At 35.8% G+C, this 72,089-nt stretch overlaps 1 protein-coding gene across 1 annotated transcript; it reads right to left on the bottom strand.

Annotated features, from left to right (window-relative positions):
* Window positions 1-38,605: 38,605 nt before the first annotated feature.
* mpped2 (metallophosphoesterase domain containing 2b) lies at window positions 38,606-62,056 on the bottom strand. The gene is made up of 7 exons (XM_067379465.1): window positions 61,798-62,056; window positions 59,366-59,578; window positions 58,046-58,227; window positions 56,106-56,331; window positions 41,217-41,332; window positions 40,960-41,073; window positions 38,606-39,754 (listed from the first exon to the last, which is right to left on the bottom strand). Exons 2-7 carry the CDS (start codon window positions 59,491-59,493, stop codon window positions 39,636-39,638), a joined length of 885 nt encoding a protein of 294 aa, XP_067235566.1. The 5' UTR covers window positions 59,494-59,578; window positions 61,798-62,056; the 3' UTR covers window positions 38,606-39,635.
* Between the last annotated feature and the right edge of the window lie 10,033 nt (window positions 62,057-72,089).

Raw genomic sequence — 72,089 nt, 5'->3', positions numbered from 1 at the left:
TGCTATTTTGACTGTTGTATATCAACAAAAAGGTTTTGATCCTCCTGGTTTTAAAGTTTAGATGTGATGAATGCATGTTGTTATTTTATTATGTTCCAGACATAACAATGTTTTGTTTAGTCTGTTTTGTTGTGTTCTAAAAACATCACATTGCTTTCATCTGATGACTTCAGACGTAGACACTGCTACTCTTTTAGTTGTTCATTTGAATGACGGCCGGAAGTAGGCAACAGAATGGCAGGAATTGGTCTCAGGGGACCCTCAGGCTTTGCTTATGGCCCCTGAGATGAGGGTTAGTGTTCCCAAGTGAGGGGCCACGGGGAGCAGCAAGCAGCTGTGTGGAGTCTGGCCTCCATCTTGCCTGGTACATCACCTTAGGTTGAGCTGAGCAGCCATCCAGAAACAATTTGGTTTTGTCCCCTAATGCTCAAGCCTGGACTCTCTTCACTTTCTTCTGACTGTAGATCTTTCTTTTGAATATGATTGGAAATGAGTGTAAAGTTTACCCGTTATGTGCAAAATAATAATTATATATCTCAAGGTGTTGTTTCAACTATGGGCTCTTTTGACCTTAACACTCTATAGTTTATTTAATTTGTCTACTAAGTGGATGTACATTTAACACATTTTTATAGCCACACTGTAAAACTGAATAAGTTGGCAAAAAAAATTAAATAAAATAAATGCCTAAAACTTTTTAAGTTAAGAAATTCAAACTGGCAGATTTTTATTTTGTTCTACTCATGCATTTTAATTGTTCTTAACTTGAAAAGTTTGGGTACACTCATACATTTAACTTAAAATGATAATTTAACCCCAACATAAACATTTTAAAATTAGCTAGCTATATCAAAGCTAATTCAGAAAATGCTAATTTGCTATTTTACTAACATGTTAACAATGGCATGGTGTAGCACTTGCACAATGAGTACATGATGGTAACTCTCCAAAAACCAGAGCAAAAAACAGAAACTCTTCTAAATTAGCATAAGAAAATAATCACTACTAAATCTCCCATTTAACATTAATCTTGGACAAAAAACATTATATAATACATAATTTTAGCGTTTACTCTCCCTTTCGAGTGCCATGAGCAAAGCATGCTGGGAAATAGAAATCCCAGCCCAGTTTCAGTTAAACTTTGTCTAAATTAAAAAAAATTAGTTCATAAAAAGTTCATAGAACTCAAAACAATGAAACAGTTCAGTTTACTTAAAATATATCAGTTCTGTGAACCTGAAAGAAAAAGAAAGTGCTAAATACTCATAAAAGTTAATTTGACTGAACTAATTTGTTTAATTTAAGTTTGTGTTACTCAAACCAATTAATTATTTTTGAGTGTTAGGGTTTGCAGTGCATAGTAAAAGAAACACCCATAAATAGTGTTTGCATAGTGATGTATTTATGCTATTTATATAGTGTTTATCTTACATAATATTAATTTGTTGTGATCTGCATTTATACTTTTTATTCTATCATTCACGCTTTTATTGTACATAATTTACATAAGCCAAACTTTTTATGGATGACACTTGAGTTAGTAGCCTACAGCAAATTGAATACATTACAAAATATTTACTTGCAGTGGGCCTACAACAATTATAACATAACAAACCTTATATGATGAGACAATAATGTAAAGGGTTATGTTGAGTTTAGAAGATATTGCTGTTTAAACATGAGTTGTTAGACTTTTACAGCTCTTCAGAACCTTATAGGAAGGGTTAGTCTTTACTCCAGACCTTCACTGACATTAGCCCTGATCCCTATAACCTCTATTGTGCTAGCACAAGCTTAACAGACCCCTCAGGTTGATCGGATTCATGAGGTCAGATTCATTTCTCAGTGAACAATGATCTGCATTAAGTCAGGATCGATAAGTCCCTGTTTGTGGATGATCCATGTAGCAACATTTAATATAACTGAATCAACCTGATTAAATTCAACATATGTAGTCACTAAGGCTTCAGCATTTGTTAATGCATTTAACAATTAGGCCAAATGATACTTCATAAAGTAGTTGCAACAATTGTGAAGTTGTCATGAAGTCAGCTAGGACTACGAATGAAATGAGAGTTTGTACAAAAGAATTAACTTTAAATTAACAGTAATCCGCTGCACTCCGAGATTACTTCACTCTTGCTCTAAGCTCTGAAAGACTCTTGATCAAATGTTGAAAATTTCAAGGTTGACTGCTTTGAAATCAAAGCTAATTTAGGACAGATGTTGAGTGTCTTTTCAAGCAGTTAATTGATCTGATGTTTTGTCTAAATCTGAGAAGAAAATGTGGCATTAATCAAATTAGTCTCGTAAGAGAGTGTGAATGTCTTAACATTTGCTAATTAGTCTATTTCTGCTTTGGGTTTGTTAATTTGATTAATTATATTTCTGGGAGAACACTTGTCCAATTGATAATTAGATGAAAAAATTATCTCATGTACATGGTACTATTTTGTCATTTAAAAATTATAGATGGTTTACATGAAAAATAATGCAATTGTTGTTTTGAATTAAAAAATTCAAAGTACTTAGTAGTATGTTTCACATTTAATATTTGCAAAATGCTGTATTGTTTGTACTAATATCTAAATATTAGTCATAATCTTGTAGTTGTGTACTACTGAACCAAAGGTTGAACTTCCTTCAAAAGCTGTTAGAAATCCTATATCCTCAACCTAATGCATGTTCTCATCTCGCTTACTCCATAGGCCTCTGTTTCAAGCTAAGCACACAACAGTGAACGAGAGAACTACCACAGCTGGAAAGAAAGGAATTACTAGACCCGAACGAGGGACGCCTCTCCGGCAGGACAGGGCTCAGTGTTTGCGGGACTTAATAAGCTGCCAGCCCTAATCTCAGTTTGAGATGACCCCTGCCACTGTCTCTTTCCCCTTCACATCAGCGTCAAAGGGGGAGAAGATGCTCTCATCACAAGAGGATTAGCTGGGAAACAAGGGACCCAGCGTGTAGTAATGTGCTGACCAGGGATCCTTCTTTGCACTGGCTTAAAGTAACATATCAAGTTATTTTGGCCACTGTGAGAGTATAAACAAACATATGGCACATGAGCGCACTTGTTTAAAAAGGTCCGACGGCAATTCATTCATATTTTACGAGGTTGCTAATACGTGCAAATTCGTACGACCTCACTCGTACTAATTTTGGCTAAATAGTACATATTTTACGAGTTGTCAAATTCATATAAATTTGTACGAATGACTTACTAACCCCACCCCTAAACCTCCCCCTCACTGGAGTGAGGTCGTACAAATTTGTACGAATTAAGCCGCCTTTCCACTGCACACGACATTCGCATCCGATTGTCGCATTTCGCCCCCTAGCGGCAGTCGCACGGAACTTTGAAATTGGTAGTGAAGCAACCGTTATTACCCTCGGCTTATTCCAACCCAGCAACCACCATGGTAAACTGAACGATTTTAATGAATGTAATGTTAATGCATTTATGAATATCTCCATACAAAGCAAATGACCCTCAATACATCTGAAATAAAAACAAACTAGTAGATTTTATAAGCTTCAACGTAAAAATTTATTTAATAATCATAAATATCTTTTTTTTTTTACATAATTACCATTAAATACCATTTTAAAGAAATAGTGTTTATAACGTTAAAGTGTTAAAATATTGGTAATTCTAACTTCGTGCTCATCGTTTTGACTAGAATACATCATATCCGGTCGGCCCGCAGAAGTTCAAATATTTCAACGCATCCGAAGCTCAAATCGGATCTGAAATTTCCGCATTCGCATATGATCGGAACTCCACGCAGCCCCAGTACTACTCACCATTGGAAATGAATGACTTCCGGTCCAACGGCTGTTTGTCGTGTGCAGTGGAAAGACGGCTTTAGCCAACTCCTAAAAAATAAGTACAAATTGGTCGTGAGATAGCGGTGAATATGTCGAAAACGTTTCTTGTCATCACAATCAGTTAGGAATTACATGAATCACGTAAATGTAAGTTATATTTTCAATTTAAAACAGTCATATGAGTAGTTTGCATGTCGGTCATTTAAGATTTCTATCGCAAAACAGTTGACATGTATTAAATGTTTCACTGTTTACATCTTACCTCACTCCTTCAATGTTAAACTGACACTTCACGCTGGAATTGACCCTTCGCCGGGAGTTTGATTGACAAGCAATCTAACGAATCAGAACGCCGCATCCGCCATTTTGTCCGACAAAGCAGCCAGTAGATTTGCCTCGGTGGAGTTAAACTTGAAAAATTGACGTATCTACGTGTTTGAAACAACATTCCTTCTCATGTTCATTCATGTTTATTTGACGATATAAATGGACTAGTAGGAAGATATGATCCGTTAACGAGCCTCTTGAGCTGAGGCGTTACAGCAATCTGTCACGACCATGGTCACGATATATTAAAGAGCCACAAAACGGTTTTTATTGTTTGAATTTCTTTAATAACTACACAGTTTGAAAGCTGGGACTTTGTTTAATATCATAAGTAACCTGTTTTGTCTTGTCTGTCGACGTTGTCAGCTTCCTCTTTGTTCTGCGATGTATTTTTCACTGTGTGGCGTAACAGCGCCACTGCTTGTCGGACAAAGCAACAGTAACTAAGGGGGGCGGGTCTTTGCAAAGGGTCAATTCACGCTCTTCTTCAATAAACACTAAACCCCACCTACTTTTATTTGATTGGCCATCTCAATCATTTTTGACATTGACGAGCGCTGTTAGACCACTGAGGCAGATCAGAATAAATATAATCTGAAAATATTAACTTTTTAACTTTTTTTTGTCATCCTAACAACGCTGTGTAATGGAGCAGTGCAGCTCAAGAATTTCAAATATTGAGGGGGACAGTTTGGCCATTTCTAATTATTGGGCGGTGGGGACTTCAATGTCCCCCTCAATGCCTATGGTTACGTACCTGATCCATGTTATTCCAAAAAGAATTTTCATATAGTCTTCAAAATCTTGAAAAATAACTTTAACTTTAATAACCTCTAAAGTGACTTTCTTTTCCGATGACATAATTCAGGCCACATAGGCTATTGGATAATGTTAACAGATATGCAATATGCAATTTTTTTCTCATAAATAATTTTTGTTTCATTTGTCGCAGTACGAAAGTAAATTTAACTGCAAATTGGGATTCATGCTGACTAAATAAATTTCACTGTGCACCCCAAAAGACTTATGGGAAACTTCTTTTGACATTTGAAAGTAGGCCTATATTTAAACTGTAAAATTCAAATCTTGAGTGATAAAATGAGAGCTCTCTCCTTGTTTAAGTTTAGCGAAGTGAATAAACTTGAAGGCTTTGAAAGCATGTGAAATATACACATGAACCGAAGCTAATAATTGCAGTGCATTTGGATGAAACTTTTTCTTTCTTTGAAAGAAGATGATATGTCTTCCCACACATTATGCATTAATTAGGTGCAATTCTGTGTGAGGTGGCAATGCACTCGCAGAGGGCAAGTCTTTTCGTTAACTCAACGGAAAGGTGCTGTTTAAAAGTTGCATCTACATAACATATAATTAGACATGCTTCAACTCAAAGAAACTTAAGTTATTGTAGGGGAAGCGTACAGAGGCTCATATTATACATGCAATGTCTTTTTTGTCAGGTTGGTTTGTGTTGTGTTGTGTTGTGTTTGTTCTTAGTATCTCAGAACAGAACGGCTGTTTTAGCATCCAGGTATTTGGAGAATGTAGTTTTGAATAGATTCCATTACATTCATTGTCAAAGCAAACTGAATTCAGAGAGTCATACCAGGTCTTAATTTTCGACAACAATACTTTTCCTAACCACATCTGCTTTATGTTACTAGGACATTTCATTTGTTATAGTTGGGTTTTCAGGTGATTTCTGGTTCAGCAAACCTGGTGAGGATCAGTGAGTCGAGCTACGGTCTGTTCTCTATCCGTGTTCAAATCGACATGTGACTGGAATTGATTTAGACTCATCTGGATTTCACACTTTCTCACCCTGATGTTCCAAAATTATGCAGTTTAAAATATATAAAACACATTTTAAAAAAGCCAAATTGCTTCGGTCTATCACTGCAGATCTTGTCTCATTATGCTACATGACTCACAAACAATCTTTCCCATGAACTTGCCTGAAGTAATGGGCTTTACTATATGATTTAAAATTACCCAGTAGGGTTCTTACAGCCCAAAGCCTCGCACAAGTAAAGGAAAGGGAGTTATTTGTGGTAAAAGGAGTGTGAAATCAATGAAGTGTGTGAGTTAGTCTAAGGATGATACATAACAGATAGCACAGGTCAGCTCTAAGCTCTGCTGATTTGCTTCGCTTTACTCTAATACGTGTCAAGCGCAACAATCTTCTCCCTCGCTGCCTCCCCTCCAGGGCCGGAGATCCGGAGAAGGGATTGTCCTCTGAAGCCTAATCGCAGAAGATGACACCATCTCAATGGCCGGATCACTGTTGAGTAATCTAATCTGTTCCAATGAACTCGGAAACTCAGAAAGGCATAATGCTCCATGGGTCTAGTCACTAAATTTATCTAATGAGGAAAATGATGTCAGTAACACGGAATTAGACATGAGGTGGCTTTCATGTTGGTCTACGATTTTGCACTTGGGCATTAGGTTAGCTGATAATGCACAGGCACTAAGCAACAGTGCCATAGTTGAGCGAATGCCAGTGTGCTCAAACAGTACGGTTGGAAATCTACTGTGTATATTATTATTGTAATGATTTGATTTACTGTAACAATTCCAGTTCCAATTCCTCTTAATGATTCTGGTTCTTTAATGGTTCTGTTAGAAATTCTTTTAGTACTTTTAATGAAGAAATATTTCGAAAAAGGCAATTGCATTAGCAAATAATGTGATTATTTTGATGACAAATTTCAATTTACAATTCTTGCACTTAATGTCTTTTTAGGGGCAGCATAAATGCAGCTCAATGTATTAAAAAGAATAATAGTAAACAAACAAATAATGGTAATCTATTTCATTTAGGCTACTCACTGATTTTTATAAAATGGTAGGCCTACTGACAAAAACTCATAATGTGTCTTTAACTAGCCTACAATTTGTCATTTGAACAACTAGTCATTAACTGATTTAAGTTTCAACTGCTGTGCTTGACTAAAAAAAAAAAAACAGTAATTTATTCGGGAATTGGAGAATAAGGTTACTGGTCGCAGTGTACGTATTTTATTGATTCACTGTAGGTAACCAAACCGATTTAGAATATTGGTTGCGGTCTACGTTTGTTTTTGATTCACTGTAGAGAACATATTCACAACAGTCATTCTTTCGGGAATCGGACTGAATGTACGTCTGGTATTTTTTATTTTTTAATTAAAGAAACGATTTACAAGAGTCATCCGTTTGAGGGAATTGGACTGCACAATTTGCGCTATAAAGAACCAATTCACAAGAGTAATCTGTTTGGGAATCGGACAACATCTGTTTTGCACTGTAGATTCAGTAGTGGTGTTGCGGACTGGACGGTGATGCTGAATGACCAACTCGTGTAGCATTTTAGTAGCGTTCCGTCCGGCCAAATAACGCGCGAGTTAACAAATGCGAACATAATATGGTTTCGAACATTTTTTTTCAAGGAAAAAGTTATAAATAAGAACCAGTTCTTGGTACCCAAACCTGTCAAACAAACAGATCAGAACGTTATTTCTACCAGAAAGACTCGGGAGGCAAAATAACATAACGATGAAATTTATTAACAACCAGAAAGCTATACAATAAGATAAAGTTCTTTGGCGTAGACCCTGTCCGTAGCACACATCCGAAGAGTTGTAGGCTCAGCATATCCTGCCCGAAATAAAGGCAGGGGCGTAGCTGACCCCCCATAGGGTTATGGACAGGGACCATCCTGGTGGTGGTGGGGAGGATGGAGGTGGAGATTGGCGTCAGCATCTGCGAACTCAGATAAGTGTAAGTACCGAGTGTTCGATAATGATTGGTTAGATCTGATCTAATGAATGACATAACATTAGAGTCTTCCCGGCAGAACTTACGCTAGAGCAAGAACGTTCAAAACGTCCTTTTTTTTCTAAATGTTTTAAAACCTTTTTTCTTGGTTGTGCAAACGTTAAAGGGTTAGTTCACCCAAAAATGACAATTCTGTCATTAATTACTCACCCTCATGTTGTTCCACACCCTTAAGATTTTCGTTCATCTTCAGAACACAAATTAAGATATTTTTGATAAAATCTGATGGCTCAGTGAGGCCTCCATTGACGGCAAGATAATCAACACATTCAGATGTCCAGAAAGGAACTAAAGGCACATTTAAAACAGCTCATGTGACTACAGTGGTTCAACTTTAATGTTATGAAGCCAAGACAATACTTTTTGTATGACGACTTTATTTAACAATATCTAGTGATAGGCGATTTCAAAACACTTGTTTCGAACCAGTAGTTCGAAGCATGTATCAAACTGCCAACGTCACATGATTTCAGTAAATGAGGCTTCATTGCGTCATAAGTGTTTCGAAATTTCAATGGTTCACCACTGGGGGGCGTGACTTTGGCAGTTTGATACGTGCTCCGAACCACTGATTCGAAACTTCATGAAGCAGTGTTTTGAAATCGCCCATCACTAAATATTGTTGAATAAAGTCATTATTTTGGGTTTTTTTGGCACACAAACATTATTCTCATCACTTCATAACATTAAGGTTGAACCACTGTAGTCACATGAACTGTTTTAAATATAACTTTAGTACCTTTTGGGGCATCTGAAAGTGTTAATTGTCTTGCTGTCAATGGAGGCCTCACTGAGCCATCAGATTTCATCAAAAATATCTTAATTTGTGCTCTGAAGATGAACGAAGGTCTTACAGTGTGGAACGACATGAGGGTGAGTAATTAATGACAGAATTTTCATTTTTGGATGAACTAACCCTTTAAAGGAATATTCCAATTTTGCAAACATAATGGGATTGTTACTTTTGAATGTTTTCTGGAACAAGAAGAACATTAAAAATAAACTAAAACATTTAAGAAAAAAACATGTTCTGTTACCATTACTGGAAGAACGTTTGTTCATAACTTGAGAGAACTTGAATTGGGAAGTTCTGAGAATGTTTCCTGTTAGCTAGGTTTCTAGGTCAAGTAAAATTAAATGCCATTTAAGTCTGAATAAAATGTATGAATATCCTATGACATGACTAAAAATTAGCTACATTTAAATGTCATTTATTAAAAAAATATAATTTTTACCAAAAAAACATGAACAATTTAACATTAGCAGAGTTGCTAATGCTATAGCAATTTAAAACCTATAAAACAATAAACATTAGTTAAATTCCCCACAGTTACTTTAAGGTTTAAAGGGCTTGAGTAATCACTGAACTGTAACTTTACATTTTTACTGCTTCATAAGCTAGTGTTATTGTTTCACTCTGATTTCGTATTCATAGAAATTATGTGAGGAACCTGATATGGTCTGCTACCCCTTACATCTTAACTGAAATCTGCATCCAAATGTGTGAGCATTCTACTAATAGCAGATTCACATAAAGGGACATTATTATAATAGTATTCAAATGTCAAGTCAAGTCATGCTTCATTGTCATTCAACCACGGAGAGGACTGTTCTTCAATACAGTAATACGATACAATCAAATATAGGACATAACATACGTAGGACAGTGTATCATGTGGTGCGTGTTGTTGATTCATTTCAGCCCCTGTAATGCAATTTAACAATGTTGCATTTGCCACCTCATATTTCATAAAGACATTATGTTCAATCACGGCAAGCCCCTTCAACAAGTAGCCTTCACTGCTGATGGGCCCAGATGTGTTAAAGGCACAGAACAATACTTCCACCATGTTTAATAGGTGTGTAACCTTCCAGACTCATCTTCCTGTCACCATAGTTTCAGCGTTAGAGCGAACAGTGTCCCCTTCTGCATTTGAAGCCCAGTGCATTGTATTTGATTTGCTTATTTGTGAGTTTATGCCCCACTTGGCACCGTTGATGCTAAACAGAGAAACAATACATCCATAATCGTATAAATATTTGCCATGTGACCTTGCTTGCTCACCTTGGGTTGAAGCATGATATTTTAACTTTCATTTAAAGGAATATTCTGCATAGTGATACAGGACAAACAGAAGTATGTAACAAAGGTGAAAGAAATGTTAAAGGATAAATTATTGTTTAATCCCACACTAAATTAAAAAGTAAAAAGGAGAATTAGATACATTATTGAATAGAGCTGTTAAGAAGAAATGGTTAACTGGGAAGGAATTCAAATTCATGATAAATGATCACCCAGTTGTACCAGTATTGTATGCCCTTCCAAAAATCAGGCCAGTTTTTTCTAGAATGCGCTGTATTACATGACGCTAAATTAAAAATTAAAAAATAAGAAAAAAAAAGTGCAGATTCATTTTCTTGAAAAAAACTTTGGTTTTTACACATCTACACAAAGTTGGTAGAGCACAGTAAAAAAAAACTAATAAAAATTACTAAAAAAAACTTAGACTAAAATGAAAAGATAATTCAGAAGATAATTCATAACAGTTGTAAAATTGGATATAAAACACATTGTTAATATCTTTATTTTATAATTATTTTAACATTTACATATTGGCCTCATTCACTTCCATTTTAAATACCTAACTGTAACCCAAACTGTAAAGCTGTGGAAATTATCATGTGAAAACATGTGGAAAATATCCGACGACTGCTGTCAACTGATCTTGTATAACTGAAAATATTCCTCTAATGACTTAATGTTACAGTGTGTTTTTTTATATATATAATAATGTTGAGCTTTCTCAATAGATTTGTTGAGATATAATTGTTTAGATATCAAATGATCAAACAATTACATTTTGTGAAATATTTTATTAAGAAAAAATGGAGAAGATCGCAGTCTGCCAGCACATATTAGATCAGATTAGATAGCAAATTGTTGCAAAAAAAGAAGTTTTGTCAGCTCTTTTGGATGGATAACTCAGATCATGCATAATTACATTATAGCTGAGCTAGATTGAACTAAGACTGACACGTGCCTAAAACACATTAGAGGTTCATTAATGTGTACCATGATCACCTCCCTAACACTACATGGCCTCGTTTGAAAAGGGCACATCTTCATTAGACTTCGTGTGATGGTAACACTTAATTAGAAACATGGATTTGGAACCTGGGGAGCGCTGCAAATGGAGTTGTTGCTACAAGCCAATCAGATGAGGTGGCGAACACCTTTTCCCAGTATGCCGATGGCCGTGTGTGACTGTGTGTGTGCGTGTTGGGGAGGGGGCTGTTCAGTCGAGCATGACGGCCCCTCCTGTCACCCACTGACCTGTGAGGGGGCCCCAACGAGCGGCGAGTGGTTGTCAGCCTAAGCGCTAGTGACAGGCCCCACTCCGGGCACAGCTGTGCAGGACCCCGCTGTTGTTTTCCCACTGCCTGCTGGGCAGCTGCACTGCTGAGGGGGCGACGCTCTCGTCCTCTCCCCCCTTTTCCCTCTCTCTATCCCTTTCCATGTCTCTTGCTCTTCTAAGCTCACTCGTTTTGACTCTTTTTCTGAATCTAAACACAAATTTTTATTTTTTTGTTAATGTTGCACTGATTTTTTTTTTTCTTTTTCATTTAGCCGAAACTGAGTTTCGTGTTCTCGGATGATTAATTAAACCATTGTTTGACACAATTTAAAATGTGCCATCAGGGATCTACTAATTAAACTTGTTAAATGGAATTTTTTTGCTGTCTCAGCTGAATATTTTTGTTTGCCAAAATTTCTATGTAATCACTACTTTTTGTTGATTCCAGGCAACAGAAACTCATCCTACACTCTTAGAAGAAAAGGTTCTACTGTATATAGAACCTTAAGGTGCTTCATATATAGAACCTTTTAGGGGTTAAATTTGAATTAATTTTTGTTGAATTAAACCGCTCATAAACATACATATCGCTAGAAAAAGATTTAAATAACCCAATGAACATGAAAATAGGTTCTATTATGAACCCCACAGAACCTTTTTTCCTAAGAGCGTAGCGTCATTTGCGTCTATCGTGAGCGGTCTCCCCCGTAACCAGGCTGGGAAAATGGCAGTTGGGGTTGCCGTGACAACTCCCTGCTCTTACCCCAGGGTGGGTGACAGGCTTATAGCCCTTGGGGAGCCACTAATCCCTTAGTCTGTCCTCGGAACTCAGTTACTAGTTCAGGGTCATGTAAGACCTCAATAGTTCATTAAACTCTGACATGGACAGGTCAAAGGACCTGTTTTGCTGTCCTCATTTCAACCAGTTGCTCCATTGAAAGCTTTTCGAAAGAATTTGACATAAAGATCTGTGTGTGCATGCATATTAGAGATACAAATAAATAAATAAAAAGTCGCCTATTGGATATGTTTAATAAACTATTATTTAAGATTCATTTAACCTAGCATGAAAAGTTGTATCTTGTCATTAAAAAATGTTGGATTTTGGGCTCTTTTAATCGTCTTGACTGTATCCAACAAATACATTTATGCAATAATCTCATAATTATGTTTATTAGAAATTCAGTTCATTGTACTGTAGTAAAATTTTAACTAAATTTAAATTTAGCTGTGTCCAAATGTGTGGCTATAAATATATTTAAAACAAAACAATGCATCTCTATGAATCTTTTACATCAAGCTTGATATATTGCACTGTGATGATTTGATTTAATTAATCGATTCATTCAGATTTTTTCATTCAGCGTGTCAGGGTTATGTTTGGTTTGTCTGTGTTTTAGTATTGGTTTCTTCCAGATTGCATGCTTATTTGATTTCCTTGTCTGTTTCCATGGTTTTTCATTGATTAGGTTTTACCTGTTTCTCATTTCTTTGATTAGTTTGAGTTTGCATATATAGTCCTGCACTGTAAAAAAAAACCCAGTAAAATTTACGGTAAAAAAACAGCAGCTGTGGTTGCCAGAACTTTACCGTAAAAAATACAGTACCAACATAAAAAAAAAAATATGTTAAATTTACGGTAAAATAACGTATTTCATTAACTGATATAATGTAAATTTACCAACCTAATGAAGTACTAATATTTGTTTTATACCTTTATAATACACAGTGGTGATAAGAGTCACATGATGAATCAAAATTCATCACAAGCAGATTTTCCACAAGCTGAGGAGAACAACACTAACATATCGAAGGTGCACACAGTGTCATTCACACACACACTAATCAACATCATGGTAACATGCATGAAATTTTAAAAATGCAATAAACATTAATTTAACAACATTAGATGTAACATAAAACCCTAATGTACATAACTGATTAGAAAAAAAATGAGAAAAACTAAGAAGAAACAGTTATTTCAACGAAAATATATCAAATGTGAAGTGTCACGCAGGGAATTGTGGGAATGTCAATTTACGGTTTTTCACTGTAAATTTTACAATGAATTGTTATTTTTCACTTTCAAAAACTGTGAATTTAACGGTATTTTACCGTAAAATTACATTAAATGTACCGTTAGATCTATTACAGTTATTCACTGTATATAGTACGGAAACTTTCTGTAAACCAATTGACAGTTTTTCACCGCAGCATTTTTACAGTCTTTTAACTGTTAAAATCACGGTCATTTTTTACATTGTGGTTTTCAGTGGTTCTTTTTCTGATCTTGTCTATGATGTGGTTGTTCTGTTCTTGGTGTTTTTGTTTCTAACACTTATTTCCTGAATAAGTGTTTATTGTGTGTTAATTTGAATTAAAACCAACTCATAGCCTTCTGCTCACCCAGGGGGATCATTCCCTTGAGGTGCGTAGGCAGAGGTTTGTAGAACTGGTCCATACCATTCATTATGACAATGACAGCCTATGCATATTTTTCTGGGCAGGTTTGAACCCTTGGCCCTTGAGGGAATTTCCTAGAATTTGTGGACTGGGTTTTATCACAGTGTGGATCCCCTACACCATTGGCATGAGTGAGGAGGATCCTTCTTTGCCAGAGCCCAGTCAGCCGCCTTACATATCGCAGAAAGAATGCCTGAGCCCACCGCAGACAGAGAGCTTGAGCCTGACACCAATGCCAGTGCCTGAGCCCAATATCGTCCCCGAGCACAATGGAATATCTGACCAGGTGCGTGAGCCAGCAATATCATCCGTCCCTAAGGGTGTCCTTGTGGAGTACGAGGGAATGGAGTTGAGCCATACTCCAGAGGCTGCAGTAAATGCCAGGGATACCCCTTTGTAATTGAGTAGAGTGGAAGAATTGGCACACTGCCTATTTCTTCACCCAACGCCATGACTGTTTCATCGCCCTTCACAACGTCTGTATTGTCGCCCCTGTATTCACTGGCTCCATTCAACCCACTGGCTCCTCCTAAGCCAACTACACCTAGTATCCTGGATCCACCTTAGGCTTCCAGATCACCAGCTCTGCCCTGGAGTGTCAACCCTCTAGCTCCACCTAGAACCTCCAACCTCACCTTGGCTCCTTGCTCCCTCGGCTCCACCTGGGATGGTCGTCCTTGTGGCTCCAACGGGTTTCCTCATTCCTCCAGCTCTGCCTTGGTCAGTCATTGTTCTGCCTTCACCATGGACTTCAAGGCCTTCGTCTGCGACTCGTCCCTCCACCCATTTGGCTCCATCGGGCTCTGCCTTCCCTTCGGCTTCCTTGGTCCTCAGTCGCACCTGCTCCGCCTCAGTCCTCCGGCACCCTGGCTTCACCCACGTGGCTCCTCATTGGTCTCCAGAATCTTCAAACCAACTGCTTGCATTTTGGTCCAGATCTTTTATTTCCGTGTATTTGCAATCAAACACTGACACAGTGGATCGATCAAATAGTTTTCAATCTAATAACTTTTTCAGAAAACAAGTGACAAATTCACCACTGGACTTCTGTGATTATATCTGGTACGAAAAAAAAGATATTTTATTTTGTTAGTCACTTCAGACTTACCTACATGCCTATTGTAGTATTCAATGACACCTTTGACATCTCTTCTGAAGACATTATGATTTTTCTTATTACTTACTGAATAGACATTTACGGAAGAGGATTAGGGCCAAGCAATAATAAAAAATAAAACCATCTCGAGATTAAAGTTGTTAAATTTTTAGAAAAAAATTGTTACATTTCAAGAAAAAAGTCAAAATAAAATGTTCCGAATAAACTCATTAAATTACGAGAAAAAAATAGTTAAATTTCGAGAAAGAAGTCGAGATAAAATGTTGAGAATAAACTCGTTAAATTACAAGAAAAAACTCATTAAATTTCAAGAAAAAAGTCGAGATAAAGTGTTGAGAATAAACTCATTAAATTGTGACATTATTCTCAACATTTTATCTCGACTTTTTTCTCTCAATTTAACGAGGTTTTTCTCATAATTTAACGAATTTGTTCTCGTTATTTAACAACTTTTTTCTCGTAATTTAACAAGTTTATTCTCAACATTTTATCTCAACTTTTTTCTCAAAATTTAACAACTTTAATCTCGAGATGGTTTTAATTTTTTATTATTGCTTGGCCCTAATCCTCTTCCGTAGACTTTACATTGTTTTTCATTTCTGACAGAAAACCTGCTACATTTTTTTTTTAATTGTATTGACTGGTGTTTCGATTGATCAATTTTTTTTTTTTTTTTTTTGAGAACGTTTTAGAGAACTTTAATGTCCTCTGCATTCACTTCTGGTTTACTTAGCAACTGTTACAGTATGCCAAGGTATGTAATGCAGTATTACTGTAGGCTAAAATGGGCATCCAAAAATTACAGTCAGATTATTATTATTTTTTTTCTTCAGAACTAAATGTAGTGGATTTATTTATTTATTTTACTGACTTCAAGATATGATAATGGAAAACATTTTCACATGGCATTTGTCTGCAAAACGGTTAAATATTCTAAATTATAGCTTTATTACGTTTAGTTTCTGAAATCAACTTGAGTCATGATTCAGTAAATAATTACGCACCATTACTGGTGCAACCCCTGCCAAGTTTGTTATTGTTAGATTAGTTAACATCCGCTCTGCCAATAGCTGGTTTTTGGCACGTGTGCAGTTGATGTCCTTCTCTCTTGCTCTAAATAGCTTTGCATTCTCTCAGCAGCTCTGAGATTATCCATCTGCTCTCCATTCACTGCGAGATTAAAAAATGAAAAAGAAACATTGTCTGATTGTCTTTGTACATGAGCTCTGGGCTCTTGGGAGACCGACTCATTCTGCTTCAGGCGGAAACATCGTCCTCAGTACAGATGTAGGCCTTAGTGACAGACAATTTAACACTGCCTCAAAATACGCACACACACTAGTTCATTCTTCCAATTGGTACGTTTATTGCCATGTAAATACAAATTGTCTGTAAACAAAGCAAAGCTCCGATAATGAAATTATAATCATCCCAATAATGCTTGCTGTGCCATGGATGTAATAATTATGATGTGTTTTTGTTTGTTACTGTCCTCAGTTATCATTAAGGAAACATTATAAATGTTACGTTTAAGTATTTTGCATACACTTATCCGGAGCGTTTTTGCATTGCATTTAAGCTACACATTTTATCACTTCTTGGATTCCCTGCAGGAATCAAACCTGACCTTGGTCTTGTTAGCACCGTGCACTACAGTTTGAGCAACAGTAACGCGTAGGCGTTTAAAATGTTGAAAAGTTTTGTGTGCATAACCACCTGAAAAAAAGAAAAATCATGTATGATATCAATTTAATATGATTCCCCCAGACAATACTGAGACTAAATTTGCTGAAGAGTCATGCTTCTCAGATTTGTCTCCTGAGAAAAAGACCCCACTCAGATTTGCTGAGATACCAAAGCTTACAGTCAAAACAAGTCAGAGATCTCAAACATTTCTCATCAAATTATACCAAGTCTTTAATTTAATGTCTATATACCGTACTATGCAAATATACAATGAATATTTAGTTTCTGTCTATTTTTATTTATCTTAAGCAATTTTAGAAGACATGTGAGACAGAGTTGAGTACCCACAGAATAAAAGCATACTTTAAAAAGAATACTTATTACAGAGATAATATACTTAAAAGTGTACTTCAGTAAAAGCTGAACGTAATATTTTTTGGACACGTAATTGAAATTGTTTTATAGTTTAAACGATTAGTTCACTTCAGAATTAAAATTTCCTGATAATTTAATCACCCTCATATCATCCAAGATGTTTATGTCTTTCTTTCTTCAGTTAAAAAGAAATTATGGTTTTTGAGGAAAACATTTCAGGATTTTTCTCCATATAGTGGACCTCAGTGGCTAATGACGGGTTGAAGGTCCAAATTGCAGTTTCAATGTAGCTTCAAATGGCTCTACATGATCCCAGCCGAGGAATATGGGTCTATGTCTAGCGAAACAAGTTTTTCTAAAATATATACTTTTTAACCACAAATACTCATCTTGCACTGCTCTGCGATGCGCCACGCAATACAAAATCACGTCGGAAAGGTTGCGCATTATATAGGCGGAAGTACTATGGTAGGGCGAAAAACTCTCATTTTCTCCTCCAACTTCAAAATCGTCTGATATCGTTGTTTTAACTTTTTTTGTAAAGGCCGTTTGACTTTTTGCATGTTTGCTTTATTAAAAACGCCTACGTCAGGGGTGACCATTCCAACGTGATTATGTAATGCATGCCGCATCGCAGAGCTAGTGCAAGACAAGCATTTGTGGTTAAAAAGTATAGAATTTTTTTTTTTTTTTTTTAGAAAATGACTGATTGTTTCGCTAGATAAGACCCTTATCCCTCGGCTGGGATCGTGTAGAGCCATTTGAAGCTGCATTGAAACTGCAGTTTGGACCTTCTACCTGTCTGTAGCTGTTGAAGTCCACTATATGGAGAAAAATCTTGTAATGTTTTCCTCAAAATCATAATTTCTTTTCGAATGAAGAAAGACAAACATCTTGGATAACTTGAAGGTAAGTAAATTATCAGGAAGCTTTAATTCTGAAGTGAACTAATCCTTTAAGTTTATATTAAATGCAATTATTTGCTTTCTAAAATTATTTTCTAGTGGAACTTGCATGTCATGTATTTAAGTAAATATGCATTTACGATTTGAAGTGCACTACAAATGCACACTGTAAAAAAAATCCCAGTAAAATTTACAGTAAAAAACCGGCAGCTGTGGTTGCCAGAACTTTACCGTAAAAAATACAGTAGCAACGTAAAAAAAAAAATCTGTTAAATTTACGGTAAAATAACATATTTCATTAACTGATATAATGTTAATTTACCAACCTAATGAAGTACTAATATCTGTTTTGTGCCTTTATAATACACTGACAGTCACCAAACACAGTGGTGATAAGAGTCACATGATGAATCAAAGTTCATCACAAGCAGATTTTCCACAAGTTGAGGAGAACAACACTAACATATAGAAGATGCACACAGTGTCATTCACACACACACTAAACAACATCATGGTAACATGCATGAAATTTTAAAAATGCAATAAACATTAATTTAACAACATTAGATGTAACATAAAACCCTAATGTACATAACTGATTAGAACAAAATGAGAAAAACTAAGAAGAAACAGAGTTATTTCAATGAAAATATATCAAATGTGAAGTGTCACGCAGGGAATTGTGGGAATGTCAATTTACGGTTATTCACTGTAAATTTTACAATGAATTGTTATTTTTCACTTCCAAAAACTAAATTTAATGGTATTTTACTATAAAATTACATTAAATGTACCGTTAGATCTATTACAGTTATTCACCGTATATAGTACGGAAACTTTCTGTAAACCAATTGACAGTTTTTCACCGCAGCATTTTTACAGTCTTTTACTGTTAAAATCACGGTAATTTTTTACAGTGCACTTTGAAAAAGCAACTTTTTAGCAATAACACTCTCCTAAGAGTTGCAAAGAGACTCAAGCTATTGTGAACCATAAAATGTACAGTGATTACTTGTTTACTGTTTCAAATGACAAGATTATTCTTCTGTGATTGTGTTCTTCATCAGAGTTGTGTAGATGCATGCAAGTGCCGTCAGGGTTGTGCCCTCTGCTGTGTGTCTGTGAGGCACTTCCAGAGGTTACATTGTGCTAAGCTAATTAAAATCCAGCCCAGCCGCTAGCCCGGAGCTAGCATATCGCCTGGATCAAGCGTGTGCTTGCCAGTGACTTCAAGTGATGAGTGTACAGGCCACGGCCGAAGTTATGTAGAGCTTTTCAGAGTTGGATTGAGATGTCAACCATCACACAATGAAAACAGCAGACACACAGTTGAACCACATTCACTCCATTGATCCATTTTCTACAAGAGTAAACAAATCATCAAAGCGAAGATCTGTGCCACAAGGTGGGTGGTGTAGCCATGGCAGATTTGCGCACGTCTGAGATTTAAAGTGTAACAGGCCACTGTGGATGTTTGTATCCATGCATTTGTGCGTTTCCCTGTGCGGACCTGTGTGTGTGACAGCAAGCACATTGTCGCCGTATAAGGGGGAGGGCGGCACTCTGCACCCTTTCTCACACTATCCCCAGTGGTGCGTGTGGCTCTGTGAGGCTGCGCTTAGTCAAGCAAGCCGCCCATGCTCACTGGCATTTCCTAAATGTGGCCCAGCTGGAGGCCGACTCTCTCGCCCGCCTGAGTGGCACACACTCTCTTAGCAGGAGAGGGAGGGACGGCGGAGAAGGAGGGAGACGTGTGGCGGCTGATGGAGTTCTGCCTCTCGTTCGCCATCACCGGTACCGCTACGGCTATTAGCCACTGCAGCGACGCATTTGATGCGCATTTCCTGTCACAGTGGTCTAGCTCCATTTCGAATGCACACGAGACGCTTAATTTTCATCAGCCGACTGTGTGATGCCCTTTCTTTTAAGTAATGTCAGTGTCTTTTTTTTAATGGTATTTCTGTCAAAAGTTTCTAAAGGTAATAAATGAAGCTTACGGGGGTAGATAGCTCGTGGGCGGGAGGGGCAGAGAGAGATAATTGACTTTCCAGAAAGCTTCTGAAATTATCTCCCGACTTCAATCTTTAACATGAACGAACATCTGTCAGGGAGGGGTTGCATACACACAAAATGTGGCCAAACATCAAAAGATTGTATTTTTTGGGCCACATAACCTGAATTCGTTACAATTACCACAACAGTTCAATTCAATAACGATGTGATGGTGGACAAAAATGAAGCTTTACTTCACTGCAAGTTAATTTCATTCTCTGCAGAACATATTTTAAGATACTATGGCTTTATTTGTAACTTTATTTTTCGCATTTGCAATTTCATATCTCATAGTCTCACAGTTATGACTTCATTTATCATAATTGCAACTTGATATCTTGCAGTTGTGACTTCATATATCACATTTCTCACTTTTGCAACTTTAATTCACGTAATAGTAATTCATTTCACACAATTGCGACTTTCTCACAATTATGACGTTGTATCTCATTTGTCTATTCATATCTCAAAATTATGACTTTATTTTCCTTAATTGCAACTTCATATCTCTCAGTTGAGACTTCATTGATTACAAAATTTGTATATTGTCTTATATAAGTATGTACATTTGCGGCTATTTCTCGTAATTGTGACTTTATGTCTCACAACTTTGAGTATATCTCGCATTCGTGACTTTATCTCAAATTAGCATTAGCATATTTCAAAGTTGTGACTATATACCTCAAATTAGCTATTTAATTTCTCATAATTGCAACTTTATTTCTTACTATTACGACTTCATATCTTCTTTTTTTACATTTGCGACTGTATTTTCATGTTATAGTTAGTTATAGTTATATATTTTACAGTTATACATTTTTATAGCCTATCTCAATTAAAACGTCATTTCTAAAATTTGTGATTTCATTTCATTTTAAGTGTCAATTGCGACTTTCTCACAATTATATCTCTTTTTCAGTTATGACTTTATTTTTCATAATTGCGACTACATATTTCACATTTGTGACTATATCTCAAATTAGCATTTTCATATTTTAAAGTTGTGACTACAGTATATCTCAAATTAGCTATTTCATTTCCCTTAATATTGTAATTTGATATCTCACATTTCTCACATTTGTGACTGTATTTCATGTAGTAGTGACTGTATCTCACAATTGCAACTTCATATCTCAAATTAGGACTTTCATATTTCACAGTTATAAGTTTTTATATCTCAATTACAACTTCATATCTCAAATTTGTGATTTTGAGTTTGATTGACAAGCGATCTAACCAATCCCGAATCTGCCATTTTGTCCGACAAAGCAGTCAGGAGTTAGAAGATTAACCTCGGAGGACTTGATCTTGAAAAATGGTGTGTATTGACGTCTTTCCGCTTTTGAAACAACATTCCTTCTGATGTTCATTCATGTTTATTTGATGCTATAAATTAACTAGTAAGAAGAGATGATCGGTTCACAAGCCTCTTGAGCTGAGGCGCTACAGCGATCTGTCACGACACATTCAAGAGCCACAAAATGGTTTATATTGTTTGATTTTCTTAAAAAATTACAGTTTGAAAGCTGGGACTTTGTTTAATATAAGTAACCTGCTCTGTCTTGTCTTTTGACGTGTTGTCAGTGTCCTCATAATTGCGACTTCATATTTCACATTTGTGACTATATCTCAAATTAGCATTTTCATATTTTAAAGTTGTGACTCTATATCTCAAATTGGCTATTTCATTTCTCATAATTGCAACTTTATTTCTTAATATTGTAATTTGATATCCCACATTTCTCACATTTGCGATTGTATTTCATGTAGTAGTGACTGTATCTCACAATTGCAACTTCATATCTCAAATTAGGACTTTCATGTTTCAAAGTTATACGTTTTTTTTATCCCAATTGCAACTTCATATCTCATATTAGGACTTTCATATTTCACAATTGCGACTTTCTCACAATTATGACTTTGTATCTCTTTTGTCCATTCATATCTCACAATTATGACTTTATATTTCATTATTGTGACTTACAGTCACAATATAATAATATAATATAATATATCTTTCATTTGAGACTTCATATTTGTATTTTTTATGTCTTATAAGTACGACTGTTTCTCACATGCGGCTATTTCTCGTAATTCTGACTTTATCTCACAACTTTGACTTCATATCTCACAATTAGCATTTTTATATTTCACAGTTAGGACTATATATCTCAAATTAAATATTTCATTTCTCGCAATTGCAACTTTATTTCTTACTATTGTGACTTGATATCTCACATTTCTCACATTTGCAACTTTATTTCATGTAATAGTGACTGCAACTGAACTTCATATCTCAAATTAGGATTTTCACATTTCACAGTTATGACTTTATATATCTTAATTACAACTTCATATCTCAAATTAGCAATTTCAATTTCATTCTGAATTTATTTCTCAAAATTGCTTAATTTCTCACAATGTGACTGTCAAAGTATTTCACATAATAAACTTTTTCTAAATATTAAATTTTACTATGTGTTTGAATCTGGCTTCCATAATTTAATAATCTTTACAACTTGCAAAAATCAGCCGCCAGATCCAGAATGATTAAAGCTATACTGTTCTTTTAGATAATGTGCTTCTTGATATCTTTTAACATAATGTTTTTTTTTTTATTATATGCACAACAATATACCGGTCTGAAATGATATAGACCCAGAAATTGCATTACAGAAACTGTTAATTGATCAAGCCTATGACCTCAAAATAGTCATTCTTATGACTTTTCCAAGTGATTTACTTATTCATGCGTCAATAGCAACAGCAACACTGCCTCATTTCTGCATAATATTCATATATGCTATTGGATATAATAGAGCTGTCTAGTTAATTATTAGTCATCATTAACCTGTCCCTCAAAGGTTTATTCTCAGCTCATATTCATTTCATTCTAGAAGGCATAATCACGGCTCAAAGAATAAAGGCTTGCGGTTTAATAATTCTGTGTAAATACTTAAAGACACAGGGTTTTTTACTGCGATAATACAGCCGTACTCTAGTTAAAAACATGAAAACCTCTATGAAACAGGCTAAATTGTGAAATTATGTTTTGTCATCTACTTTAATCACTCATTGTTCTCCTTCTAACAATGGAACCGCAAATAGAATCAAATAAATTGGTGGGCAATTACAGTCCGCCTGTAACAGTCGACTCAAAACATTCCATTTGTTTTAAATCCATTGTTGTACCAGCGGCACAAAAGAAAAGAAAATGTTGAACCCCCTCCAACATGCATTCTGCATTTTGCATAAACTCTTTTAGTAATTCTCCTCGCGGACTGCATTGTCTCCGCCGTGTGTTTGAATTATCTAGCTTTAATGTGTTTTTCATTAACACAGCTCTTAAAGACCCTGTGCACTGGTGGGTGTTGTGTTGACCATGTCAGATCCAAGTAGGGAAAGAGAGAGAAGAGCAACTAAAAAAAACTTTCTAGTGCAATTTTGTTTTGTGTGCACTGTAATTAACTTGCCAGCAGTAGCACATTAGCATTGCATTAAGCTCTCAAGAGCGGAGCTCAGCCGCTAGGTAAACAACAGGAGATTGTGTTGGCCGTGACTTGTGTTGCTTTGGAGATTCGGTGACCCCCATTAGAGCGGCGCCCTCTTCCTGGTGCCCACAAAAGCGGGCACGGCTTTAACTTTCACCCTAGCACCAGTGTGTAATGCCCACCATTCTGGCTTGGTTAATTATTACTCATGATGAGATTGCTTACCGATGTGGCTCATATTTAACTTTTGCGCAGGCAGAACTCTCTTTCACATAATGTATACAATTTTTTTTAAATGTATATTTTTTGAAATGTTCCCTTTTAAATCTTCACTTTCTTACTGAACATGATGTATGATTTATGATTGATTAGATTTTATATTGACCTCAGATTCCAGAGGATTGGATGTTGATTTCAGTCTGTTGAAAAGGAAACCTGGGCAAACTGTCTTATATATGTCAGTAACTAGTTTTTGCACAAATGTGTATTAGAAGTGTTTTTTTTTTTTAACACTTTCAAGCAGTTCAAGCATTTTTGTGGGGCCAAACAAAACAAACAAATTTTATATAATTTATAGGTTAGCCAAAACAATGTTTTACTATTTTAGTTAATAAATTATTTTGTGTTTGGTAATTTGTGTTTATTTTTGGTGGTTTTGTATGTTGATTTCAAACACTTTGTTCAAAGCATTTTTATCAGGGAAAGTTGTCACGTTTTTTGTTTGTTTGTTTGTTTTACCAATTTTATACATAATTTCTTCATATTTTTTATTTTTCTTATTTTAGAATCAACATTTTTGCTGGTTTGTAAATCATCCAGTGTTTCATGTTTGTTCTCAATGGTTTTGTATGTTGATTTTAAACACTTTAATCAAAGAAATTTAATTGGGGCAAGTTGTCACATGTTTTATACCAATTTTTTACATGATTTCTGTTAGCCAAAACGATGTTTTGACATTTTTTATTTTGACATTTCCATTTGAGATCGCTCATTAATTGTTTTGTGTTTCATAATTGTTTAACAGTCTGAAAAAAAGCCTGTGGCTTGTTCCATTGTGACTTTTTTTTTACTTTAAAGTTGAATTTTGATCAAATTGAGAGAATTTGCTTTAAAAAAAATAGTTTTTTTTTTAGAAAACACTGAACTGCGGACTTAGTTAAGTCTCAAAGAGCAATTAGTTTTAAAGTAGTTTTATAGCAAAGGTCGATGTTGCGTTTAACTTTTGGAGTGGAAAAATGCACCTGTATGGTGTTTTTGCCAATAATTGTGTTTTATACATGTCTTTTTGTAATTTTACACCATATCTGATAGTCATTTTCTATGTCACAAATTCCATTTTAGCTTGTTATTGTATTTCCTAATTGTTTCATTGTTTAAATTTAGTTGAAAAACCCTTCAGTGGGCTGTTAATAATGACAGGTTCCATATTTTCAATCCATATCAATCCACATTTTGCTCCATATAATGCATTAACCTTTTTTGTTCAAATTGAAAACTTTTGCCCTTAAAAAATATTTTTTAGAAAAACATTAAGAACTACAACCTCTAAGACAACCTTCTATGGCATTCTAGTGATTTTAGTGTGGTGTGTTGAACATTTCTGCAGCTGTGACATTTCAAAACTCTGAAAATAGCCTTGAAGCATTTGGACACCTTCCATTCATCCATTCTTCTCAATATGCACTCATCCATCCATTGTTTCTGTCCATTACTCTTCCTTCAGCGTGCGGTCGCTCCTTTAGCGTTCGCACCAGACTTGTCACCCCTGATGCGCAGTGGTGGCCAGCAGCACCGGCTCTGCGTGTCCTGTCAGGTTGCCGTATAACTTGTGTCAGGAACAATCTGTTGCCGATTTGTCCGTCTCTAGTGGTGTCCAGCCAAGCGGCAGGTCCGCGGCCTCTCTGACCTCAGGTGATAGGACCCACTGTCCTGTCACATGATATTTACAGATAGACCTGCGCACCGTGTATGTGTATGTTTGTGTGTGTGTCTTTGAACCCTGTAGGCTGTTTGTACAGTAATTAGCTACAGTAGGGAGGAGGTGGCAAAAGTAATTCGAACAGACAAGAGTTTTTACACTTGAAAGAGAGATCACACACACACTCAGATTTTGAAGTTTGTGTATGTCGGAGTGACTGAGAAACTGACTTGTACCTCAAAGAAATGCATATTTTTTGATGTTTTAGTATTAAAATTCCAGTTATGTCCATAAAATGCAAGGCTTATTATCCCAAGTCTTTGCTCAGAATTACTTTGTTGCATTTTCAAGTTTGGATAGAAATAAAATACACGATATAATGTGCAACTCACACAAAATCTCTTCCTGGTCATAAATTCACAAGGAAAAACATGCTGTAAACTTGCTATTTATGCATTTGACAGATGATTTTAAGCAACTTTCAGTGCATTCAAGGTAAACATTTTATACATTTGTGTAACAAAATTAATTTAAAGGGTTAGTTCACCCAAAATGAAAATTCTGTCATTAATTACTCACCCTCATGTCGTTCTACACCTGTAAGACCTTCTTTCATCTTCGGAACACAAATTAAGATAATTTTGATGAAATCTGATGGCTCAGTGAGGCCTGCATTGACAGCAAGACAATTAACACTTTCAGATGCTCAGAAATCTACTAAAGACATATTTAAAACAGTTCATGTGACTACAGTGGTTCAATCTTAATGTAATGAAGTGACGAGAATACTTTTTGTGCGCCAAAAAAACAAAATAACGACTTTATTCAACAATATCTAGCGATCGACGATTTCAAAACACTGCTTCATGAAGCTTCGAAGCTTTACAAATCTTTTGTTTCGAATCAGTGGTTCAGAGAGTGAATCAAACTGCCAAAGTCACGTGATTTTAGTAAACGAGGCTTCATTGCGTCATAAGTGTTTCAAAATTTCAATGGTTCACCACTGGGGGGCTTGACTTTGTCAGTTTGATACACGCTCCGAACCATTGATTCGAAACAAAAGATTTGTAAAGCTTCAAAGCTTCATGAAGCAGTGTTTTGAAATCGCTCATCACTAGATATTGTTGAAGAAAGTCGTTATTTTGTTTTTTTGGCGCGCAAAAAGTATTCTCGTCACTTCATAACATTAAGATTGAACCACTGTAGTCACATGAACTTTTTAATACGTCTTTGGTAGCTTTTTGGGCACTGAAAGTGTAAATTATTTGGGATTTTATCCATCAGATAAGCCATTTTAATCAAAAATATCTTAATTTGTGTTCTGAAGATGAACGGGTGTAGAATGATATGAGGATGAGTAATTAATGACAGAATTTTCATTTTTGGTTGAACTAACCCTTTAATCGTTTTTAATAAATTAAGTACTTTTTTAAGTGTTTTTCTCATTTAAATAAAATATTTATTTAATAAAATATATTAAGTAAAACAAAAATACATTTCAATGTAGCATGAGAACATAAAATAAAAAAATGGCCTCCTCTTAAAATGAAAAGGCTTATTTTTTTTTTTTTTTTTTTTTACTTTAAAGTTGAAATTGAGAGAAAAACATTGAGAGAACATGTCTTAAAATCTACAGAATTACAACTCTGTAGAAAACATGCTAGCTCACAAGTTTGTAACATTAAAATGTAGCAAAAGAGAACATAAAATAAAAACATGAAGCTATTACAACATTAAATCATGCAGATTCATTATGTAGTTGTGGATCATGTCATGTTAGGCCTTTGTTCTAGACTGAACACAGACACAAGACAGATCTCAAAGCATCGTAGGATACGTCACCATGTCCCAACAGGAAAGGCAGGCGTGCCCGCAGTGACACGACCTTGTGTTTCTGCGTGTGTGTGTGTGTGTGTGTAGACGTGAGGTTTTGTGTGAAGTGGTCACTGTGGGGCATTGACAGCAGCTGCGACCGTGCACTCAGGGGTGTGTGTCCTGGGGTGTGATGGCCAGTGACGATCTGCAGAAGGTGGTTTAGCCACAGCATGGCAAAGTCGTCTGTTTGCTGAGGAGGTGACCAGGAACCCTGGGGGAAACGGAGAGGACACATACACACATTTACACAAACGCACATGCATGCTACATTTGAAGAGTCAAACCGAGACACCATACTGGACATTAAAACACCACATGACAGCTGAATGCTATATAGACCTTATCCATTTTAAAATGTTTTATTGCTTAATTGTTGCTTTTTGAGTCCTCAGTTGTATTTTATTGAGGTACACTAATTCAGGGGACCTTTAGTCATTACTTAAATATATATATAGTTGTGAAATAAAAAATCAAGTTCTGAAATGCTGTTAGACTTTTTACTTGTAATTGTTATTTTATTGAGCTTGGATGACACACAAATTATGACTTTAACATTTTCAGTTAATCAAAAATGTATTTAATTTTAAGTTCTGTTAATGTAAAATACAATCTGATGACGTGTAAACGTTTTCATTGTTTTGAGTTGTATGAACACTTCTTTTAACTGGGCTGGGATTTATATTTCCCATCATGCTTTGCCCATGGCACTTGAAAAGGAGACTAAATGCTAAAATTAAGTGTTATATAATGTTTTTTGCACAAGATTAATGGTAAGGGAGATTCAGCAGTAATTAGTGTTTTGTTATGCTAATTTAGAAGAGTCTCTGTTAATGTGGGTTTTTGGAGAGTTACCATCATGGTAACAAGCGGTGCTTGGTAAGTTCATGTTACTTAGAAATGCGTTTTATTGTGTCCAAAAAGCGTCTTCATCTTACTTAAAACATTATGTTGGATCAACTTAAATAGTTGCATTCATGTTGACAATTATTAAGTTCATGTTACTTAGAAATGTGTTTTTATTGTGGCTAAAGAACATCTTCACCTTACTTAAAACATTATGTTGGATCAACTCAAAATATTGCTTTGAATTAATTGGCTTAAGTTAAAAATTCTAGTGGAAAATGTTAACATATTTTTTTGTTGTTGTTGTTGAACCAATGTTTTAGCATTTTTCTTTTTAAGTTATTTATATTTAAAAAAAGACACAAATTAGATATTTGTTTACATTAAGACAAAAGATGACAGTTTTTTTATATCAGTAGCTCAAATAATTTATTTTTGGAATAATTTGATGAGAAATGTGTTTTATATTTAAAAAATCTAGTAAAAATTCTTGATGAGGCCAGCAGTATGTAAAGTTTTGGACTGGATAATTTGAATAAAATAATATTTTGTCATATTTTGTCGTGCATTTTCTTCAAGGCATTTTTATGATTTTATTTTTTAATATTTTATCTCTTATTTTTGTAAAATGTAAAAAAAAAAACATGTTAAAATCTTTAATTAAAAATGTATTTTAATAATAAAAACAATAAAAATTATACAATAATTTAATAAAAATGTTAAATCTTTAAATTAATGTAAAATGTTTTTATTTTAAATACATTTAAGTAATAAAATAATATTAGTAATAACAAAGAAAATAAATATTCTTTTTTTAATTAAAAATGCATATACTTCAAGGGGTGTGTAAACTTATGAGCACAACTGTTCATACACGTGTAAGTGTGTGTGTGTGTGTTGCCTTTGATGCTGCAGGTGAGCCGGCCCCAGAATCAGTCGCCTCCTTTGCATAAGCACTAATGACAGCAGCCAGCGCATGTAAATGAAGACGCTTCGCTCTGATTGAGAGAAAGCAATGTGGCTGAGTAGCCGCACACTAATCATCCCAGCGGGGAGCTCCATCTGATTCAGTCCCATCATTCCGCATGTGTTCAACATCGGCCCATTTAAATGTCAGGCCTTGATGGGCCACCCCAACTGCAGACAGGGGAGGGGTGGGAGATGGGATGTTTGGCAAAGGGGGGGGTGCGGTTGTGATCTGATGAGACGAAATTACCTTTTAATTAGTCGATTCTTTAGACTTTCATAATTGTTTTGGTCTTACAACAAATGTGAGGCCTGTAATTTTAAAAGCTATTTTCAGGATGAAAGCCCAGAGAGAGAGTTTGAGAGTTTAATATTATAGCGACAATTCAGTGTTCGTACTGTCATTGAGTGTTTTAACTTCATGTTACTGCTCATGACTGGTTACTAGTTTGAATCGTACTTTTTAACATTAAAAGGTAGTGAGTCTGATCCCAGCCATAGTTTCTGTGACGGGGACCTTTGACCTCAGCTTTGCTTGTCATGTTATGTCAAGTCCACTTTTCTTTCAGCTCTCTGAATTATTGATTCTCTTTCGAATGAAATATTAAGATTCTCTATGTGTGTCTACCTTACTGTGATCTACTCCTGTGAATCTTTTATTTCAACATAAACAGAACAATATTGAAAGTATAAAGAGAAAGTATAAGAGACAATGAGTTAATGTGTTTGTTTCTATGGCACTAGAATGTAAAGGCACTCTCAGATCTGTGACCTTACCCTCGGGACACACACACACTCACACACTAACACTCAAATTTGCCGGAAGACACAAGTGACATTTAGATTTCAGTGTTCTGATTCTCTGTTCTGAATATATATATATATATATATATATATATATATATATATATATATATATATATATATATATATATATATATATATATATATATATATATGTAGTAAGTATATATAGAAAAGCAAGTATAGCAATACCAAAAATGTTTGATCTTGTGGGGAGAGTTTTTGGTCCCCATGAGGAAAACAGATGATAAATCATACAACATTGTTTTTGTGTTTTTTTTGTGTTTTGTTTTTTGTTTTTTTTGTTTTTTATGTAAAAAATGCAGTTTTCTGTGAGGGTTGTGGATAGAAAAGGTTTTGAGGATAGAATATACAGTTTATACAGTATAAAAATCATTATAACTATGGAAAGTCCCCATAAAACATGGAAACCCAACGTGTATATTGCATATTTATAAACTGAAAGAAAGAAAGAAAGAAAGAAAGAAAGAAAGAAAGAAAGAAAGAAAGAAAGAAAGAAAGAAAGAAAGAAAGAAAGAAAGAAAGAAAGAAAGAAAGAAAGAAAGAAAGAAAGAAAGAAAGAAGCGGTCTTGACAATGTAATGTTGTGTCGAGAATGGAGTTCTGTTTCCCCCTAGTGGTCAAAATAAATACAACTGCATCTTAAATTATTTCTTTCATCACATACTTTGTGCAGTAAACAGTGGAAACCCATTATATATGGATGTCCTAATTTTTCAGAATTTTAAAGAAAAACAAATGGATTTTTGATGAAAGAATGGGTTTCCCATATTTTATATTTTCATTATTATTATTATTATTATTATAAATTTCTTATCTTTTGTGTTCTACTTCCAGGTTTTTAAAGGGTTAGTTCACCCCAAAATGAAAATTCTGTCATTAATTACTCACCCTCATGTCTTTTCACACCCGTAAGACCAAATTAAGATATTTTTGATTAAATCCGATGGCTCAGTGAGGCCACTATTGAGAGCAAAGCAAAGATCCATAAAGGTACTAAAAACATATTTAAAACAGTTCATGTGACTACAGTGGTTCTACCTTAATGTTATGAAGCGACAAGAATACGTTTTGTGCGGCAAAAAAAATAAAAAAAATAATGACTTTTCAATAATATATAGTGATGGGCGATTTCATAACACTGCTTCATGAAGCTTCGAAGCTTTAGGAATCGAATCAGTGGTTCGGAGCGCCAAAGTCATGTGATTTCAGCAGTTTAGCCGTTTGATAGGAGATCCGAATCACTAATTCGAAACAAAAGATTCATAAAGCTCAGAAGCTGTGTTTTGAAATCAGCCATCACTAGATATTGTTGAAAAGTCGTTATTTTTTTTTGTTTGTTTTTTGGCGCACAAAAAGTATTCTCGTCACTTTATAATATTAAGGTAGAACCACTGTACTCACATGAACTGTTTTAAAGATGTTTTTAGTACCTTTATGGATCTTGAGAGGTTCAGTGGCTTTGCTCTCAATGGAGGCCTCACTGAACGAATGTCTTACGGGTGTAGACCGACATGAGGGTGAGTAATAAATTACATTATTTAAATTTTTTGCGTGAACTAACCCTTTAAAGGTGCCCTAGATTGTTTTTTTACAAGATCTAATATAAGTTTAAAGTGTCCCCTGAATGTGTCTGTGAAGTTTCAGCTCAAAATACCCCATAGTTTTTTTTTTATTAATTTTTTTAACTGCCTATTTTGGGGCATCATTAACTATGCACTGATTTTTTCAGCACAGCCCCTTTAAAGGAACACTCCACTTTTTTTTGAAAATAGGCTCATTTTCCAACTCCCCTAGAGTTAAACAGTTGAGTTTTACCGTTTTCGAATCCATTCAGCCGATCTCCGGTTCTGGCGGTACCACTTTTAGCATAGCTTAGCATAGTTCATTGAATCTGATTAGACCGTTAGCATCGCGCTTAAAAATGACCAAAGAGTTTTGATATTTTTCCTATTTAAAACTTGACTCTTCTGTAGTTAAATCGTGTACTAAGACCGACAGAAAATAAAAAGTTGTGATTTTCTAGGCTGATATGGCTAGGAACTATACTCTCATTCAGGCGTAATAATCAAGGAACTTTGCTGCCGTTCCATGGCTGCAGTAGTGCAATGATATTACGCAGCGCCCGTGAGCCCCTGCTTGCACAGGGAACGTGCCTTGCAACCATGGAGACGTTTGTGAGAGAAGCTGCGTAATATCATTGCACTGCTGCACCCATGATACGGCAGCAAAGTTCCTTGATTATTACGCCTGAATGAGAGTATAGTTCCTAGCCATATCAGCCTAGAAAATCACAACTTTTCATTTTCTGTCGGTCTTAGTACACGATTTAACTACAGAAGAGTCAAGTTTTAAATAGGAAAAATTTCGAAACTCTTTGGTCATTTTTAAGCGCGATGCTAACGGTCTAATCAGATTCAATGAACTATGCTAAGCTATGCTAAAAGTGGTACCGCCAGAACCGGAGATCGGCTGAATGGATTCGAAAACGGTAAAACTCAACTGTTTAACTCTAGGGGAGTTGGAAAATGAGCCTATTTTCAAAAAAAGTGGAGTGTTCCTTTAAGAGATGCGCTTCCTCTGCCACACGAGCTCTCAACTATATATACATTGCATAAACACAGTTCACACAGCTAATATAACCCTCAAATGGATCTTTACAAGATGTTCGTCATGCATGCTGCATTCATGCTTCGAATTATGTGAGTAAAGTATTTATTTAGATGGTTACGTTTGATTCTGTGTTAGTTTGAGGCTATGCTCTGTGGCTAACGGGCTAAAGCTAACATTACACACTGTTGGAGAGATTTATAAAGAATGAAGTTGTGTTTATGAATTATACAGACTGCAAGTGTTTAAAAATGAAAATAGCGACAGCTCTTGTCTCCGTGAATACAGTAAGAAACGATGGTAACTTTAACCACATTTAACAGTACATTAGCAACATGCTAACGAAACATTTAGAAAGACAATTTACAAATATGACTAAAAATATCATGTTATCATGGATCATGTCAGTTATTATTGCTCCATCTGACATTTTTTGCTGTTGTTCTTGCTGGCTTACCTTGTCTGCACAGATTCAGCCGTTAATACTGCCTTTCCTTGTCTAATGCGTCGAATGGGCTGGCATTATGCAAATATTGGGGTCATACATATTAATGATCCCGACTGTTACGTAACAGTCGGTGTTATGTTGAGATCCGAGTGTTTTCCGGAGGTCTTTTAAACAAATGAGATTTACATAAGAAGGAGGAAACAATGGGGTTTGAAACTCAATGTATGTCTTTTACATGTACTGAACTCTTGTTATTCAACTATGCCGAGGAAAATTCAAATTCTGATTCTAGAACACCTTTAAGGCTCTACCTTTGTCACTTGCAGGATTTGACTGCAATGACCTCCATGGACAACAGGGGGTGTCAGAATCCTTAAAATCACCAGTTGTGAATTCTTCATATCATACAGACATGTAAGCACAAAACTGGTCTGTTTTATCTCAGCATAGTAATACTAATAATGATTTCATTAATTAAGAAACTACATCTAGTAATGATGTAGTTCTGTAATATTCCTATTATATGGATGCATGCACTTATTTTTAAAATAGAATTTTGCATGTATAGGATTAGCATTTTTCCCAGAGGATGCATACATAAATTAAATGTTGTTTGTTTGATTGATCTTGGAAAATGCATGATGAAACTCATGGGTGTTCGAGATGGAATTCATTCTGGATCCACCACCAGTGCTCGACTAATGAGTTACGATTTCTGAACTACTTGAAATAGAGGCACAAAGGCTTTCCTGTTGACAAAAGCAAAGAGTGAATGTCTTGAAAGAAACATATTCATCCCAACATCAGGTAGATTGAATATGAACTGTGAATACAAGCAGATGGATAACATTACTCCACTCAAAATAGAAACCACACACACATAAATGTAAAAGACGTACAATTAGACAATCAATTAAATGATTACGTCAGAATTAAATGTAGCAGTGGAACCTCAAGAGAAGAATCAGAACATGTTTAAAGCAAACTTCAAACTAGGTGGCCAAGTCCATTTCTAACCAGTTTTATATGGCCACAAGATGGAGCCAAAACCCTCAAGACTGAGTTTTGTCAATAACTGACACATCATGTGGTGTGCTCTATTAAAAATCTGACTATATTACATTTCCCACAAATATCACAAAATTATATCAAAGATTCTTGCCAAAATGTGAACTTCAGAATGTTGAATATTTTATTCATCATTTAGCATCATTAGCAAAAAATAAAAAAATAGGAGTATATCAGCAATATATTAAACTATTATTAATAATTTCACATATTTTTAAATGGAGAAAAAGCATAATCCAGGTTGTGAGTTGTTTTGTGTTGACAAGGTTTAGTGGTTATATTGACCGATTTTAAAATGAATTATGGCGTGTTCAGATTCTATTTATAAATTGGTGGAATTTCAAATGTCCAAATGTTGCTTTCTAAAGTGTACCTACTTAAGGCCATATACATCTCTAAAGCATATTATAATGAACTGAGGATCAATAATCGGTTTCTAAGATTAGAGAAGGATAGGATTAGGATTTGTTTCAGGATCAAGATCGGGTTAAGCATAGGATTAGGATAGATATTAGGATTAAGAAAGGACAAAAGAATAGGGGACATCTTGAAACACAAGATGAGATGTGTTAAACATGGAGTTAACAATGTGAGGTGTGAAAGACACATTACTGATGTTGATGAGTAGGCTATATTAGAGATATTGTAAAGTCATCATCCATAACACGGACATTGACTGTATCGCGTTTATTGCATGCCTACTCACCAAATAAATAAATAAATAGGCCTATGTGTAGGCTAAATGAAATATAAATTTGAATTGAAATTATTTTATATTTGTATATTATCTTAAAACTTCCGCTATGAAAACAATAATCCATCCAAATGTATAAAATTATCGTCCTAGCAACAAGACGAAGACCGCGTAGCTAGCTACTTACTGAAGTACTCTGAGGTGATTTATAATCGCTAAATGAGACAAAGGCGGCGGCAGTTGCGTTTGTACAAAACGCCTTCTTTCAAGCTGATGAACGATAAAAACTCTGACAGCCAATCCGAATATACTCGACTTTAATGAACTTGAGCGTTTAAAACGGCAGACTACATAACATTGGTGTTGACGCTAATAATTTCGTTCTTTATAGTTACCGTTGTTGGTGTGAACGGGCCTGGTACCTTATTCAAAGAATAACAAGAAGCGACAGTCAATAGAGCGTTCCACTGCAACACTGGCGCCCAGCAGCAGCCCTGCTTTACCTCAGATGGATGAATGGTTGGATTCCACAATTAATATAAGACAATACAACATTCACTGTAGGAGCCATACAATTTACTGATGACTTAATTTAAAAAAACTGTTCGCTTTTGGGTGGTAAGATGTGAAAGATTCTATGGGCCAGTGCTCTCACACTTGGTTCGACTGCCTGGACCAAACCCGAGTTCGATTGCTCCCCCCTCCCCCTGCGCCCACTGGACTGTGTTCACATTATATTATTTGGGTCCGACCCGCGGTTCGTTTGCGTCATCAAACCAGCAGCTGTTTACTCCGTTGCTTAGTAATGACGGTGCAGGAGAAGGCGGCACAATGCATAACGTTGCTCTCCTCACTTTTATGTTTTTGTTTTTGTTTTTAAACCGTTGGTTTTGTTCATAACAGCGCTTGCCTCTATCTGCCGCGACTGTAGTACGCTGAAGGTGAGCAGAAATGAGAAAGGCTCCAGCTCTCTGCTTGCAGCACGTCAGTCACGCTCGTCGGGAAAGTGAGTTAAACACACGCACAAACGCACATTTTTATCAAATAATACGGCATTAATAGCGGTTCACTTCCGCATTTTGGTACGTTTGCATTCATACCAGAAGCGAACCGTACCGGAGTTCACTTGAACCACACCCCAGACCACCCTTTTTAAGCGGACTCGGGTACGGTTCGCTGCGCTCCCGAGTTCAGAAGACAGTGTTCACATCATCCAAACTTACCGAACTCTGACGTCAGTCGAACCCGGGTGCGCACCGAAAGGGCTAATGTGAAAGCACCCTTAGTATTTTCAGCTCATAATGGCAGCCACGCTACTGGAGCGCCATCTAGTGGCTGTTACCCAAAAAGTATCAAAGTGTCGCCTTTTGGGTTCTAAGCTCTTTGCCTTATGTGTGGACAAGACCTTATGTAGCTCCGCCCCTTTTCAGCGCTCCGCTCGTTGTCTTTTGACTTCCGGTTTGTATTTCCACAGCGATCTTACATATTTATGAATGAACTTCTCTTTTTAAAATCTTCCCGGTCTACTGGCATTTGTTAAGACATCTGCTTTAAACATTACAATGCTCATGATAACTTTCATTAACTCTACAACAAGTAAATCCACTTAACCAGCTAATTATTCTTTGACAGCGATGCCATAGAAATGTACAGAGCTACCGCAAAACTGAAGTTCCAAGACAATTTTATAAAGATGGCAGCGCGCTTGTTTATCTGGCGCGTAAGGTCTAAAGCGTTGCTATGGATAACATGGAATAGTAGTTGGACCTGAGCGCTGTGAGTTAAGGACCTATTAGCCTGCCCATTTAGAGTTTCATGACAGAACTTTGTATTTTTCTTTCATTGCATTGCTTTTATGTTGTTATTTTGGTGGTCGAAAGAATATCAATTTGATTTGCATTTTTGACCTGTTTTTCGACATCAATTTGATATTTTTTTTCAACATCAATTGGTCCAGTGTGTGGACGTCAATTTGATGGGGGTTTTTTGACATCAATTGGACATCAGTGTGTAGACATCAAATTGACGTCAAAAAAATTGTCAATTTGATGGGTTTTTTTCGACATCAATGTAAAAAAACTTGATGTAAAAAAAAACTGACGTCAATTTGATGTCAAAAAACACGTCATTTTGATGTCAAAAAGTGACGTCAATTTGATGTAAAAAAAAGTGATGTCATTTTGATTTCAAAAAGTGACGTCAATATGATGTAAAAAAACTGACGTCATTTTGATGTCAAAAAGTGACGTCAATTTGATGTAAAAAAAACTGACGTCATTTTGATATCAAAAAGTGACGTCAATTTGATGTAAAAAAACTGACGTCATTTTGATGTCAAAAAGTGACGTCAATATGATGTAAAAAAACTGACGTCATTTTGATGTCAAAAAGTGACGTCAATTTGATGTAAAAAAACTGACGTCATTTTGATGTCAAAAAGTGACGTCAATATGATGTAAAAAAACTGATGTCAATTTGATGTAAAAAAACTGACGTCAATTTGATGTAAAAAAATGTCAATTTGTTTTTTAAAAACATACGTCAATTTGATGTCAGTGACGTCAATTTGATGCAAAAAAAATTGTCAATTTGATGTAAAAAAACTTACGTCAATTTGATGTCAAAAACTGATGTTAATTTGATGTAAAAAAATTGATGTCAATTTGATGTAAATATATACATCAAATTGATATATATATATATATATACTGCTGCTGTACAATATAGTGTACATGAATTACCCGTATCCATAGCAGGTCTATACAGGTGGAGCTGGGGAAGGTGGAGGGTTTCTGAAAGAGTGCTGCACTGCTAAGGCAAATGCTACTCATGTATTTGAAGACTGAGCATGCAAGCTCATTGGCTACTAATACATAGGCTAAGTTACTAATAGGCTAATACAAGGCTAAACTTCCATAATGATGCAACACTGTCCCAAGCATTGTTCACGTTTGGTAATGCTCATGTTCTCACAATTTTTGCATTGTTAGAATTTGTAAAAATGTTTTTGACCAACTGGTATTTGACACAGTTTCATATATTCGCCAACACCGATTTTTACTTGCATTTGGTGAGTGTTAATTAGGCCCTGCTTTCAAGTTATAAACATTTTTGCTTGAGGGAAGGGTATGTGAAACCAAGCGTTGCGTCTGATCTCGTGAATTAAGCATGACCTTGAGAGTCTGACGTTACATTTTTGAAAAAGTGCACCATTTTCGCATCTTCTTTTTAGCATTCCATGTTGGTTGACACTGTAAAGCGTCGGCTGATTTAACATCTTTGCCGCTATCAGCGGGAGCACAAGGGGTCAGAGTTGGCATCAGCCTGACATCCATCAGATGAGCACGCCAAGGCTGCGCTGACAAATGTTCACGATCAATAGCCTCTGACAGGACAACACGAGGTTATGGCCATCTCTGTCAACGCCATCTATTCTTTTTCAAGTCTGACAGATGCGGGGTAATTAATGGACTTCATTAATCAATCAAAGCCGTTGCTAAACTCCCAATTGAATGTGTGAACACATCGTTATTTACTGTGTGGGAAAGAAATAAAGCTCTTAAAGTGACAGTTCACCTAAAAATGAAAATTATGTCCTTTTTTATCCACTCTCACCTGTATGACTATTTCTTTCGTGAAACAAAAAGGACATATTTTCCATATAATGAGAGTGAGTGGTGACCACATTAAGCAATATTTTCAGTGGAATTTTCAGCTTGTTACTGACACAAAGCTTTCATTTGGCTTCAGAAGAAATGTATGGGTCATTTTTATTTATTGGTCTTTTTGGTATTGGACAGCTCTTGGTCACAATCGACTTTCACTCTGTGGAAAAAAAGCAGCTCAGACATTCTTAAATTATTTTGTGCATAAATAATTTCTTTTGATAGACTTTATAAAGAATAGATAAATGACAGACATCAGAAAAAATCTTGTTTTATTTGTATATAAACTTGGCTAAATGTCACAATGAATAAAAAAGTCACAAAACATATAAAGAAAGCATTTACAACATCAGAAATGACATAAAACCATCTTTTTTGTGCTCACAAGATTGCAGATCCACAGTGAAATATACAACGCACATTATTACAACAACTAAAAATGGAGATGAGGAGAAATGAAATGTCTTAATATTGTAATGTCATTTCCAGTTTCTAAACAAATGGAATACAATGGTATTGCAAATCTTTACGATAAACAATTGTGCTTGAATTTATACAGAAATTTACCTTTGTATATCTCCTGAGGCAGTCAAATTGAAAATTCTCGTCCATTTTTAATGTACTTAATGCACAATCAGATCTTTATGATCTTGAAAATGTGCACATTAGGTCTGTTCTAAACTGTAATTATAGGACAAAGCACCACAGCGATAATGCAAAATTAAATTCACAACACCCCATTTAAAAACCTTTCATCTTTTGACACATATTGTGCCACTCTTTATGAGAGTACAAAATGCTCGGCTGATGGTGTTTAATGACCTGGTAGATAAAGATGTGTCTTCTTGATTAGAAAAGAGCAAAGTCTGATTGCAGCAATAAACATCAGACCCAATGGAACCTTTGACTTGAGTGAAATATGAATTTACTCATTTAATCCAAAACTGAATACACCATACAAGAAGTTCATGAATTTAAATAACTTTATAATAATTTTACAAAGCACAATTAATATTAAATCAGACATGGTCAAGTATTGCTGACACTTTTAGGAGTACCTTTATAATGCACTTTTTAAGATCCTGACCAATAAAAAAGGAAAAACAAGGCAACTGATGCAAACAAATTACAAATATGAAGTTCTTCTTCGCCTACAATAGTCATTCAAATGGTGTCGGCTTCAATCCGACTTTAAAAATATTTCATTTCCATGCATTTTTAAATACAAGCAGTACAAAAAGACCATTCATTTTAAGTAAGGAAGAGTTATGTAGAAAAAAGGGGGTGGGGCTTTAATGAGTCTCAGGAATTTCCTGGGTTGGGGAGATCAAATATGATTGGTGGATTGGTGGGCTGGAAGCTGACTGTACATGTGGAGGAGTTGATAAATGTTGTGTAGCCATCTGTCATTATGCCATACCCTGAGAATGACAAAGAGAAAATATTTTAATTAATTTATTTTATGTACATTTTATTTAAATTTTTTTATATATTTACATTTATAATATTTTCAAATTATTTCAATTTTTAAAAAATATATGTATTTAAATAGATAAATAAAATATAAACACATAAAATTATATTTAATGCTGTCAAATCAATTTATTCAATTAATCGCATATATATATATATATATCTTTATATATATATCTTTATATATGGCTACGCAGCTTTGTCAGTCAAGCAAGGCTAAACGCTGCTCCATCTGAATCACTATGGGCATCGCACTAGCTGAATAAACAGAAGACTGAAACGCATTGATTAAACATGACTAATAAACAAATGACTATGACAATATATGGTTTATCTGAGTTCTTCAAGCATTTTCCGGTATTTTCATGATAATAAAGTATATTTATAATGCAATGCTAATCAACATAGCCTTTATCACTGTATAGAATACTACACTCTAAAAAATGCTGGGTTAAAAACAACCCAAGTTGGGTTGTTTTAACCCAGCGGTTGGGTTAAATGTTTGCCCAACCTGCAAACATTTATATATATATATATACAAATTCATATATATATTATATATATACATATATATATATATTATATTATATACATATATATATATATATATATTATATTATATACATATATATATATATATATATTATATTATATACATATATATATATATATATTATATTATATACATATATATATATATATATATATTATATTATATACATATATATATATTATATTATATACATATATATATTATATTATATACATATATATATATTATATTATATACATATATATATATTATATTATATACATATATATATATTATATTATATACATATATATATATTATATTATATACATATATATATATTATATTATATACATATATATATATTATATTATATACATATATATATATATTATATTATATACATATATATATATATTATATTATATACATATATATATATATATTATATTATATACATATATATTATATTATATTCATATATATTATATATTATATTCATATATATTATATTCATATATATTATATTATATTATATTATATTATATTATATTATATTATATTATATTATATTATATTATATTATATTATATTATACATATAAAAGAGTTAAGCCCTGACCTTCATGGATTCCCCCATATGCGTGGAGTTTGGGTCGGACCCTCTTTTGTACAGTGTTGAGTAGTTCCACACAGCCGACTCTCTGAAGTTCTTTTGGGACCCAATCTCTGAACCCTGGACAAAGTCCAACATCACATCCTTAGTGGCGTATCATCACATTTATGATGACTTTAACATACAACAATCCATCTGCAGACACAAACTGATGTATACATGCTCTACATCTACAGTTACATTTACATTTCTTCAGTGCTTACCCAGAGGAGGCCCATGTGTCATAAGAATATCTACGTCTTCAGGGATCTGGTTCCACTTATCGAGGAGAGACTGGCCACGAGGTAAGTTAAAGCCCCATCCATTAAACCATGGGGTCCTGTGGGAGCAGACAAATGCATTTTACGCACTTCATAAATGTCAAAATCATCATACACATGCCTGTGTTCTGTTCTCACACACATACGGCAAAAGTAGACAGTGTTTCTTTGCAAAACTATTTTCAAAGTAGGTTAGTTGTTAGGTTGTATGAATCTGTAGCCATTTTTAATTTTTAAAAAAATTATAAATAATAATAATTTAATTTATATATATATATATATTTTTTTTTTGACCATCATGATCTAACCCAAACAGTATCCAGATTACTTTTTCTTTAAAAAAAAAAAGTCTCAGAGTATGCCTCAGAGTATTGCAGCATCAGATTTGAGGCCATGGAACAACTCAAGCTATTCATTTCAGCCTCCATCAGGGCGTCCAGCGGTTCGGAGCGGAGCAGAGGTCATCTGCAGAGGAGGCAGATTGATCAAGCTGTCAGCACCAATGAGCAGAAGCATGTTAATAAGAGTTTTATTTCCCCTCTGGGATGGGCCTGCTGACAGCCTGCGGTAACCCGGGCCAGACCTTTATTTACCACTCTCAGACCCAGTCTGATAAGGGCCAAGTGTCTGGCCCCAGCTAGACAAGGCTGTGCAAGGCCAGGGCTAAATGTAGGCCTTGGTAGAGAGGGCAGGAACTGACCCCATGCTGATAAGCAGAGCTGGGTGATAGATGGAGACAGAGCAGACAAATGAGAGCTGGAAGCACTGCGGAGAGCAACGTCTGCAACTGCTCAACGGCATTTCAGAAGCTGCACTACAGTGCAGGATTTCAACACAGCTTGAAACAAACACAAAGGACTAACTAAATTCAAGGTGCCTATATAGTGTTAATGTGTGCATGGTTGTGACATCATAAGCATTTCTGAGTGTCCTTTTTTTTCCAGCATAGTTTTGATAAATGGTCAGGGTGTGAGGAAAACTCTGGGGTAGGATTCATGAAACATTCTTAAATTAAATTCATCTTAACTGCTTATTTTCTAACTTAAGAATATTTTGTATTAGGGTTGTACAATTGATCCAAATTAAACCGCACACACGATTTGGCAACTGGCTACGCAGCTTTGTCAGTCAAGCAAGGCTAAACGCTGCTCCATCTGAATCACTATGGGCATCGCACTAGCTGAATAAACAGAAGACTGAAACGCATTGATTAAACATGACTAATAAACAAATGACAATATATGGTTTATCTGAGTTCTTCAAGCATTTTCCGGTATTTTCATGATAATAAAGTATATTTATAATGCAATGCTAATCAACATAGCCTTTATCACTGTATAGAATACTACACTCTAAAAAATGCTGGGTTAAAAACAACCCAAGTTGGGTTGTTTTAACCCAGCGGTTGGGTTAAATGTTTGCCCAACCTGCTGGGTAGTTTTATTTAAACCAACTATTATTTAAAAATTGCTATATGGCTATCTTAACATGAACCCAAAATAGTTGGGAAATTAAAAACCAGATGCAATTAGAGACAACAATAATAGACAAAAGGTGAATGTTTATTAATAAGATTTAATATTTTATTAATATAAATGTAATAGTTTAATAGTTTATTAATATAAATGTATTAATAAGCAATTTAATAAATGTTTATTGTTTAATAATTATTCATTGAACATTAATAAATGTTCATTTTCAACATATTTTGGGTTAATTTTAATTAAGCAATACAGTAATTTTTAAACAATAGTTGAGTTAAATAAAACTACCCAGCAGGTTGGGCAAACATTTAACCCTACCGCTGGGTTAAAACAACCCAATTGCTGGGTTTGTCCATTTTCAACCCAACTTGGGTTGTTTTTAACCCAGCATTTTTCTGTTTTTTTGGCCTAGCACGAAAATCCTGATCATGCGGATTCCTATTGGAACGACTGGATTTCACCTGTAAAATTTTGCTGAGCAGCAGTAAATGTGACCATACCTTAACAATAGATACATATAATGCATATTACTATTACTAGGGATGTGCACAAGTACTCTGAAGTGACACCAAGTCAAATCAGGGACTGATTACTAATCAATTTCTAATTATATAATTATACAAGGCTTATACATTACGCATAAAAAAAAGTCATGCTGATTGCTGAATTCCCATGAAACCTTCGTTCATCTTCAGAACACAAATTAAGATATTTTTTTGATGAAATCTGATGGTTCAGTGAGGCCTCTATTGCCAGCAAGACAATTAACACTTTCAAATGCCCAGAAAGCTACTAAAGACATATTTAAATCAGTTCATGTGACTACAGTGGTTCAACCTTAATATTATAAAGTGACGAGAATACTTTTTGTGCGCCAAAAAAACAAAATGACTTTTCAACAATATCTAGTGATGGGCGATTTCAAAACACTGCTTCATGAAGCTTTACAAAACTTTTGTTTCGAATCAGTGGTTCGGATCTCGTATCAAACTGCCAAAGTCACATGAACCATTGAAATTTCTAAACACTTATGACGTAACGAAGCCTTGTTTACTGAAATCACATGATTTTGGTGCTCCGAACCACTGATTCAAAACAAAAGATTTGTAAAGCTTCATGAAGCAGTGTTTTGAAATCATCCATCACTAGATATTGTTGAATAAAGTCGTTATTTCGTTTTTTTGGCACACAAAAAGTATTCTCGTCGCTTCATAACATTAAGATTAAACCACTGTAGTCACATGAACTGTTTTAAATACGTCTTTAGTACCTTTCTGGGCATTGAAAGTGTTAATTATCTTGCTGGCAACAGAGGCCTCACTGAGCCATCAGATTTCATCAAAAATATCTTAATTTGTGTTCAGAAGAGGTCTTACAGGTGTGGAAAGACATGAGGGTGAGCAATAAATGACAGAATTTTTTCCATTTTTGGGTGAACTATCCCTTTAAGGTAATCTGCAGGCAGTCTTTAGCAAGAATGACTTACAAACTTCTTAGAATTTATCTTAGAATTTCTTATCTTCTTCCGTTTTTAGTAAATCCGGCTATGATATGACCTGATTGATGATTCTGATTAATATGAAACAGCTTGAAATAAAAGAAACATTAGGAAGGATGAGATTACAAATACTAAGTAGCTAAGTTGTAGCAGCTAATAGCATTAATGAGTCTTAAAGAGCTTGATACTGCCCGTACTGACAGGCATACATATATGTATGAGCACACATGCCCAGTTGTCCAGAGGTCATTTTACAACGAGCACTTGACAAAGTCGGAGTCTCTGAGAGGCAGAAGGTTAAGACTAGAGGGGGAAAGGGTTTTCACAGCATGTTCCCTGAGACCTGGATCTTTTTTCATTCACTGAATTATGCTGAAATAGTCGAGGAACTAGGGCCCAGTCCTTTGTACCCCCTCAAATTAACAATAGCGAGAGAGAGCGCCCTGGAGCAGAGTATTGAAAACCAATTAGAGAGAACGAAAAAGGTTTTAGTGGGGAAAATAGAAACGCATGGAGTCTGGTGCTTTAAAATAACTGCCAATTAAACGTAGAGACCCAGTTAAACCTTGCAAAGGAACATGGTCTGTCAAATAAAGTTGTTTTCAAAATATGCTTCCTCACTAGATGCAGGTTCCAGCATCTACTCCAATTAAAACACACACACACACACACACACACACACACACACACACACACACACACACACACACACACACACACACACACACACACACACACACACACACACACACACACACACACACACACACACAATTATGAAACATAAGTGCTAAATTTACAATTATTTACAAGAAAATATTTGGTTATATAATATATATATATATATATATATATATTATATTATATTATATTATATATATATATATATATAATATATATATATATATATATATATATATATATATATACATATGAACATTAAAGAGCCATCAGAATTTATCAAAAATATCTTAATTTGTGTTCCGAAGATGAACGAAGGTCTTATGGGTTTACAGGTTATTTTCCCAATAATTAATGAATTAAATGAACACATTAAATCAGCAGCCATAACATATATAATACATTATGCTATAAAATAACTGCCAATTTGACCCTTTTAAATGTTCAATATATACAGTACAGTTATGTGGAGCAGACCATTTTGAATCAATGAGATTCACTGTGGGTGGAGTTACACAAAGCAATGTTACAGAAACAGAATCCAAACAATCAACAAAAATCATTAAGTCAATAATCAAGTCATTTATTGCTCTAGGTCAGAACAAATTACATGAAAAATATAGCTTTTGCTTATCGTTTTACTGTGTTATTTTGGTATTATTTATTACCTTTTTTTATATTTAAAATTGTCATTATAGTTTAATGTATATATTGTGTACTATTGTCATTTTTATTGGTGTTTTGTTTTTTTAGCTTTATTTTTATTTCAGTTTCAGTAATTTAAGTATTTCAGCTTCAGCTTATTTTATTTAATTTAGTTTAAAAGCAACATTTCTTAATTTAGTTTTAAGTTTAAAGATGATCACTTCACTGATATTATATTTTATTTCAGATTTATTTCAATTAACAAAAATGATTTTAAAATTTCAATTTTATGTTACAATAACAACATTGATTGCATCACACCTGGTTATGACAAAGTGTAGGACCAGTCTTGGATTTGCAGAGTTAACAGTGATTACCACCATTTTTTGTGTGTTTAAGGCAAGACACCCCAGGTGAATAGGGTAAAAAAAAAATTGATATCACCATTCTCCCCCAGATGATTGATTACATTAAGATTACAAGTTTTCTGAAATGTTATGTTTAAATATGCAAATTAGGCATTATCTAATTAAATATGTGCTAATTTGCATAAAATTATAGAACAAAAATCTGAATTAGATGAAGTCAGGTTCAAAATTCTTGACATATTAAAGACAATTTCAGATATCTATTTTGTATCACTCCATAAATCAGAAAATACTATCAACAGCCAGAAAAAAAAAAAAAAAAAAAAGGAATAAAATGTTGTAAAAAAAAAAAAAAAATCAGACAAATTTTGCATCAACAAATCCAGCAGTAAAAATCTTCAGAATATAGATAGGAATAAAACTGAGAAATTTAGTGTATGTAAGTTCTTGCATTTCTGACATTTTTGTTCAGCAGGACAAAAAAACTCATTTTGAGAAAAGATTTACTGTAATTGAAATCTACAGATGCAAATAGATAACGTGCTATAAAATATACAAATCTCAAAATTAATAGGTGCATAGAAAAACTGTGTTTTTGCCTGTAGTGTCAGGCAAAAACTAAGATATAAGTAAATATTCAAATACAAGCTGTCACTTTACCGCCATCCTCCTTAACCAAATTTAAGAGCGCAGTCATTTACGGATTCAACACTACACATCCATCATCACAGGCTGGGCTCATAGAACCTGCAGTATCCACTGTTTGTCTATCCATTAACGCTTCTTCATAGATTGGAGCGAATGGAGTTGATCGTGGATGAAATAGAGCCTGAACACAGGAAATGGCTGCTGAGGTCTCAGTGTAAGTGTGTGTATGTAGGCTTGTCCGTGGATGATTGATGGCAAGGCAAATAAAGGCGAGTGGTTGCTTTCGAACCAGGCCGGTACCCTTGGGTACAATTTCTCAAACCCTGTTAGTTTTCCTGCAAACATACTCAGGCTCGTCTGCTTTAACTCACACATAAACGTCAGCGTCCAAGTCAGGCTTTCTTCCGCACATTCAAGCCAGTCGTCAATGAGATGTCATTACATCCCGACATAAAAATTAACAAATAAAGGAAGGCAGGATAAAAGAAATGTTTCATTACAGAGCTCAAACAAATAAATTTAAAGATCATAAAATAAACAATTAGGCATTTTACTAAATTTTAAGGTAAAATTAACCTCGAAATATTTGGGTGAATTTTAAATATATAATAAAAATTAGAATTAAATATGATTTTGTCAATTAGTTTAAACTCCAATAGTCTTGAAAATAAACAGAGAAAAGGAACAAAAAAAAAAAAAGTTTAAACACGTAAATTAACAACAAAAAATCTTAAAAAAAAAAAAAATAGAGCGAGAGAAAGAAAGCTTTCACTATCAGAAACTGTGTTCCGTACTGAGACACAAGTGTATATTTGTGTCTGTGCGTGTGTGTTTGTTTTGGCTGTGTCAGCACTGTTTTGATGAACTCTCTGTGACCTGGACACACTCACACACACAGTGGCACACAGGAGCAGCCGCCCGAGCCTAAGTAACACACACACACATACACACACACACACACACACACACACACACACACACACACACACACACACACACACACACACACACTCGCAGTGCTTACTTTGGAATCAGTGTGCCACTCTAATGCACAAGCCTGCCAGGCCTTCAAACACCTCACATGCAAAAAGGATTACTGAAATATTTATCTGCCACTGACAGCAGGACGGTGAAAGAGAGGGGGATCAGAAAAAGATGTGTGATTGTGAAAGTGATGTTGGAGATGGTTATCAACCGTCAGGAGAGAAAAAGCAGATATGAACACGGGACAAAAGTGAAACGAGAGAGTAGAGAGGAAATGAGACGTTGGGATTTCCTGTCTAGTGTGATTTTGTGAAGGTACTAGTACATAGCAAACATCCCAAAGCAAGATTGGCAGCAAATATATAAGAAAAGTTTCTTATGCTCACCAAGGTTCCATTCTTTTTAATAAAAAAAAATACAGTAAAAACAGTAATATTGTCAAATATTATTACAATTTAATTACAATATATTATTAAATATTATTACAATTTTTCTACTTCAAAATATTTTAAAATTTAATATATTCCTGTAATGGCAAAGCTGGTTTTTCCACAGTTTGTGTCACATGATCCTTCAGAAATCATTCTAATATGCAGATTTGATGCTCAAGAAACATTTCTTATTATTACCAATGTTGTGTTATCAGTTGTACTGATAATAATACTTTAAATGTAAATTTCTTAAAAAAATAAAAAATAAAAAAAATCTTACTGACCTCAAACTTTTGAACAGAACTGTAGCTAAGGAAGAGGATTAGGGCCAAGCAATAATAATAAAAAAAAAAAATCTCGAGATTAAAGTTGTTACATTACGAGAAAAAAACTCAAGAAAAAAAGTCGAGATAAAATGTTGAGAATTAAGTCATTAAAATACGAGAACAAATTCGTTAAATTATGAGAAAAATGTCGTTAAATTTCGAGAAATAAGTCGAGATAAAATTGAGAATAAACTCATTAAATTATGAGAAAAAAAAGTTGTTAAATTACGAGAACAAATTCATTAAATTACGAATTTGTTCTCATAATTTAACAAATTTTTTCTCGTAATTTAACGAATTTGTTCTCAACATTTTATCTCGAATTTGTTCAACATTTTATCTCGACTTTTTTCTCGTAATTTAACAACTTTTTTCTCATAATTGAACGAATTTGTTCTCCACATTTTATCTCGACTTTTTTCTCGTAATTTAACGTGTTTTTTCTCATAATTTAACAAATTTGTTCTCATAATTTAACAACTTTTTTCTGGTAATTTAATGACTTTATTCTCAACATTTTATCTCGACTTTTTTCTCAAAATTTAACAACTTTAATCTCGAGATGGTTTTATTTTTTTATTATTGCTTGGCCCTAATCCTCTTTTGTATGTAGCCGTTTATTCATTCATTGAGAAAAAAAGATTGAATCCCTGATTCCAAAGACTTAGCCTCTCAAAAAAAACAATCCTTCATTAAAACAAAGATTAAAACAACTTTAATCTGTTTCCACTTTGATCGTGCTGGCTTTACCACACCAGGACTATCAACAGCCTTGATGACTGGAATACAATAAAAAGCTGTTCCACTCCAAACAAAATACTTATTTTTGTTTGTTTTAACTCTTTCTCTGCCAGCATTTTTTTAAAGTTGCCAGCTACCGTCAGCGTTTTTTATCATTTTCTCAAAAATCTTATGACCCCCAGAATATTTTGTTGTATGAATATCTGAACATGATGATATATGCTGATATATAAAATCTCAAAAGAAAGAACAGACCCTAGCTTCAAGCATTCTTTTTTTATCAACACTTGAATATGGACAAAGACTCTAGATGTAGAAAGACGGTTCAATCCTATTAGTTATGAATGGGAGAAACTGCAATTCGCAATATGGCAAAATACGTCCCGCCTTCTAAGTAAAAGAGCCAATCACTGATTGATAAAGTCAATGCATCACTGCAGCTGCCGTTAGAAGCTCCTTTTCCCATAGAAACCAGAGACTCGCACTTATGACTGCACATGCGCATAGGTTCGTCTTTAAAAATAAGCTTTTTTAACACTAAATCAGCAGAAATCAACAATTATGGGATAGTTCATGTCACATTTTGCTGCTGATTTGAAATGTTATTTAAATTTTATTTAATTATTATTATTTTTTTTTTTCAAAGACTACATCTGGATCAGATTCAGAATGATGATCAAAATAGATGGAGTAGATCGAGTCCATCAACACCCATAATGCTCGCACAGTCCTATAGCTCGTCCTGGGTCGACATTTCATTCAGTAACATTAGGCAGTTATTTGATTTATATGCTGTTTAATGTTGGTGATCACATTATTTTACATATGCATATGATTACATATGCCGTCGCTTGTTTCTGCATCTTCTTCACCTGTTTTGATCAGGAGATTCAGAACTCTTTCAGAAGATGCATAATAGTGCCCTCTACCGTATAATCATCTTTGGCGGGGAAGTGTGTTCTCATAAAAGACGAGATAACAAGCCGTTGGATTTTTCATGTTGCACTAAAGCTTATTAGGCTGCAGTTTAAAGATGAAACAAAAAGAAACTAAGATAACGACTTGCAACCAACCTAAAATAACCTCAGACCTCAAAGGTAGACTACGACTAAACAAAATATGTTGTGTCTGCACACTGCCTTGAGAAAAACAAATAGCAAAATCCCCTCTGGAGATAAAAAAACAAAAAAAAAAACAAGTGTCCTACTCCACTGTTGAAGCCTGTGAAGAGATTTGTTTTTGTGTGTGTGGTCAACATATTTCCATACAGCCTGCTTACTAACAGCATCTGATCACTTTTCTAGTTGGTCCATCGCTCTCTTTCTTTCACTGTGCCCTCACTATGCCCTCCACCCCCCCTCAATTTCCCAATCCGCCCTGCCTGGTATCACAACCGCCACCAGCCATAAGCATGCCCAGCAGAGGAGATCTCAGCTGTTAATTATCACTGACAAATGACGCCACCTTCGGGCCAGGGGTCAGCTTACAATCAGTGACGTGAGCAGGTAGCTTGTCAGCAGGAGCCAGAGAAAACCGTTGCTTCTATAGAGGCTTCTGTTGATAGCTGAGAGGACAGGATGGACGAGGTAATTACATTTACGAACAGCATGCGGGTTCTGCATTTCCTGCATGAAGGTCACTAATAAATTAAAAAACTGAAAACATGAGCAAGCTAAAGTACAATGAGCATATGCTTCTGTAACTCAATGGGAAAAGCGTGGCGCTCGCAACACTAAGGCTTGATTCACAAGGAACATGTGCAAGCCATCATATTGTGGATAGGTGGATGTGAAAATCAGTAGAGGTGAAAAGCATTGACTTATAGATTCTTTTCAACACCTTAATTCAGTCAGTTCAATTTAGATGAGTCAATTAATATTCATTAGCAGGCCTTCAAGAGTCTAACACTACCAAGATGCTGCACATGTTAACACACATTAAGCTCTCAAGATGTTAATAAGCCTGTAAAATTTTACATCTGTACTAAAGCCAGTGTATTACATGATTTAACGCTTCATAAAATGTTTGTATTTCTCATCCATGCCGGTAGGAATGGAATCTTCTAGAAAGGTAGCCAATTTACATGGGAAACTGTACTGTAAAGATTATAACAATGCATGCTTTGTTATTGACATGTAAATTGTACATACGTTCAGTTTTAATAATAAAGGTCAGTTTTACACCTAACACAACAAATGTTTATCCTTCTGAGAAAGGTTTGCATACCTGATCAAAAGTGAAACATTTCCAAGTTTTAAAGCCAAATAATTCCCTAAATATAAAAATTGCAAAAAGACTTTAATTTAATACATATTATTATTGTTATTAATAACACTACCTTTCAAAAGTTTTTTTCTGCTCACCAAGTCTGCATTTATTTGATAAAAAAATACAGTAAAAACTGTTATATTGTGAGATATTATTATAATTCAAAATAACAGTTTTCTACTTTAATGTATTTTAAAATGTAATTTATTCCTGTGATGGCAAAGCTGAATTTTCAGCATCATTAGCGCTGTTTCCACCTGGTATTAAGGTTTTGGTTGATTGGATGTCAAGTAGACAAGGGAGACACATTCCCATTTACACCTGGTATTTTAGTCTCTTTTGTCCACTTTCAACCACTTTTGTCCTGATTTCTTTGAGGGAAGAAAAATAAGCCACAATAGGCTCGTGCAATTTACAAATGAACACGCCTGACTGAAAATCATACGGAGAGCATCGGCTTTCATTTCTCCTTTTGATAGCTGCAAGACCACGCCGAACGCTGTGACTGAGTGTTAGAAATCAGGAATGGTGAGAGAACATTGTGACTGGTACATTTTTCATCTTCAAACCAAACTTGGGTCTTCAGCCGACAAAGTTTCAATCTCATCTGGCTAACGTACGTTCCATAATGTTTACGCATCTGGTCAGTAGGCGGAGAGTTCACATAATCAGCCTAAGCAAAAAGTGGTGGGGACACTTCCCAACAGTCCTCACCTTAAATGACATCTATGCTACTAATACTTACTATCATCAAGTAATTAGCGCAATCAGTTTCACACTGATCTGACCGCACACAGGGAGAAAATCTCACACTTCATATCTAGTATCTGTACTAATGCCGATAAACAGCTTTGCTGTGTACCCTAAAAAAAACACACAAATGACCGTTATATCCTCCCTGATCATTCATTTACAAGCACATCATAATCATAACATATTAGCACTGAGGATGAAGCTGTGATATGGTTTCTATGGCAGCAAGAGACACACCTCCACTATCTATCGTAGCCTGGCCTTGCAAACACTCACCCAATATGAACTCAGGTCACATGACTTACGTCTGCCTTTCCTAAGAGGATTAGAGAGCCTTTGATTTTCAAAAGCCAAACCACCGTCTAGCACAACAAGCTTACACGTTAATCAAACCAATCACAGCTGCAAGCTGGAATATATGCAACACATATCGGTGTGGATATCAGGCGTAACGCAAGTAGGATTACCAAACGCGCCGTTATCAGTATAGCAGTTGCCAAGCTATGCAAGATACCCCTGCTTCTATTGGATGATCTGGTTAGGCATACAAAGGTATATCGGATATTCGTCTGGTACGACAGAGAGTAATCAAGTCAAGGTCAACGTAACGTCGGGAGCACTGCCATGAAAGGGAATACTGATAAATAAACTGACATAAAACAGGCTCGTCTTCTACCTTGGGCCAGACGGGAGTCAAGCCTGAGCGAGCACTTTGTAGGGAAGAAGAATGAAGCCGTGTAAATGACCTCCTTGATAGCTGAGGCCCGGGGTCAGGCAGGTCAGAGCGGCCCACTGCGAGTATGCACTTGGAGGGGCGCACCGGGGTCGGCCTCACGTTTTGATCCTGGCTCCCAACAAAGCACCAGGATGTGTTGGAACAAAAAGCACTTCCTGCAGGAGAGGCTGGGAAAACTATGACCAAAGAGCACCCCCACCGAGACCACCCATCACAGATGTCTGGTTTTCCCACTTCTTACCAAAATTAGCATTTTAATTCTGCCTGGCTGGCTGAAGAACGTAAGATATTTTAGATAGATAGAGTAAAGATTTTAAATAGTGGATTTGATTCACTAATCGTGTTTTTGTGAATTTGATAAGCCAATTAACGAAAAAAATATTAACTAAATTACTAATATAATATATTTATATAATAAAATAAAAATATGTAAATTACAATGCAATCATTTCGCCAATCATTCTTACATATTCGGGTCTTTATCGACCCGGATCAATATCTAACACAAAGGATCTCTACCTGTCACGATAATATAAAACTCCTCTGATATTAGAGTAACAATTACAGAAGAATAAAATAAATCGTATTTTGTTACCTTTTGAAGCTTGAAAGCGCTCCGTTTGAGCAGATGTTTTATGCCATCATCACTGTCCTCGTCAGAGCTCATTTCCCAGTAAATTCAGCAAATAATGGACTAGTTTTATGTTTGAGGTCGCAAATACGAGCCCATTCGCGATCTCAAACGTATTCTCAAAACTATATAATTTTCAACATCTTCAAAATGAATATTTTATTCGCTAACAGCTTCACCAGATCCATCCAGTAACAGTTACAGTAATATTTGATTGCATTCAGTACTTGTTCTGCAGTAAATCGCTGTGCCATTTCATGTTTTTCTTATTCTTTCGTTTTCGGTCTGAATGAGTCGTCACTTCAGCATTGTGTATTAGACATTGCCACCTTGTGGAATAAAGGTGAATTGCACTTATTCCGTCATCTAAGATTCAATTATTGTTGTGAAGAAAAAAATATACATACACTCATACACACCTCGGGTCGTTTGTGACCCTATACAATTTTTACAAAAAAAATGAATACAATAGGCTTTCTTTTATAATTTTATTATTTTTTTCTTGTTATTATTCTTTATAATGAATTGATTGAGGAATACCAAGAAGGTTGATGTCTAACTTTAAAAAATGAACGAGGAGGAGGGTAGTGAATGAGGTATGCATTTAAGGGTTAATAGGATGAGATTTCTCGCCGAGTTGAAAAGATGTCTCACAAATATGCCACTGCTACGTTTACATTACGCCTCCACTGTTGTTTTGCTTTTTATATAAATAAAAACTACTTAATTCAGTTGGATAACGGTCCCTTCAAATTCCATCCAGCTCATTTAACAAGAACTGCGGAGTCTTAAGTAGCGCAACAGGAATCAGAGTTCACTGATCATGTGACGAGAGTAAGTGATGAGATGACTGACAAGACCATGGCGGAGGATTCGTTGCGCAACAGAGCCTCTGACAAATGTTTTATAGTGTAGAATGCGCACTCAGCACTGCCGCTCTATGTTTACAGAATACACATTATCGCGAAAGTAAAACGCGAGTGCGCATTTGAAAGCAGCTCCCTGATGCATGCAAATATCTCCCAATATGAAAGCTATCTTAGGCTGGGCTGTGTAGTTGTAACCATCTCTTAGCTCTGTATCATGCTTGAGGAAAAATTTGGTCTCTGTTTGCACATTGAATATTGAGAGAGTAGTTTGATTATGGTTGCACTTAACTGTAACTGTGTTATTTATTTTTATTTATACAGTTTTTATTTCTATGATCAATTTGTGGAAAGGAGTTCAGTTAGGAGGTCAAAAGTTGTAGAAGCTCATAAATCATGTATAGTTCTAAGGTCTTAAGAGACTCATAAAGGAGGAAAGCCAGTCAGTTGAGTTTGTGGCAAAACCTTTCACAGTGCTTGAGTATGTTTATCTTTTACTGCATATGATAATTCATACTCAGAAAGTAGAACTGAAATGACATTCATTACTAAATGATTAGTTAAAACATTTAAAATGCACCCGCCGACTTTTTTTCTAGTAATTTATTTCATCATTGAGGATTTCTTAAAAATACGGTCTAAAACTTGTCTCGTTCTCGTGAACTCAATCTTGTGTCCAGTCTCATCCAGTCTCTTAAATTTATTTAGAATAATCTGGATTAATTAACATCTGGTTGAAGTTTTGCATGTGAACTTTTTCTGTGCACAAACATTTTGTATGAAAGCAGTTTATATGAAATTATTAGTGAATGAGGCCTAATGTGTCTTCCACAAAGATATCTGCAGAGCCAGATACCAAGGACATATGGTGACCAGAAAATATGACAATAAAAACCTTAATTTGTACATATATTTTTAAATAAAAAAAAGAGGCAACTGTCATCAATTTCAACTGACGCTCAGCATCGTCTCCAGGTGATAAACTGCTTCTAGTAGCTGTCAACTACTGTGTCACACTGCCACAAAGCTCTCCGTGCCAAACACTGCTAGGCATCTATTCACACCTGAAATCTAACACATCTCTGTTGGTCTCCCATCGGCGAGAGGGGGGAAGCCCAGTGGGTGAGGGGTTAACTGAGATAATGTTCTGCTTATCAGACACTGAGGTCTTTGCATGAAAGATGCCAATGTGTGCTGACGGCTGTGTGTGGGTTAAGAGTAACAGAGGAAGAAAGATAGATGGAATGAAAGAGAGTGAGTGAATGTGTGTGCGTATGTGTGTAACACTATCTGTAGCGAGTGAGAACATGTCTCGTGTCCTGCGGAGCAAAGAGTACAACGGTGTCTAGCATAACCCAGGTCTACCGAGGTCTCTCTGTAGACAAACTGTTGACCTCAAGATATAAGGCAGCCATAAGAAATCATACAAGAGACATAAACCTTATTTGATTCCAATAAATCAAACACAAACTTCATGTAGGTCAGTAAGCCATCTGTTACTTAACTAACGGACTTGACATATGTTGCATATGGTTTGTACATACAGAGCACTGATTGTGATTTATGGAGCTTTATCAAGCAAAACATCACCAAACAACGTGTCTTGGAAATATGGTTTACCAAAAATTAAACTTCCTTAACACATGTACACAGTGATGGATGAAGGAATTAACAAGTCACTTTATATAAACTAAGCCTGGGTATGCTGCTTGACAGATGAAGCAAACAAAAAGTAAGCAATTTGAGGACAACAATGATTTAGAAATGCTTACCATGGAGCCCCGTATATCCTGAATCCTTTAATGGTGACCTCAGAGTCCTGTAAGTACACACAGTTTGTAAGGAGGGACTGAACGTCATCAAAATCCTCAGGTCTCAGCTTGGACACTGAGGGGAAACGGTAGTAATCCTGCTTTATGAGTTCTGCCATAAAGTCTTTATCGAAGGTAAGTTCGTGATTTCCAGCGATGACAACTTTGTATTCATAGGGAAGGCTGCCTGTAAGTGGAGACAGATAATGAGAATGACAGATTTTGGCAGCAAATGGAAAACAATATTTCGCATTATTGTGGCCATAGGACTATTTAAATGCTGCAAAGTGACACATTAGGCCAGATTATTTAGTGACCTAGAATCTTAAAAAGATTACCTAAAGGCTTTGACCAACTAGAAGCAAATATACAGCTCACTGTGGCTGCCATTCGTAGGCGGTAGCATGACATTGATTTCACCAGATAAACAATAGTTTTGACCTCTGTAACCCTAAAGAACTTTGATTTCATCAAAGTGAATTGCTGCTGAGGCCAACGAGACCAGACCGAAGGGCATCTATTTAAGCCAACAGATGGGCATTTTTCAATTTCCAATTTGACCTCCTTCAACTCCAGTAAGGGCAAATGCCTTCCTATTGTTAGAAATGCTGTGCACATTGCAGCTTATTAAATTCAGTCAAAATTATGTAACAATACTGTCAGTTTTTGCATTGAAATTACAAAATATACAACACTGATATGCATCAATCTTAAAGGGGACCTATAATGCCCTATAAAGTCTGTGGTGTCCCCAGAATGTGACTATTAAGTTTCTCAAAATATCCCACAGATATTATTATAGCTTGTCAAATTTGCCCCTATTTGGTTGTGAGCAAAAACATGCAGTTTTTGTGCGTGTCCCTTTAAATGCAAATGAGCTGCTGCTCCCAGCCAAAAGAGGGCGGAGCTTTAACAAGTTGCTCAACAACAACAAAGCAGGACAATCTCACGCAGGCAAAATGGCAATTGTCAGTAGCATTGTTCAGCCTTACATTGTTCAAACCGGAGTCGGACACTGATGGAGAGACTCAGGAAGAAGTTACAACTTTTAGAATGCATCTGGCCCTTTCTGAATGGTTAGTGGATAAATTTATGTAGTTGCTGGAGTTGATTCATGTTAACCTTTTGTGCAAATCCAGCATAGAATTGACCCTCGTTTCTGAAGCAGTCTGGCGTAAACTGATGAAATGGTAACAACACTCTACTACAACAATTTTTCTTCTCTAAAGCAGCTCAACATGGCCTCACCCCCTTTGTTGCGTGTTCTCGGGGTCAGGGTTTATGTAAATTTTAGGGTTAGTGATGTCACTAACCCAGGAAGAAGCTCATTGTAGTCCCTACCAGCCATTTGTTGTAGTCCTTAAACAGAAAAAATGTCTCCCTTTACCTTGAACTTTGAGCGACGTAACTTTGCAGATGTTGATAATGCTCTAACAGCAACATTACACACTAACTAAAGTTAAAAAAGTGAAATCATAATCAACCCCCCCTTTAAAATAGGGCACTGCGTCGGCGCCAATAGCCTCATGGGTAGTGTGTCGACATTCGGGTAACCCAAGTTCGAGTCCAGACTCGTGGGCCTTTCTCAATCCTGTCCCCTCTCTTTCTACTCACTGTCCTATCACAACAAAAGACAAAAATACCAAAAATAAATCTTAAAAAAAAAGGGAGGGAGGCACTGCCCAGATGTGCAAATACTAAATTTAAAAAAAAAAACTTCTTTGTAGTTAAAACAAATCCTAAATAACACAGATTTTCATTTTTTGTTTTAAATTCTGCCATTTTCTTAGACGTGATTTAAACAGTATCATTAATATTGACCTTTTGTTTGGGAGTTCATGCTGTGACAGCAGGGGAAGTGCTTGTCAGCAAAGGTGACAGGACTGGTTTTGCGCACTTACCTAACCAGTCATTAAACTTCTTCACTTCAGACGGCAGGCCGAGCTCAGTAAAGTCACCCGTGTGAAGCAACACATCACCAAAAGGCATCTGGATTCCATCTGTCCTCGAGTGCGTGTCTGAGACGCAGACGAAACGCGTATGACCCACAGGCTTTGGCGCATCGTAGGGAAGTGGCTCTACCCTGTGGAAATTAAGAGTGTGTTTGTTTCTGAAGGAAATGTTTGTTTGTTATATGAACAGATGACTTTTATTAGCGAATTAAGAAAAGGTTAAAGATACCAAAGAAAATTCTACAACTTTCCAAAAAAAAAAAAAAAAAAAAAGACAACATTTTGAATGTCTATACAATGAAAGCCAATGAGGTCCAAAACAGCCTTTCATTGTATGGGCAAAAAACACATTTGTCAAAATATCTTAAAAAGTCATACAGGTGAACTGAAACTGTAAGGAGTAACATCCCCTTTTTGAGCTTCCTATATGTGAATCATGTCAGCATTATCGCCATATATTGCACTCATAAATTGCTCTGTACTGCACAAAGTACATTGCATCGGGTTACATAATAGAATTTAATGACAAATAGATGTTTCTTCCACACTTAAGCTAAAAGCAATTCAATGGCACATGCATCCTGGTCGATCCCTTTTGTTTGTGCTGATGTGCCTTAATTGAATGGTACTATTGAAGCAGCAAAGGCTCGGCTAATCAGGCTGGTCCATACTTTAGTATCTGCACTGGGCCTCATTATGCCATCATCAGCATCAGTCAATAATCAGGTTTCTTTAGAGGTGAGCTCTGACCCTGGGGTCAAAGAGCTATTGTTAAAGAGCTAATCAACTCAACTAACCTTTGACCTTCCTCTGGTTAATAACAGTCTTACACTGTTTTAACCCTAACATCTCTATTACGATTACAATAAAATTTAGCCACAAATGCTTTAATGCTGAAAAAATATTGGTTTGATATATTCATAACCTAAAATGTTTATGTGTCTCTGGTTCTTGCATTTAGTCAGTTCATGGCTATAGACAAAGAATTAAGAAACAGCTACTAGATTTACACTGTGCCATTATCTTATAAACCTTGTTATGCGCCACCCAAAAATCTCATTAAAATGCCTAATCTGCAACAACATTAAGTTAAAAAGGTCAATTTAATTAATTACACCAGAAGTGAAGCCGCAGGAGCCTCTGATCACCTGGTGGGGCGAGATGACACAAAAGCAGCCAGATGTCCTCTCTGTCAGCATTCTGTTCTGTCTTCAATCAATCAATTAAATCAATGTTTCAGTTACAGGAACACTGTACACAGACACTCACATGTGGACGTGAGGGGGCTGGAAGCGGCTCTGGTTGATGTTGTAGTGGGTGAAGGCCTGTGTCGGGTTGGAGCTGTACTCATCCACGGAGATGGTGACCTTCCCCTGGGAGGATATTCTGCGAGCCATGGCACCTGTGGTTGGGGCATGAGCAGGTCACAGCGGTGCAGCGCAGATCCGGTGAGCAAGCATCCTTTAGTCCCAAGGCTTGGATCTGAGTCACCACATACAGAGACACCAAGATGCATAATGTTAATGAAGCAAATCCAAATACAGTTAAACAGGAAGGTACTGAGACAGTGTCAACAGTATATTCAGTAATTTGACCTCAAGTTTAATCTATGTTATAATCTATGTTATATGTGACCCTGGACCACAATGTATTTGCCGACAATACATAGTATAGGACAAAATTATCGGATTAAAATTGTATAGGATAAAATTGTATGGATTAAAATTATTATATTTTTCTTTTATGCCAAAAATCATTAGGATATTAAGTAAAGATCATGTTCCTTTAAGATATTTTGTAAATTTCCTACCGTAAATATAGCAAAAATGTATTTTTGTGAGTGGATATACATTGCTAAGGACTTCCTTTGGACAACTTTAAAGGCGATTTTTTCAATATTTTGATTTTTTTGCACCCTCAGATTCCAGATATTCAAACAGTTGTATCTCGGGAACATATTGTCCTATCTTAACAGACCATGCGTCAATGGAAAGCTTATTTATTTAGCTTTCAGGTTTTGTATAAATCTCAATTTAAAAAAAAAAAAATACCCTTATGACTGGTTTTGTGATCCTGGATCACATATTTAAAAAAAAAAAAAAAAAAAATGAGATGACTAGAAATGAATTCTAGTGAAACTTTTGTATTGCACCGACTCAAAAACTTTGGGTGATTGAAATACTATGAGCTGGGAGGAAAAAAGAAAAGTTTCATGAGGGAACGCAATACTTTTGCAAGAAAAAAATAAAGTTTTGCAAGCAAACACAAGAAAGTTGAAAATTTTCCTCCAATCATATTTCTAATTTATTCGCATGAAGCATGTTACATTTTCACAAGAAAAGTATTATATCAGTTTATGCAAATCTAATTTTTTTTATTTATATTATGTTAGATTAATAAAGTTCTTTTCATATTAATGCAAGCGAACGCGTTTACCTCCATATTAATTTTATGGCGAGCATAAATCCTTGGCCATATATCAAATGTTTTATGCTCACCATAAAATTAACAGATAAGTAAAAATCTAGAAGTTCATGAGTCCCAAAAAATATTATTTGGAAGAATAAAGAATCAGTAAGACATAAATAACAGACAACTTAAAATAGAGCAAAATATGTTAACATGTAGCTAAATATGTTAACTAACTAGTCCATAGAAGAGGAAACATGGATTGCAGAGTGGTAGTCATATAAAATATTTATATAGGCTATATTTCACAATCTGTTGCGCTTCGTGTTAGGGTCCTAACCACCCTGTCAAGATGTATTTTGTGATAAATGATGCCTAACTGTATATTATCCCTTATATAACTTGTTCTTCATATTTTTCCCCTGGTTTGGGAACCTCTGCTCTGCTTCCTGTTCTTGCAAAATGGATTTCAAACTGTCAAATGCACCTTTCCCACAATGCTTTACTGCCTCTCCCTTTAACAACAAAAGCTCAAATCATTGTTTAAAAAAAATGAATAAACTATTTATCGATCTTAACTCTTGTTAATACGTTTTGCAAGTAATTAAAGACATACACAAGATTGTTTTAAGGAAAAAACCTCCCTCATTGTTACCTGCATCCATTTATTTTGTTCAGCTGCGCCGCCTCTGAGAGTCTCTGGCGGGCTAACCTTTTGCCATAAACTTGAACTTTGCTCACCCTCCCTGGACGACTTCAGACCGAACACATTAATAACACTTATGACCAACAGCTCGCGGTGAGCTGGCAGCCTCTGACTCCATAATTATCTGTCAACAAAAGCCAAGCTTCTAAACTGGCGTCAGACTGCACGAGGAAAGTCTATATTTCATTGTACTGGTAATACAAAATCTGTTCTTCTTACTATGAGGCAGCTGAATCACAAACGTTCATTCACATAGCATAAATACCCCGTAAATAACGCATAATTTGAGCACAAAGCAAGGCACGAGTCATATTAAGCACATAATAATCAATGAATATTACCGTTTTCCACATAATTCCTTTATTCAGAAGCCAAGCTATGAACGTGGAAGAAACTTAACGGCGCGAAAATGTGACAATGTATCGCTGCGAAAATGTTACAATGTAAAATGCGATGTAAAAATGTTCTAATGTAATTCTAAACGATTTCCCTCGAACATGACAACCAGCCACCTCTAACCCAATACCGCTTTGTGCCTCGCTATTTTTTCCCCTAGCGATCTTCTTCAAAAGCGACTTGTGTGTACCTTCTCTTCTGGCCCAAAACCGCTCGGGGGTTGTCCGCTGATGTGTCAGAGACGACGGTCATCGGATATTTCGGAAGCCGTGAGGGGTTGAGGTCGCGGCGGCCAGGGCAGAACCTTCGACCCCCAGGGTCTCTCTTCACTAGCAGCACTCTCACTGAAATGCGACAGACGAGGAAGGAGGGAGACAGACAGACGAGAGAGAACAGCTTCGATGAGGGAAGAGGGGGAGCCCGAGAGAGACGACTGCAATGAGAGCGCGCTGCCACTGGGGTCAGGGAGCACAGCAGTGGAGTCGAGGGGTAAAAAGACGGACAGCCATTGGGCAGCACCTTTCACCGGAAGCGCACGCAATAGGTCAGACAGCCAATGAATTTGCCAGCGTTATTTGCATATATTTTATAATAAGAATAGACTGTCATTAAGGTAAAATCTTTGTGTTTTTTTATAAGCAAAAGCTGGTCCATATGCCAGTTTGGCTTTATGGTCTAGCACAGTGTTTCTCAACCAGGGGTCCATGGACCCCTAGTGGTCCTTGACATAATGCCAGGGGGTCCTTATAAAATATCTGAATATGAATTTTTGTATATTTTGACATTTGACATGTTCCCATAAAAGAAGATAATATATGTATAATATAACTGATGATATGACTGAATATTGGACAAGTCAACTAATGTAAATTACACCACTTGATTGCATTTGGTCGTCACAAAGACATTAATGATACCAATGAGCCAATTTTTTTCTAGGGTCTTTGAGGATGGTTCCAAATATGACGGGGGTCCATTACTCAAAAAAGGTTGAGATTCACTGGTCTAGCACAGGGGTTTTCATGTATATATTAACTATAAAAAAAGTATAAATGTATTTGTAGAAATTTTTTTTCAATTAATATTGTTCAAAAACTGTTTTACAGCGAATAGTGCTTTACTAATCCCACTAAATCAAACAGTAACATCAAATTTCAAAACTGTTAAACATATTTATTAATTTAACACATTAACTTTAACAGCAATTTTTTGTTAAAGGGTTAGTTTGCTCAAAAATGAATATTCTGTCATTAATTACTCACCCTCATGTCGTTCCAAACCCGTAAGACCTTCATTCATCTTCAGAATACAAATTAAGATATTTTTGATGAAATCCGAGAGGTATATGACTCGTTCATAGACACTTTCAAGGTCCAGAAAGGCTAAAGACAAAACAGTTGACGTGACTGCAGTGGTTCAACCTTAATGTTATGAAGCGACGAGAATATTTGCGATTTTGTGTGCAAAACCAAAACAAAAATAACAACTTTATTCAACAATCTCTTCTCTTCCCTGTCATTATCCTTACACAGTTGACGCAGTAAGCACAGTGAAGGCTTACGTGTTTGCGTCCGAATGCCGGCTCAGTATTGGCCAAAGCTGATCATGTGATCACCACGAAGCATGTGTGTGATGCTAAGCCAGCCAATAATGAGTCGGCGTTCTGACATAGAACCCGCTGGATGTAAACAACGTATGAGAATGACAGAGAAAAGAAGAGATTGTTGAAAAAGTATTCTCGTCTCTTCATAAAATGATGGTTGTCGATGTCTTTAGTACCTTTCTGGACCTTGAAAGTGTCAGTTAAATTGCAGTCTATGGACGAGAATATACCTGTCCAATCAAGTGCCGTCCTACATTTTTTCTTGTTCGATAAGCCGTTTTATTCAGATATACGTCTCAATATGGAAGAAAAGACTATCGCAGCTTTCACTACATGGCGACTTTAAAAAATGTAAAAACTTTTTTACGTCGTTGTAGCTTGCTGGGCGTCTTGAAAACCCCTGGTCTAGCAGTTACCTTTCAGTTATCATTATGTGCTTTATTTCTCATTTCTTTATGATACAGATGAGATGCATTTTGAAATACTATTCAAATTAAAAACTGTTTATTTATTTGTTTCATTAATGCTGAGTAAAAGAGATCAAACCTACACACTTGCATGCACATCCTGAAACCTTTATTTTGTTCTTGCATGGGCATGGTTGTCATTATTGTGTTTGCATGTGTGTGAGAGAAGAGACATTCTTTGAAGAACAGTGGGTGAGGGAGGCAGGGAAAGCAAGCTGAAAGAGAATTTCACTTCCATGGCAACCAGGCTGTTCAGGCTTCCGTGCCTTCTGTCATCCAGCTCTATACTGACAGAGCCTGGCATCACCAGCACTGCTCTCTTGTCTGTTCAGCACAGGAGAGCGAGTGTCAGATCATTACTGCTGTTTTTCATTCAGAGCAGAGTTGTATTGGTGTATGTGGATGTGCTGGTGGGCGGGTGGGTGGCTGTTTTGGTTGGTTCTATAGCAATATTAGGTGCCTTTGTTGTGCACATTCATCGCTAAGCTTTTTTTTGGTGACAAAATCTGTGATGAATGTTCTCAAAGGATGGATCGACATCAAATCCTTTCATCTCAAGATGATTCTTCCTCAGGAGATGTACCATATACAGCATACAGTGTTTGTGATGCTCGGATTCTCTGATGTATGTTCAAAAGAGCTTTAACAATGAATGTAAAATAATAATAATAATTAGCTTCTACGGTATTCTTGTTTTTATGGCCAAAGCAAAAAATCAAAAAAAAAAAAAAAACATTTTTAAGTTTTAATCAGTTTTTATTTGCCCTTAATAATAATAAAAAACAAACAAACAAACAAAAAAACAATCCAATTAATTCCTGATGGATAAAAGAAAAGTTAAATGGGTCATTGATGAATAAGGTTTTTAAAAGTGTAAAAAAAAAAAAACATAATGCACATATATTTAATTAAAAAGTTTTTTTAAGTGTTAACAATGAGATTATGTGTTTTTTTATAACCATTTAACACTGCTTTTGTCATGTTTTTTAAGATGGCCAAAATTTATCACCAAAAAAGTCATTCGGTTTAACTAAAATTTTGGTTTTACTGAATGACAATATTTAAAAAAAAAAAAAAAAAAGCTAATAGGCTGATATCTAGCTAGAACGATCAAACATATTTTATTTAGTACAAGTTTACAAAACATTTTCCATGTTTTATAGCGGTTGTACTGAATGACTTGATGTTTCGGGACATGTGTATGAGCAAGTAAAAACATGAATTTTTCATATAGTTCAAAGAGAGATAGTTACTTTGGTTCTTTGCAGGTGTTTGAATGATGGCATATCCTGTCACATGATATTGACTGCATGACTTGATCCAAAAATGGTCCTTTTATATTGGTTACTCTGAATAACATCAATGAAATAAAAAAATTTCCAGACATTCTTTCTCCTAACAAAGCAATGACTAATACACATAATTTTAATACCATTTTGCACTATATGTTGATATATGATGTTATAAAATCATGCCAGAATAAAAAATATATACAAACCCGATTCCAAAAAAGTTGGGACACTGTACAGATTGTGATAAAAAAAAAAATGGAATGCAATAATTTACAAATCTCATAAACTTATATTTTATTCACAATAAAATATAGATAACATATCAAATGTTGAAAGTGAGACATTTTGAAATGTCGTGCCAAATATTGGCTCATTTTGAATTTCATGAGAGCTACACATTCCAAAAAAGTTGGGACAAGTCAAGATGGGCAGAGGATCACCAATTCCCCCAATGCTGCGGTGAAAAATAGTGGAGCGATATCAGAAAGGAGTTTCTCAGAGAAAAATTGCAAAGAGTTTGAAGTTATCAACATCTACAGTGCATAATATTATCCAAAGATTCAGAGAATCTGGAACAATCTCTGTGCGTAAGGGTCAAGGCTGGAAAACCATACTGGATGCCCGTGATCTCCGGGCCCTTAGACGGCACTGCATCACATACAGGAATGCTACTGTAATGGAAATCACAACATGGGCTCAGGAATACTTCCAGAAAACATTGTCGGTGAAAACAATCCACTGTGCCATTCGCCGTTGCCGGCTAAAACTCTATAGGTCAAAAAAGAAGCCATATAAACATGATCCAGAAGCGCAGGCGTTTTCTCTGGGCCAAGGCTCATTTAAAATGGACTGTGGAAAAGTGGAAAACTGTTCTGTGGTCAGACGAATCAAAATCTGAAGTTCTTTTTGGAAAACAGGGATGCCATGTCATCCGGACTAAAGAGGACAAGGACAACTCAAGATGTTATCAGCGCTCAGTTCAGAAGCCTGCATCTCTGATGGTATGGGGTTGCATGAGTGCGTGTGGCATGGGAAGCTTACACATCTGGAAAGGCACCATCAATGCTGAAAGGTATATCCAAGTTCTAGAACAACATATGCTCCCATCCAGACATCATCTCTTTCAGGGAAGACCTTGCATTTTCCAACATGACAATGCCAGACCACATACTGCATCAATTACAACATCATGGCTGTGTAGAAGAAGGATCCGGGTACTGAAATGGCCAGCCTGCAGTCCAGATCTCTCACCCATAGAAAACATTTGGCACATCATAAAGAGGAAGATGTGACAAAGAAGACCTAAGACAGTTGAGCAACCAGAAGCCTGTATTAGACAAGAATGGGACAACATTCCTATTCCGAAACTTGAGCAACTTGTCTCCTCAGTCCCCAGACATTTGCAGACTGTTATAAAAAGAAGAGGGGATGCCACACAGTGGTAAACATGGCCTTGTCCCAACTTTTTTGAGATGTGTTGATGCCATGAAATTTAAAATCAACTTATTTTTCCCTTAAAATTATACATTTTCTTAGTTTAAACATTTGATTTGTCATCTATGTTGTATTCTGAATAAAATATTGAAATTTGAAACTTCCACATCATTGCATTCTGTTTTTATTCACAATTTGTACAGTGTCCCAACTTTTTTGGAATCGGGTTTGTACATTTATTACATTTTAAGATATTTTAATCAAATGAAATGGCTGTATTGGCCTTTGGATGGTTAAACCAAATGACTTTTTGACACTTCACAATCTTTAAAATACCTTTATATGTAACAAAATATAAACCTTTTGGATTCAATAAAAGAGATCTAGTTGTACTACCTTACATACTTTGGATGTCATATCTTTGTTTTTTATTATTATTAAGGCCTTTGGACAAAAAAATGACCCGTCACATTATTGACCCAAATATACTTTATCACTCAGAAATATGTCACTTTATGGAGGTAAAATGGATTGCATATTGACTTTAAAGAAGTATTCATTAAAGTCAATATTCAAAAAACGTTACATTTTCTAGCAGTAAAAAAGACACACAATGTACAGTACAGTAAAACTAATCCCCTTTTAAAAAGATGACCGTTAGCTGACCTACAAAGTAATGAATAAGGGAACAAATCCATAATCTAGAAAGGATGAATCAATACACACTAATTCCACATAATGCAGTGGGGTTTGGGTCCTCAGCAGTGGTCACTGGGCATTTGCTGTCCCCTGCAGAGTTCTCACAATTGCAGCAGCTTTCCAGGAATCATTATGAAATGAATTGACTCTAGGGAGGCTGGGGTAATTAGTGAAGGGGGCGCAGGTTTGCACTTTTTTGGACAATGACACATTCTATATAATTCAATTAGAACACAGCACCTGATACAAACAATGCATTGTGATCATATGGATTTTTTTAGGGTTTAAATTACAAAAATAAAATAATTTATACAGGCTTTTATAGAGGTTGTGATGAATTTATGGGTAAATCGCATTGAAAGCTGCATGCCTGGTTTATCTCATACCGCACTAAACTAATGCTGAATATGAAATGGGAATGGATGTCTGTAATTGACTGATGTAGAGTTTAATATTGATTGCGCAACCCAGCTAACCCAGTTTATGTGTCTTTCATGAACATGAATATTTGTCAATATGTCAAAGGTGACATGGCACTGTCACTTCCTGGACCTTTGGAACTCCGGCGCACAGTTTAACCCCCTTGGAGGAGGAAGGCCTTGTGCCCTTTGACCTCTTCAATAATTACAGGAGGACTGAGGAGTATAATAATGGGGCACTCGGCTATTCCAATGAATAAGGAAAGAGCAGGCTTTTCACCAGCACAGCTGTCAGTCATTGCAAACGACATGTCGTCAATAGTAAATGTGCATTCTCAGCATATAAGTCAAAACAACAGGATGTATACTGTATTATCAAGGGGTTATAAGAACTACAAAGATTAAACTGAGATGTACAGTTATTGATCAAGGACATACACCACTACATACATCACTGATCGAACTGGCATGTACAGTGGGTGCAGTTTACGTTGGCTGTGTAGCAAAGTAGGATTGCAAATTGATTTTGAAGTTGACTAATCATTAAAAGAGATTCCCTCAAGCTGTTCTCACATTACTGCATGTATTGATGCTGCTTTTAGATATCTGACACATCCCTTGTGCCACTTGCTTTACAAAATGTCAACTATTTCAAAGACTATTATTGCTCATTCTAAGGATTAGGAGTCCTTAACCTTACTACTGAATGTGAATGATACCAGAACACCCTAACAACAACTTTGCACTGCCCTAGTAACCACCCAAAACATCATAGCAACGCCCTAGTAACCACCCAGGACACCCTTGCAACTGCATAACAACACCCATACAACCACCTAGAATAACTTAGAAACTGCAGTAAAACATTCTAGAAACCACTCATAACACATAGCATAGTGCTGGCTTTTGCTCTGACAGGATTCACTCACAATTTCTTAAACAACAACAAAACAAAGTTCACTGCAACCTCATAGCAATACCCTAACGACTACACAGAAAATCATAGCATCTGCATAGCAACACCTTAGCAACCACTCACAATAACCTATCACTGTGCTGGCTTTTGCTCAGACAGGATTCACTCACAATTTCTTAAGTAAGTGTACAACAACCACCTAGCAATGCCCTAACAACAACCCAAAACATTCAAGCAACTACCTAGAAACACCCAAACAACTACCCAGAACACATTAGCATCTGCATAGCAACACCTTGGCAACCACTCACAACAGCCTAGCATATTGATGGCTTTTGTATTTCCAAGCACCACTAATCATTTCTTCAGAAAGTGTACAGAAACCACCTAGAAACACCCTAACAACTACCAAGAACACCTATGTAACCACCTAGAAACGCCATAGCAACCACTCATAACAACCTAGCATAGTGTCTGCTTTTGCACAACTTATCATTTATTCAGAAAGTGTACAGAAACCACCTAGAAACACCCTAACAACTACCCAGAACACCCTAGCATCTGCATAGCAGCACCTTAGCAAACACTCACAACAACCTAGCATAGAGTCAGCTTTTGCACTTCCAAGCACCACTCACCATTTCTTCACAAAGTGTAAAACAACCAAACAACTACCCAGAACACCCATGTAACCACCTAGAAACGCCCTGGCAACCATCCAGAACACCCTAGCAACCACGCACAACAACCTAGCATAGTGTCAGCTTTTGCACTGATAAAAGTGTATAGCAACCAAGTAACATCCTAGCAACAACCTAGAACACCCAAGCAACAGAATAGAAACTCTCTAGAAGCCACACTGAATCTCTTAACAGCTATGAAGCAACAACCAGCTAGAAAATTTTAGCAACATTACAACACCCTAAAATAGTGCTGGCTTTGCACTGACAAGAAGAAATTGTAAAGCAACACTCTAGCAACCACTAAGAACACCCTAGCAACTGCAAAGCAATGTGCTAGTAACTAGCTAGAACCCCCTAGTAACTGCACTACGTCCTGGCAACCACCTGAAAATCATCACTCACGTTTTCTTCAGAAAATGTAAAAAAAAAAAAAAAAGTAGTAATTTTGGCAGTGGCAATTTATTTATATAGCACAATTAAATACAACCTACATTGTCCAATGTGCTTTACAATTACTAAAAACACAGAAAACACAAAAAGTAAAAAAAAAAAAATAATAATAATAAAGCAATAAAAACAAATACACAAAGAATTGTAGAAAAATACCATAAAATAAACTAAAATTAGTGCTTCAGCATTATAAAATAACAATAAAATACAATGTAAGGGTGCTTCAACATGTATTATATGCTTTGTCAAACAAATATGTTTTTAACTTAGATTTAAAAACAATCTAATTGAAATGGGCAACTCATTCCAGAGTCAAAGGCCAAATACAGAGAAAGCACGGCCCCCCTACATTTTCATTTTCATGAACACATCAACCTTAAACTGTACAGTATATAGACAGCTACCGGAGTTCAGAAAAATCATCTCCTGAAGATGAGATTAATGGGTTATATTAAATAGGATACTCATCAGAGGCTTGTTTTGGCTCTTTTCCCCTTTCTCAATTAAATCAAGCAATTAGCAAAACAGCTTTTATGTGAATTGCAGTAAATGTTCTTTCTCAAAAATATATTGTTTATAGAGATGTAAAAATGGAGTTCAAACTTATACAGGGCCTGACCTGCACATGTGTCTTGACTTATAATGGGCCTGTGCCCTCTCTGACATTTATCAGGTCTTGGGAAAATTAAAGGTCTTAAAAGGAGTTTTTCACCAATTCCTTTTTTTTCCACAACAACTGATAGGTTTGATATGGCAACGGAAAGTAAATCTTGCCCAGCAAATGAAGTATTGATTTGTGTCTCTCTGGCCTTGCTATCACCTTGTCCTCAACGCTGTGATACACTGACTTGTTTCTGTGGGCTACAGAGAGAAAGAGGGTAAGCAAGCCACAGATAGAATGTCATGTGCCTCGGTAAAAAGCTTATTTAGACCTCAACCTCGTTCCCACTCTTCCTGTCATCTCAGGACCTCTGTCTCTCTCAATCTCTGATTCAATGAATTCTTCTGTCATCAATCACTGATGTTGCCAAAGCAGGTTTATCAAAGGTTACAGTTCTTGCAGTCTTCCACAAAGAACAGATATACTTACTACTTGTTAAAATGAAAGAACTTAATTCTATTAAACACTATCAGTCCATCACATTCAATGTCACACGTACCTCGCATGGGTTTTGGGACCACCGAGAGCCTTCATGAATTTTAATGCCTCATTTCTAATATGCGTTTCAAGTGGAGAGCTTGCGAAGCGGCAGAGATTACTGCAATGATATGCATCTTTTTGTGTCATAAATTTCCGGACGGTGCTGACAAACTGTCGGGTTATTATGTGCTTGCATTGGCGAAGCAGAGAGTGAACTGCCTCTTCGCGACTCGCTGACGGCACAGACAGGAGCTTTGTTTGAGGAATTATGGTATTCAATTTCGCATCAGTGACAAACTCTCTTCCTGTGTCATAAAAACAACGATAACAGGACACATTTTATGGCAGTCCTCCTCGGCCTCCGTCGCTCAAAGTGGCCTCATGAATTTGAATGAAATGAAACAAAGCAAAGGGTGTATTTGTGTTCCAGCTGCAAAAGAAGAAATTTGGTGCCGGTGTTGTGTCAAATTCTGACCCCCTGCCAGATTATTACCCCCTAGTATTGGTAGGTTTAGGAGTAAGGGTGGGGGAGGGGTTAGGAATAGGCAATCAGGTAGCGACTTCAACGAGGGGGGTAGTAATCTGGCAGGGGGTCTGAATTCGGCACAACACCTGTCATGGAGTTTTGCCTCAAGCATTAACAAACAATCTATAGCCTCTGTTCCTCAATATACAACAATTCTGGTTCTTGAAAAGAGTGCTAATTTGTATTCTGTTCCTATCACTACGCTTATCTGTGTTTGCATGTTTTAGAAAGACCTACTCGATCTTTCTGCAGGTTACATCGTTACGCAAGAAGTTGTCAACAAGTGACTGTTCAATTGTACTGAGTAGGTCATTAATTCGTTCTTTCATACAAATACTCTTTAATGAGTACTGTGAATTTGGACATACTTCTTTTGTCACATAGTTTTTTACCTACTATATGTTAAAATATATTTTGCCCACGATATAGTAGAGAAGTATTCGATTTCGGACGCAGGAATGAAACAAGCAACTGTCTGTATGAGAGAGTCATTGAATTATTCGCTCAACCAATTAATTCAAAACAATGATTAATTTGGGAACCAAACATGTAAGGTGGGTCATTCACTGAAGTGATCTGTGCAAAATTCGAGAATGAAACAAATGACTGTTTTAGGGGCCGTTCACACAGAACGCGTTTTTCTATTCCAATGCGCTACATTTTTTCATTGTTTTTCTATGTAAACCTGCTTGACGTTTTTAATGCTGCGTTCCAGGCAGGTTTTTGAGCCCGTAAGTCACAACTTTAAATCACGACTCACGACTTTGTAGCATTCCAGGAAAGTCACACCAAACTGCGTAAAAATGTAAACAAACCAACATGGCGGACCGTAGGCTTATGCTCATTAACAAT

Source organism: Chanodichthys erythropterus, chromosome 24, assembly GCF_024489055.1.
Source record: "Chanodichthys erythropterus isolate Z2021 chromosome 24, ASM2448905v1, whole genome shotgun sequence".
Taxonomy (NCBI): Eukaryota; Metazoa; Chordata; class Actinopteri; order Cypriniformes; family Xenocyprididae; genus Chanodichthys; species Chanodichthys erythropterus.
The sequence above is the reverse complement of the archived record's forward strand: the minus strand, read 5'-3'. Positions and strand labels throughout refer to the sequence as shown.

Coding starts and splice junctions, on each gene's coding strand:
- mpped2 (XM_067379465.1), bottom strand. CDS start 59,493: ATGGCTCGCAGAATATCCTCCCAGGGGAAGGTCACCATCTCCGTGGAT. Junction 56,332..58,045: donor GAAGTTTAATGACTGGTTAG/GTAAGTGCGCAA, acceptor CTCCACTTACAG/GCAGCCTTCCCTATGAATAC. Junction 41,074..41,216: donor GACACATGGGCCTCCTCTGG/GTAAGCACTGAA, acceptor GACTTTGTCCAG/GGTTCAGAGATTGGGTCCCA.